Source organism: Schistocerca gregaria, chromosome 1 (genome assembly GCF_023897955.1).
Source record: "Schistocerca gregaria isolate iqSchGreg1 chromosome 1, iqSchGreg1.2, whole genome shotgun sequence".
In the NCBI taxonomy this organism is placed as follows: Eukaryota; Metazoa; Arthropoda; class Insecta; order Orthoptera; family Acrididae; genus Schistocerca; species Schistocerca gregaria.
This window is the reverse complement of record NC_064920.1, coordinates 1,091,361,379-1,091,422,326: the sequence shown is the minus strand read 5'-3', so window position 1 is coordinate 1,091,422,326 and position 60,948 is coordinate 1,091,361,379. Positions and strand designations below refer to the sequence as shown.

At 42.0% G+C, this 60,948-nt stretch overlaps 1 protein-coding gene across 1 annotated transcript; it reads left to right on the top strand.

Annotated features, from left to right (window-relative positions):
• Nucleotides 1-2,258: 2,258 nt before the first annotated feature.
• LOC126282074 (uncharacterized) lies at nucleotides 2,259-34,402 on the top strand. Its single transcript, XM_049981524.1, has 3 exons — nucleotides 2,259-2,425; nucleotides 18,021-18,410; nucleotides 34,161-34,402. Exons 1-3 carry the CDS (start codon nucleotides 2,389-2,391, stop codon nucleotides 34,238-34,240), a joined length of 507 nt encoding a protein of 168 aa, XP_049837481.1. The 5' UTR covers nucleotides 2,259-2,388; the 3' UTR covers nucleotides 34,241-34,402.
• Nucleotides 34,403-60,948: the final 26,546 nt, after the last annotated feature.

The following is a 60,948-nucleotide window of genomic DNA, read 5'->3' as shown; positions in this document are numbered from 1 at the left end:
GTCTTCATGGTCGACAATTCGCACCCCCATCGTGCGCATCTTGTGAATGACTTCCTTCAGGATAACGACATCGCTCGACTAGAGTGGCCAGCATGTTCTCCAGACATGAACCCTCTCGAACATGCCTTGCACAGATTGCAAAGGGCTGTTTATGGACGACGTGACCCACCAAACACTCTGACGGATACACGTCGAATCGTCGTTGACGAGTGGGACAATCTGGACCAACAGTGCCTTGATGAACTTGTATATAGTATGCCATGACGAATACAGGCACGCATCAACGCAAGAGGACGTGCTATTGGGCATTTGAGGTACTGGTGAGTACAGCAATCTGGACCACCACCTCTGATGTCTCTCTGTATGGTTGCACAACATGCAGTGTATGGTTTTCATGAGAAATAAAAAGGGCGGAAATTATGTTTATGTTGATCTCTATTCCAATTTTCTGTACAGGTTCAGGAACTCTCGGAACCAAGGTGAAGCAAAACTTTTTTTGATGTGTGTATTTATTGCCCTCTCTGAATCAGACTTTACACCCAAGTTCTGTACACTAAACATAAATTATAACAACGGTTGAATGCAATGCGCTTATTAAGCACAAGAATAACGAGATGTATCGAAATGTGTTACATAAGCTATGGTAGTCAGTGGAATTTCTTTACATTCACTTTTACATGGATTGACACTTTAATAGTGTCAGATCAGTCATTAATTTATAAAATAATGTTTGCCTGAGGCAAATCTGGTTAATGGTATAACTGTTTCTACGGTATGAAACAGAATCTAAGTGGGTAGTGCGACACTGTTTCCTTAGATCCTTAAATAAGTCTCTCTCTTTACTGATTTTTACATGGCAGAGTTGATGTGTCTCAAATGAGCTCCTCAAAGCAATACGGATCGTCCTTAATTACCATCGTAGTCTAACAGTGATAGCAGCGCCCCAAGCGACACTTCACGATACGATATAGGATGAGAGAGAATATTAACGTTTGTATTCATTTGTAACATAATTATTGTATTAGGTAGTGTATGTATAAAGATCGACAATAACTAAAAAAAATACACAACATTAGGGGTTATGTAGTGTTCTAAGAACACTGAGAGATGCGAAACGGTGCGTTACAGGACAATTTATTTACATTCTCTTGTAACGTACAGATGTTTACAGAGTAACGCCATTTTCCTTTAATAACAAAAAATTGCTAGTAAACAACAGAAGATCTGACCTTTATGGAAAGATGTCTTGCAACTATCCAGCAAAGCAGAGTTTTATTCATTACACTTTCAGCCAAATCAGTGAATATGGAACTTAGGAAACCTATATGGAACGTAATACCTACACAGTTTCACATATCAAATAAGCCGCCGCGACTGTAGCTTAATTAAAACCACACAGACATGATCGTAATTCGTCAAAAGCAATAAAACTTTTTTTCAACATTTGAGAAACCACTCCCACAACTGTTGCTAAATCTGTGCCACAAACTGCAAGAATCTTGAACATATTCGCTTTTGAAGCAAAAGTAATTACATTTACAAACATAATCGTGTGTTAGAAAGTCGAGTGAAATGTAAGAAAGGGCGAATCATTGGACTCCATAAAATTTTTTTAACCATCATGGAAAGGCCGTATTACAGCAGACAACAGAAAAATGTGTTTATATTGTCTTGCTTTCAACAGAATAAACTGTAAATATAGATATATTCGAAAGCATTTCTTCATGAATGAATTTTAGCTAATGTCAGTGGATCAGTGTGATTCGGCTATTTTTACGTCTATTTCACGATCATTCACGTCTCTTGGTAACTTAGTAACGCATGGAACGCACAAATATAACAACTATCCCGTTAGTGAAGTAGAAAATAATTAAAAACAAACATTTTCTCACGAAGCATATGACTATCTGCTTTCTCATCGCTTGGAGCGCTACTGTCGTTCCAACTGACAAACTATAACAGCTATCGCATCAAACAGTGTCGTGAATGTATTTATTTTTAGACAATGCTATCAACGGATAATACTGAAACTATTCAGCCAATGGTTCCACCACCGTATAAGTGATTTAGCTCCGATATATTTCTTTGTAATGCACGAGTGAAGCTTCAGTTTAAGTCCAAGACAAGTAGTTTTAATTATTACCAACGTCAAAGAGTAAGCAATCGTAAAATCTACGGACGAAATCTCTCCTCAATGCGGTATCATCTCTGTTACCACCTGCTCAGAATAGAATCTTTCCCTTAAAATAATCGAGTTTCAGTTTTTGAGTCAGTGTTAGGATTGCATGGTTCATTATTACATATGATCAATTCGACTGTGAGGGTCAATGAGCTTCAGCGCGTAATTTCCTGACAGCGCATAATGAACACCTGATAAAAGTCAGTGAAATGAGTTCGTCTCCTCTGTCGCGGATTTATTTCATACGTAAGTTTAACTCTTTGCTCTTTATTTCCCGAGCAGAAATATTTGTATTATGTTTTTCATTTGCCTAACGCTGTTTCTCCTCCTCGTCAAACCGTTACTGTTAGTACAAAAACGCATAATTTCCAGACGCAAGCTGTTAGTTTTATCTTTTCATAACTGGGATTTAGTTTTATGTTGTCACACTGCAGAGTCTGTTTAAGCATTTGAGATTTTTGTTTAATAGTTTTTGATAATATACTTCTAGGATTCGCCGAGAGTATTCACTGGAAAATAAATAATTCATTGCAATATAAATAAAAAAGGATGTGTGGGCAATGATACAAAGGCGTCTACATTTCCGATGCATACATTTTTGCACTATTTTAACACTCTCGGTCGATTAGCCAAAATCACGTCTTTCGCAGAAAAGGTACATACTTTTGTTACAACACGCGACACATACACCTTCAAGATTTGTACAACAGGCTTACTATATATATACATTGCCGTCATAAAGAACGTAATATTGTTTTAGCGCATGTAGAAACAAAAATAACATTGATCTCCCAACTCCATAATACGTTCCTTCAGGCTCGTGGCACGTGAATTGAGGAAGCTACTACTACTGTGATTACTGGTACTTTCAAGATCTGACAGTGATCAAACTATAATATAGATTAACCTAAATGCCCGTAACTACTTGCAAATCGAGAGCAGCAAAGTCACATCTTTCGTTTCGAGAAAGTTGTTAACACACGAATATTTTTAAAAATGTTGCCAATACCCAGAATCAGTTTCATCCTATACCAGTTGAGGTTCAATAATTAGCACACATCTACGTGATTTCTCTGCAAGTCCACATCTACGTGATTTCTCTGCAAGTCACACTTAAATGCTTGGCGAAGAGTTCATTGAACCTCCTTCAGACCATTTCCCTAGCGTTCCATTCTCGAATACCACGTCCATAAAACGAACAATAAATGTTTCAGTGCGTTGTCTGATATCTTTTATTTTATTACGAAGCAAAGTATATTCACGTTCGGAAGAGAAAGTTGATGACTAAATTTCATGAAAAGATCTCACTGTAACTAGAAATGTCTTTGTTTCAATTATTGCCACTGCAATTCTTGTATCATGTTTGTGACGCTCTCTTCCCTTTCTTGCGATAATACAGAGTGAATCGGTCTCCTTTGAAACTTTTCGCTGTCCTATATCAATCCTATCTAGTAACGATCCCCTACTGCGGAGTAATAATCCAGATGAGAACGGACAATCGTAATGTAGGCAGCCTCTTTAGTAGATTTGTTGCATTTGCTAACTGTTTTATCAATAAAGCGCTGTCTTTCATTCACTTTTCCCACAACATCGTTCCAGTTGTAAGTTTTTTGTATCATAGTCCCTAGTTATTTAGTTAAATTGATAGCATTTATATCTTTATAATTTATCGTGTAACCAAAATATCACAGATTTCTTGTAGTACTCATGTGGTTGACCTCACACTTCTTATTGTTTGGAGATAATTGCCACTTTTCACACCAAACATGTATCTTGTCCAAGTTATTTGGGAATTGGTTTTGATCTTCTGATGACTACAATCAGTATAAGAGATGTGCTCATATTGTCTCTTAAATCGTTTTTGTAGCTTGGAAACAGCAAGGAACCCATCACACTTCCTTGGGGAATGCCAGACATCACTTTTGGTTTACTCATTGACTTTCCTTTCTGAAAGGAAATCACAAATCCAATCGCAAAAGTGAGATGATACTCCATGGGCAAGCAATTTGATTAAAAGCTTCTTGTGTGAAACACTGTCAAAAGCCTTCTGGGACTCTAGAAATTTCAGATCACTTGTAAATCCTTTACCGATAGCAATCATTACTTCATCTGAATAAAGAGCGAGTTGCATTTCATAATAAAGACATTTTCTGAATTCGTGCAATGCGCCAATAAATCGTAAATGCGTCAATAAATCCTACCGCAAATCTGCGTGACTGATATGTATATGTAATCCAGCGGATTACTCCTATTTCCTTTCTTGTGTGTGTGATCTCTGCAACTTTCCATTTCTTAGGTAGGGGACTTTCTTCGAGCGAGTGGTTGTATATGGAGCTATTATATCAAGAAAAAGGGGGGCCAGAAAGAGATATGAATAGTGGCGGTGCCTGTTAGGGCAGGAGTAAAATTACATAAAGGAAGCCATGGCATGTGTGGGTAAAATTCGCCTACAGCTGATGGGTGAGAGGCCATTGTTCTTTGTAACGTAACAACCACAGACATAAATTTACATTTTTGTTAATCTTGTAATTGGCGAAATGTAAGAAGCCACAAACTTTTTCCGTTCATTTATTTGTGGGGAAGTAAGCGAGAAAAAAAAATTCGTAAAGGTCTGAAGTTATGTGGCGTGTCTGTTGGATGTCACAGAAGTGTTTTCATTCTCAATACTGGATGAATATAGGCCCTAGTCTGGGTAATTTGCTCGCTGTGAGCTACCCTGCCTCAAGACATGTACATAGATTCTGACTTCAATACCTATCTCACAGTGTTCAAACTTTAACATAAAATTATATCTCTTAAAGAGTATTTAACGACAGCATTTGAAATTCTTAAATTAGGTCAATAATTGTATCAAATATACAAAATGAAATTTTTGGCGCCTCTGGAAGCCAGTGTACAGGAAGCCTGCTGTTGGGGTCGAGAACCATGAACTGGGATATCCATTTAGTGGTGTTGATTGTAACTGTAACACTGCACTGTCACTGCTCGTTACCAAAGAACTTTGTTATCATTTCTGATTATTACACATATGTGATAATGAGTGTCTTGTAACTGTGCTAATACACATGCATACGGAAATGAGTACTGTTTCACAATTGTTGTTGTAATCTTCCATCCAGAGACTTTGATGAAGCCCTACATGCTACTCCATCCTGTGAAATCCTCTTCATCTCTGAATAACTACTCCAACATACAGCGTTCTCGAACTACTCCCTCTACGATCCCCCCCCCCCCCCCTCCCACCCACTAACCTCCAGTGCTAAACTGGAGATAACTTGATCTCTCAGAATGTGTTCCATCAACCGATCCTTTCTTTTGGTCAAATTGTGCCACATAATTCTTGTCACCCTAGTTCTGGTTAATACCTCTTATTAGTTACACGATTTACTCACCTAACCTTCAGCATTCTTCTGCAACACCACATTTCAGTAACGTCTATTCTCTTCTTGTCAAAAGTGTTTATCATCCATATTTCACTTCCAAACATGGCTAAACTACAGACAAATACCATCAAACAATACTTCCCAACACTTAAGTCCATATTCGATGTTAACAAATTTCTCTTCTCCAGAGACACTTTTCGTGCCATTGTCAGTTTACATTTTGTATCTGCTCTACTTTGGCCACCATCAGTTGTCTTGCTCGCCAAATAGCAGAACTATTCTACTACTTTTAGTGTCTTAGATCCTAATTCCCTCAGTGTCACCAGATTTAAATCGACCACATTCCATTATCTTCGTTTTGCTATTGTTCATATTCATGTTATTTCGTCCTCTCAAGGTGCTGTCCATTCTCTTCAACTGCTCTTTCTAGTCCTTTGCTGTTTCTGACAGAATTACAATATCATCACAAAATCTCAAAGTTTTTACAACACAGCCTCAAATTTTGCGTCAGTCGGCAGTTTCCATATATTACTATGAAAACCTTTTGGGTCAAAAAATTGGGCCATTCAACTCCAATAATTAATTAAAATCTAATTAAATGTCATGAAATAAAAATCAGGAAACTTATAAATTCTAACCAAACATGAAAATGATTGACAAATTTAAAAATCTCTTACACAAAATAATTATTTTTTTCATTTTCTTGAATCCAAAAATTTTTTATTTTTCATTTCTTAACAAACTGTAAATTTTATCATTTTTTAAAAATCTAATGTATTTCCTTTATGTTTTGCACTTTAAAAAATACACATTTAATATATTTATGTCTTCCATTAAAAGAAAATCAGTTCTATGATTACAAAGCTTTATTGCCAGCCATCATCATCTTGTTTTAACTCATAAATTAAATAAAATTTGAAAAACATTTTTATCAATTTTCTAAATATATGATGTGTAAATGATAATTAGCATTTTTGTACGTCAGATAACACTTGAAATTCCTTTTAAAATACTTTTTACGTTAAAATTTCATAACTCTTCCAAAACCTTAAAAACACGAATTTATATAGAATTATGTTTTTATTTTTGATACAGACTAGAACACATTATTTACATTTATGTGAATAGTTGTATTTCGTTTATAGATTTTTATAAATATAATTTAAATCTTCAGTTTCTTGACAGTTTACACACTTTTTTTGAATTTATATGTCCTTCATCGTTTTTTATATTTTCATCTTTTTTAGGTGATGACATTACAGTTGCATGTTTGTCATCCAGCATTCGTTATAAATGTTTTGTAATAATATTTACAAACATACTTTCAACTCACACAAAGAATTTAATTTTTATTACATATTTTTATTAAACTCATTTACACTCAGTCTACAGATTGTTCTATAACTAACTTTTGTATATTTTTATGAAGCAAAATTATCGATTGAATTTAATAAATCTTTCACCGGACATAGTCCGTTAACTGCTTTAGTTGTTGCTTAATGATTTCCATTTATACAGAAAGAAAATTACCAGAAAAAATAAAAATTCCTAGTAAGTATTGATGAAAAAATATATTTTTTATTTTACATTATAGCATCAATTTTGGTACCCAGCTGTAATGTGAATTAATATCACAAGCATTTAATATATAAAACTTTCTGGCAGATTAAAACTGTGTTCCCGACCGAGACTCGAACTCGGGTCTCGGTCGGGCACACAGTTTTAATCTGCCAGGAAGTTTCCTATCAGCGCACACTCCTCTGCAGAGTGAAAATCTCATTCTGGCATTTAATATATACTTGATTTCCTGTCTTTCTTAAAACATTTTCAGTAAGATATACATCAAGATATTTTGTATTCTGTAGTTCAGATTCATAAATATTTCCTTCTATTTTTTTCTCCATCCAAGCCTTTACTTTACATGTGACTGGATTGGAATGAATAACCTCTTCAATTTCAAAAAATTATGTTGACCAATTCGCTGTATAACCTTTTTCAAAAATTCCTTTTAATTTCCTTACGATGTCTGTTCAAAAAATACCGAAACATTAATAATTTTGCTCCAATGCTGTGTTGGAGTGAAATTCAGTTGGCATTACTACATAAACCTGTGTTTAACGTGTAACTGCCGAAAGTTTCACTTTTCTCTGTCTCTTAGTATTGTTCAGTGATGTACTGATTAGAATGCTGTGTCACACAGTTTGCGGATGGCAGAGTTAGAGAATCAACGTGTCTGCATTAAATTTTGAGTAAAAGGAAAGAAAACCTTTAGAGAGACACACAAAATAATGAAGGAAGCCTACGATAATGAGTGCTTAAGCCATAGTTGGTGCTACAAATGTTTCACACAGTATAAAAATGGACAGACGGAAGTTATAGATGTCTCTCTCTCAAGATACCCTTCGATATCGACCCATGACACTCATATCATAATTGTTAACGAAATTTTGTGTGCCAATCAAAGATTGACTGAGAGATTGCAGAAGAATATAACATTTCAGTTGGCTCATATCATGAAATCCTGACACAGCATCTTGGAATGCATCGTGTTGGACCCAACTTCATCCCACGACTCATTATTTAAGCCCAGAACGCTTCACAATAAGTAAAGAGTTTTGGATGGCGAAAATGAGAAGATGTTCCTTATGAGAATGATAACTGGTGATCAGACGTGTGTCTACACTTATCATGTTGAGACCAACATTCAGTTTTCACAGTGGGACAGGAAAGGTTCTCCGAGACCGAAAAAAAGTCATCAGTTCAGATCAAATGCCAAAGCTACGACGATAGCTTTCTTTGAAGTTGAGGGATTAGTTCATTATACACTCCTGGAAATGGAAAAAAGAAAACATTGACACCGGTGTGTCAGACCCACCATACTTGCTCCGGACACTGCGAGAGGGCTGTACAAGCAATGATCACACACACGGCACAGCGGACACACCAGAAACCGCAGTGTTGGTCGTCGAATGGCGCTAGCTGCGCAGCATTTGTGCGCGACCGCCGTCAGTGTCAGCCAGTTTGCCGTTTCATTCGGAGCTCCATCGCAGTCTTTAACACTGGTAGCATGCCGCGACAGCGTGGACGTGAACCGTATGTGCAGTTGACTGACGGACTTTGAGCGAGGGCGTATAGTGGGAATGCGGGAGGCCGGGTGGACGTACCGCCAAATTGCTCAACACGTGGGGCGTGTGGTCTCCACAGTACATCGATGTTGTCGCCAGTGGTCGGCGGAAGGTGCACGTGCCCGTCGACCTGGGACCGGACCGCAGCGACGCACGGATGCACGCCAAGACCATAGGATCCTACGCAGTGCCGTAGGGGACCGCACCGCCACTTCCCAGCAAATTAGGGATACTGTTGCTCCTGGGGTATCGGCGAGGACCATTCGCAACCGTCTCCATGAAGCTGGGCTACGGTCCCGCACACCGTTAGGCCGTCTTCCGCTCACGCCCCAACATCGTGCAGCCCGCCTCCAGTGGTGTCGCGACAGACGTGAATGGAGGGACGAATGGAGACGTGTCGTCTTCAGCGATGAGAGTCGCTTCTGTCTTGGTGCCAATGATGGTCGTATGCGTGTTTGACGCCGTGCAGGTGAGCGCCACAATCAAGACTGCATACGACCGAGGCACACAGTGCCAACACCCGGCATCACGGTGTGGGGAGCGATCTCCTACACTGGCTGTACACCTCTGGTGATCGTCGAGGGGACACTGAATAGTGCACGGTACATCCAAACCGTCATCGAACCCATCGTTCTACCATTCCTAGACCGGCAAGGGAACTTGCTGTTCCAACAGGACAATGCACGTCTGCATGTATCCCGTGCCACCCAACGTGCTCTAGAAGGTGTAAGTCAACTACCCTGGCCAGCAAGATCTCCGGATCTGTCCCCCATTGAGCATGTTTGGGACTGGATGAAGCGTCGTCTCACGCGGTCTGCACGTCCAGCACGAACGCTGGTCCAACTGAGGCGCCAGGTGGAAATGGCATGGCAAGCCGTTCCACAGGACTACATCCAGCATCTCTACGATCGTCCCCATGGCAGAATAGCAGCCTGCATTGCTGCGAAAGGTGGATATACACTGTACTAGTGCCGACATTGAGCATGCTCTGTTGCCTGTGTCTATTTGCCTGTGGTTCTGTCAGTGTGATCATGTGATGTATCTGACCCCAGGAATGTGTCAATAAAGTTTCCCCTTCCTGGGACAATGAATTCACGGTGTTCTTATTTCAATTTCCAGGAGTGTATATTGATGTTGTTATGTAATATTGCCCCTAACTTGTCGCCGTGCATCAGTAGGGAGGTCATCTTCAATCGTTTTAATGCTGAGATCCTCAGGCTGGAAGTCGTGAATGTCAATAGCGATGACTCCTGATGCATGTAGTGGACTTGAAGTTGTGTATCATTATGATATTGGTCATTATTGTTGAGTGGGGGTGTGCCTGCATTTTCCTCATCTGTGTTGCAGGAACCCATGCTTACTTAAGATTGTGAAGAAAAACTGTAGCCACTTCGCCTTTGAGATTGATACCAAAAGTCTGTAATCCTCCTTGGATGATCAAGAATGATCTCAAATATGAAGGCTATAACGATGGAAAAATGGTGTCGTCACAAAGTATCACATATTCGCGCTTTCAGAGCATTTTGTGAACAAATGTTTTTGGTGTAGTGTGTGGAGTGAAATTTGTTAATTGTGAATGTGTTGTTTCATTCAATGCACTAGAGCTGGGAGTTTATTTGGACCAGGTGTAATTACAGTAGGATGAAGTCTGTCAGAAGGGTGAGTGTTTCCTCCATGCAATACTTCCACCAAAGAGGCCTGTAGGTCTTCCTTAAGAGTTGCTTGCATGCCTATCAAGACCCAGTGTACGGCCTCAGTCCAGCTGTCTATGGGGTATGTGAGTACAGTCTTAATAGTCTGGAACCACTTTTCCGTCAGCCTATTACTTTGAGGGTGTACACTGTCGTCCAATTTCGTTTGCTGCCTTAGAGGTGACAGAGGGCGTCAAGAGGGCCATCTGAGGCTGGCATCCCTGGTCAGTGGTGATGGTCTCAGGATGGCTGAAGTGGGACACCTAAGCATTGATGAAAGCCCGAGCAGTAGATTATGTTATCATCTTTGATGGGTAATGTGTAAACCCAACGAGAGAAGCTGTCAGTCGTTGACAACATATATTTGAAGCTTTGTGATTCTGGAAGAGGGCGAATTAGAACCAAATGCATGTGCCGGAAACATGCGTGTGGTATCTTGTATCAACAGAGTAGCAAATATGCATAATACTCAACCTAGCTGTGTTGGCATGGCAAGCATGTATCTGTACAAGTATGACAGTCTCATTTCTTATTAGGCCACACGAGTCGCCCATCATCGACTGTACCATCAGTCAGACACCCGGGAAGGGACATTGTGTTTGTCTGTAAAACGGGTAAAGCAGAACTATTAAAGAACTGTCTTGAGGCAACCATGATGTGGATATATAAGGGGCATTCAAAAAGAAACGAGTCGGAGGCGTAGTTACAGAAACCAGTGCTTGTCTGTCAGAAGTATTGACCTTGGCTGTTGAGCCACTTGTTCCACTGTGACACAAAGCGGTGAATGGCTGTCTCATAAAATTCCCGGGGGCAAACGAGTCACCTCAGATGACGATGTCCAGCTGTATGTGTGGAATTGGTTAACATTGCAGCTCTGGAAATTTTATGAGACAGCCATTCACTGCCTTGTGTCACAGTGGGAGATGTGTCTGAACAGCCAAGGTCAATACTTCTGACATACAGGTACTGGTTTCTTTAATTATGCCTCTGGCTCGTTCCTTTTTGAATGCTCCTTATAGAACATGCAAGATGTCTGGTGGATGAGAACCGTGGCGTTGTACATTATCTGTCATCAGAAAGTTGCTTTTTCATATCACATGGGGGTCACCAATGCAATAGATCTCCTCTACAGATATGAGGAGGAGTACTAGTAAATTCATCAGCACGGTTACAAGTTAACAGTACATTACTGCGAGAGAGAAATTATAGCATGTCTACATGATACAGAACTATGAAGTGAACTGTCTTTGGCTCTCTGTCCAAAAGACATCACACACCAGAGCTGTGACTCTTTGGCATGCAACATCAATTGCATTGTCGTTTCTGCAGGTGCAATATTGTCGTACAGTATACATATAATGTTACTGCTTGAAAAAATTTGTCAAGTGTTTGGCAATATGTACATATACTTTCTCAGTTAAACAAATGTTGGAAATACTGTTGTTCATATACTGAGTAAATAATTATTTTTCCTTAGAGGTCATGAAAACAAAACACCCTCATTCGTTGTTACCCATAACAAAAGAAAAGTGAAATCAACAACTGTATATTTTCCCAAAAAAAACTTTGTGAAGCAGAACTGCCTATTTTTGGTCTCTTGAAACTTGGGTAAATGATGGTCTATTGTAATATCTTTTAATGTTACTAAAGAATGGAAGTGCTTTAGAGAACAAGTTTCAAAGTAGGCATGCAATTCAAAAACAGTAACATTAAAACAATGTATACTCAATGCATCAAAAAGAAAGATATAAACTAAAAATAAAGTTTGGGATATAGTTGATAAGCCTTCTTGTTTGAGGCAGTTCAAGATAACTACTTAAGATTGACCTTTAAAGGTTTTGATACATTTCAATCTTGTGCTTCAAATGTTTCGGAAACTAAAAGTTTACGTCAGTGTGATTTGTTCATAGCAGTAAGACTTAGATTTTTAATGCGAAAAGCGTTGAGAAACAAGAGATGGCTCAGCTAGCAATGAAGGAGTGCACTCATTACCTGTACGTCTAGTATTTATAATGCAAGAACCTGTACAGTGACTGGGGGACAATAACTCGTGCCAATATTGGTGATTTTTCTGAGCTATTTCAATCGCGTTTTGAGCGAAGGAGAAATAATTTTATATTGGTGTAAAGGGCGAGACTCGGTCGACGCCCCCACTTTGGCGATCGGCCTCCCGGCTCGTGATTTGCAGCTGGCGTTGCGCCGTAAGGTGCTTCAGATGTGGCGTGACGAGTGGCGTAGCCTGACTTCTCCGAATAAACTGCGGGCTGTCAAGGAGACGACCGATGTGTGGCAGTCCTCCCTGCGGGCTTCTCGCAGGGACTCTGTCATCCTGTGTCGGCTCCGCATCGGCCATACCTACCTGACACACGGACATCTTTTGCGTCAGGAGGATCCCCCCCTGTGTCAGTGTGGGTCCCGGTTGACGGTCGCCCACATTTTGTTGGAGTGTCCCTGCCTGCGCATCCTCCGGCAGACTTTTAATCTCCCGGGCACGTTGCCTTTGGTTTTATGCGACGATGCCTCCATGGCTGACGACGTTTTAAATTTTATCCGTGGTAGTCCTTTTTATGGTTCCATTTAGGGGGGACCTGTCCCTTTCCCTTTCTGTGTATCTTGTCCTCGAGTGTCTCATTGGTTGCAGATTTTAATGTGTGTATTCGGATGGTTGACTCTTTCCCAATTTTTGTACCCATGGTCAGTCAACCAGTCTCCGACCCTCTTATTTTCTTCCGTTTCTTTCTGTCCAGTGTTCGTCTGTACTCTTCTTGTCTCTAGTGTTCGCTGACACATTGGTGTTCTTTCAGTGACTGGGGGGAGGGGCGTCTCCTCCCCCCTTGGGGTTTTACCTGTTCCGTAAATTTTGTTTCGCCGGTTTTTTTGGAATGGGGGACTGATGACCTTAGCTGTTTAGTCCCCCCTTAAACATCCCAACAACAACAACAACAGGGACAGTATAGTCTCCATGTAAAGGTATCCAACAGAGTTAAGTGAGAACTTTGTTGTCTTTCTTCCAAAGATAAGCCCTGCGTACATCTCTGTAATACTTTCATGTGGGCTGTACCTACCTCTTACGGTCCTAGAAGTGAGGGTTGGAATTATGATTAAAGTGTCTTGCCACTCTTTACACAGCTTAGTGGAAATTTGATCCATGTCTTTCTACATTTTCTTAAGATCGTCAAACAATGATACTTTCATGTAGAGAACAGCATCGGCGGCAGATAATCTAATAGTGCTGCTGACGCTATCTCATGGTCTGTCAACATTAAGGAAAATTATTAGGGGACAATATTACAAACAAATTGGTCAGCAAACGGACTGAAGTGGAAGATGCAATTATGAATGTAATGAAAATAAAATGCAGGACGAGAAGATTGTGTGGTAGGAAATTGGTAACTGTATTAGATGATGTACAGAGGCTTGTAAAGTTGAAGACAATAATGCACGAAAAGATAATTGGTCAGTGGATGGCAAATAGCTGATGATGACGATCGTTATCGTGGTAAACTACAAGATTATTCAAAAACTTGGACCTACTTTAATTAGTCTTCATTGATTTTTTATAAAATCAACATCAGTAATTCATATACAGATGAAAACAGAAAGTTTTACTATTTACAAACACAGGTTATAAATGTTTATTATCATATGCCTCACCCTGGTGCACGAAAAACTTCTAATTAGTAGCTGACCCAGTCCCACACACAAAGAATCAACCCTTGTATTTCTGAGTTCACTGCAGCTGTGAAACAGTTTGGCAGGTCCGTCATAATTGTTCCTAAAGCGGAATATAAACTGCCTCTCTTACCGAGTGGCACAGGAAGTGACTTGCTGGTTGACAACTGTTGACACGCTCTAGTGGTCGTTCAAGTAACTATCAGCCCTCAAGCGGTAATGAAAATTTTACATCCTCTATTTTCCAACGATTTTTACATTATTCATTTATAATTTATGTTTCTTGAAATTTTAATTCATTAAATCAAATCCATCTTTTTGGATACCCTTGAATTGTATTAATGACATATAATCCCCATGACTAACAGAAAAATACAGTTTTACGTATCCGCCCTATTTACTGTCGACCGAGTTCGACGAGAAGGTACGTCAATTCGACAACATTACTATCATTTCCAGAATATGACGAGAATGAATTATACCGGAAGGCTGTACATAACGAAAGGTAGCACGTTTTGAGGAACTAACTGAGATGAAAACCCGAGATACGTTCAGTGAGTCATGGTAGAAATAATGACTAGTGCAGCTCTTATACATAATGACATGAATGACGTTTAATTACAATCTAAATGCATTTATACCATACCTTACGCTTTGATTCCCTTGTATTCAGTCCTGCAGAGTTACATAATCCTGTCCATCTCCAGCGCCACTGTCCATGTGAACAGCCACATGCAACATAGCGAACGGCTGTAGAAATTTTACCTAACTGTTAAGCAGTAGTATATATAATGTAGTACTAGGTACATTCAAGTTCTAAGGCCTCCCTTTTTTTTTTTTTTTCTCCGGACTGGAAAGAGATAGAAACATGTGCATTGTTTTAAAATGAGGCCGCATTCTTGTCAATACGTCCCAGAGATGGCAGCACCGTACGGCACATGGAATTTTACCGCCAGCGGCGAGAATTAGAACTGTTTTAAATACTTAAAATGGTGACGTTTTCCTTACCTGAACAGTGTGCAATCATTCGTTTTCTGAATTTGCGTGGTGTGAAACCAATTGAAATTCATCGACAGTTGAAGGAAACATGTGGTGATGGAGTTATGGATGTGTCGAAAGTGCGCTCGTGGGTGCGACAGTTCAATGAAGGCAGAACATCGTGTGACAACAAACCAAAACAACCTCGAGCTCGCACAAGCCGGTCTGACGACATCATTGAGAAAGTGGAGAGAATTGTTTTGGGGGATAGCCGAATGACTGTTGAATAGATCGCCTCCAGAGTTGGCATTTCTATGGGTTCTGAGCACACAATCCTGCATGACGACCTGAAAATGCGAAAAGTGTCATCCAGGTGGGTGCCACGAATGCTAACGGACGACCACATGGCATGTTGCCAAGCAATGTTGACACGCAACGACAGCATGAATGGGACTTTCTTTTCGTCGGTTGTGACAATGGATGAGACGTGGATGCCAATTTTTTAATCCAGAAAGAAAGCGCCAGTCAGCTCAATGGAAGCACACAGATTCACCGCCACCAAAAAATTTAGGGGTAACCGCCGTGCTGGAAAAATGATGGTATCCATGTTCTGGGACAGCGAGGGCGTAATCCTTACCCATTGCGTTCCAAATGGCACTACGGTAACAGGTGCATCCTACAAAAATGTTTTGAAGAACAAATTCTCTCCTGCACTGCAACAAAAACGTCCGGGAAGGGCTGCGCATATGCTGTTTCACCAAGACAGCACACTCGCACATCGAGCTAACGTTACGCAACAGTTTCTTCGTGATAACAACTTTGAAGTGATTCCTCAAGCTCCCTACTCACCTGACCTGGCCCCTAGTGACTTTTGGCTTTCTCCAGCAATGAAAGACACTCTCTGTGGCCGCACATTCACCAGCTGTGCTGCTATTGCCTCAGCGATTTTCCAGTGGTCAAAACAGACTCCTAAAGAAGCCTTCGCCGCTGCCATGGAATCATGGCGTCAGCGTTGTGAAAAATGTGTACGTCTGCAGGGCGATTACGTCGAGAGGTAACGCCAGTTTCATCGATTTCGGGTGAGTAGTTAATTAGAAAAAAAATCAGAGGCCTTAGAACTTGAATGCACTTTGTATAAGGGGGAGCCAAATAAAAACTGAACACCCGTCGCAAGGGGGACTCGGAATGATTCCAATAAAAAATAATCACCACGAATGTTTTTCTTCAGGTCGCTAAAGATGTAAAAAATCACACGGTGAAGCTCCGGACTGTACGGAGGATGTTGCAATGTTTTCCTGTTAAACAGCGTTGGCGTTATCGTGCAACAGGATGATTCCATCCGACAGCGTTACTCGACATTTTGACCTTTTGCCACGTGGCAGTTTCTGCCAGTGTCCTCATAGCACTGTGCACTGATTGTGGTTCCACACTTGAGGAACTCAGTGAGCAGAGGACCTCTACAGGGGAAGTAGCGGATCATCATGAACATAAATGGCGCCACTATTCGAACCTGAGGGCCAACTGCAAAGCATACAGTGAAAAAATCCCACGTCTTCCCCGCCAAAGAAATCCGAAGTTTTTCACACAAGTTGCCATAAGACGCGTGAACGTCAGCTTTAGTCAGACGAGGAACTGCAAGTATCGATGCGTCTGTAGAGTCGTCAGCAGCCGAGAGCGTTATACGAAACGGGAACTGAGCGTGTCGTCTCCCAGGGAATAAATGCCTTAAAGCGTGTGCAGATTACTTTTGAATGGAACCATTCCACGATCCTATTGTGGCGGGTATTCGGTTTACATTCGGCTACCCCTGACTATTCGTTTAATATATCGGTGGCAGCAGACAACGTTGTACCAACAGTATATGAAGGTTGCCCAGAAAGTAATGCACCGCATTTTTTTCTTCAACAATACTTTGCTTAACATAACGAGAATTACACACACGAAAGAATGGTGTTTTATATACGCACCCTATTTTCCATGCAACCTCCAACGCGTTCTATGGCCTTCCTCCAGCGCGAAACAAAGGCGTCTATGCCCCGTCGAAAACAGTCCTTTTCTTGGTGGCTCAGCCAGAGTGTGAATCACCTCCTCATCGTCCTCAGAATGTCTTCCACGAATGACGTCCTTTAATAGCCCAAACAAGTGGAAGTCCGAGGGTGATAGGTCAAGTGTATGCAAATCGTGGTGCTCCGCAGAACCACCTTCTGATGACCTCACCCTCCATGCCCAGTGACTGAATGTACTTCAGCAGATACTCCATAGACTTTGCACAAGGATTTGTGAACATTCCCCACAGTTTCTTTCTCTGCAGCGAGAAATTCAATGACAACAGGTGTCTTGTAACGAACATTACCTACAGACGCCATTTTGAAACCGTCCTGCAGTTACGCTACCTGTTGGAAGTGATGGAAACTTGGTGCGCTCGCTCAGGAGACTTCAAATAATACATACGTAACGTCTCGCATCCGTAGCATTGTTTTCGGCTGAGATAAAAAAAATGCTGTACATTACTTTTTGGGCAACTCTCGTAATGTAGTCACTGCTACTCGGAGGGGATGGACCCACTTGGTGTGTGAGCGAATTTGAAGGACTTTCTAGGTCACTCATGTAACCAGCGGGTTGGTGGTGAGAATCTGTAGTTAGCTCCTCCTTCTTCTTCTTCTTCTTTTCTTTTCATTGGGTAGTTCATTTTGTGTTACCTAGCTCGATTTTTTAATTTTGTGTTGATGGTTACGTTTTGTTAACCATTCATATATTTCTTTTGTAAGTACTGTTAGCAATAAATTGATTAAAACAATGAAACAACTGGTGTAATATACATTTTTCAAAGACATAGCTTAGACTGTAGCCCTTCATATATAAAAAATCTGTGGATTTAGTAAAGACAGCAACAAATAAATAAATAATAGTCCTATCCTGTCATTATTTACACTAATTTCAATTTATCTATGAGATATCAAGCGCAACTATTATGTCGCTTCTTCTTTTGCAGTGACTTGGTTATTACGTCTCGCCTCGTGTAGACACGAACATCCACATCAGGCAATACCTGTAATACATGCTTTACAAGACATACTGCCAAAGAATAATGCTCTGGTCTTGAATGAGCATGCAATAGCAATTGACACAATCAAAGAGTCATCTGTTATTCGCCTTGATGGTTCTCCACCAGAGAGTACAGTTACTGATCTTGATGAGAGTCGTGGGACTGTTATATCGCAGGGCATAGAGCTTGTAACATATGCTGGAGTACACAATAGACAAGCTCTGGACAATGAGTCGACGGCAGTGCATGGTCGAGAAACTACTCTATCTCCAGAAGAGGAAAACGATCGTCGTCTAGCATGGATAATCGCTGGATATGTTGTCCTCGTACTTGCAGGTAGTAAACGTATTACAGCAGAGACGCATAGTTCTTTCATTAAGAAAAATAGAGAAAGTGAAACTAACCTTCCCTGTAAATTTCTTCGGTACATAGAAATTCTGCTTGTGCAGCACCATTAAAAAGAATTTTTTGCATATAATCTATCTTTCTGTAGTAGCCAAAGGGTGGTTTTACTTTTTGCTTGTAATTGCAGGAAAGAGTGCTAGCTTTGATGTAACATCGTGTTTGCTACAGTATATACAGTAGTTTGGCAAAAAATATTTGAAACATTTCAGAAAGAGTGAAGAAACAGACAACCAAAACCAAAGATTTTATGATTCTTTACTCATCCAAAGCAATCTTGTTGCTAGATGTTGAGGAAGATGAGGATGGTGGTTGTTGAGATGGTTAAATGCTAAACACGTTCGATTTATGTTGAGAAATTGTTGTGGTTATAGTTCTCCAAAGCATCCATTACACAAACAATAACTTCATTTTGGGACCAAACACGAGTATAGCACATATATTGACACAGTGCAGCTAGTTAACAAAGCAGCTGCTTTCAAGTTCAAGGCGAAAGAGGTGATGAAGGGCATTGACAAGGCTTCCCATGTGGGTATAGTGAATGTTTTATGTTTTCAAATTGTGTTATAAGAGATGCTTATTCACACATCGAAAAAGCTGTGAAGATATTTATGAGAATATCAGTGACTACAGAATCGTATGAACGCAGATTCAACAAATTTGCTATGATAAAAAGCTATTAAAGTCAAGCAAGGGCGACAGAACGTAGCACAGCTGCACAACTTCACTTCAGTGTCATAATCACCGAGTTTTCTCCACTCAAAACAAATAAATGCGAAGTAGACTCAAAATAAAACCTTAATTTCTTGCAGAGGAATATTTTCTCAACTCTTATTTCTAATTAAAATTTTAGTCACTGTTAATACTTTATAGATGCAAAACAATTTTGTTTTTTATTATAAATCATACTAAATCCAATCTATAGGAGCTGTCACCAACAATAAGATATCAGTTTTACTTTATGTTCCATTTTTTAGGAATTTTAAACTATTTGTAATTCATTTTCTGTGTAGATACGTTTAATTTGTTGTGTGCAATATTTTTCATCAAGATAGTTCATCTGTTTTGTCAATAATCCTTCATTGTTATTAAACCTTCTTACAATGTTATAAAATTTTCTCAACCTACATAAAAAATAGTAGTTTTATTGGGTTCATCAGGACACTGAGCAGCTTTGGAAGCTCTGCTAGGAATGTAGGACAGTAATATGGGTGTTCCAGCTCTAGCACAGCTAATGATCTGATTTCGGGGTCACAGTATAACCAGATATCCTGCCAACACCGCTCAGGCAATTTTGTGTGTTATATTATAGGTCAGTATGTAAACCGATACATGTCACAGGTCAACATAAGACCCCCTTCTGTCACCCACACCTGTAGGTCAACTGTGTGACTAAAAATGGTGGGAAAATGATGGTCTTGTCCCTGCCCATCTCCCACACCCCTACTGATCGAGGCTTGTAGGATGATTTAAAAATTGTGGAAAATCAAGTTCCCCTCTTGCTTCTTCGTTTCTCTCTACTCCAAGTGTCTGAAGATTGTAATTCGAGGTCTGTACGCTATAGTGGAAGGATCGTCTGAGAGAGATCAGCTGGAGAGTTATTCCACATAAAAATGGCGGTTAATATTATCTTAATTTATGATCCAGAATTATGTTACACACTTCTGCATTACAGTGTCTGACTAAGAAATAACGATAAATTCGAAAGGACGTTGTCCTATTGGCTCAGTTTCTTCAGTGTAATGACGTCGTGACACAATCACCTCTTGGCCAATCGGAAATTGAAAAGGATGTTTCCAGCATGTCCATCCTGATCTGGTAGAGCCTGCCCTGAGGTCAACGGGTATCGATATATTCTTTCAGTCATGGACCGCATAGCAGTTTGGGTAGAGGCCGTGTCTCTCAGAGGCATCAAGGCAGATTCAACAGCCACTGCTTTCGATGATATGTGGATTTCTAATGTTGGATGACTCGCGCCTATAACAACTGATCAAGGTTGGTAATTCAAATCGACCCTACTCAGTGAACCATGCAATCTTTGTAACAATTATCGATATTGGACGTCTGAACAACAAGCTCATCAAATATTGCCACCGTACCTTGCAAACAGCACTCATGAATCATAGAGACCGGTTCAGCAAAGCCCTGACCTGGATGCTGTTGGGTGTGCTCTTGGCACACAAACATGGCTTAGGGGCCCCTCTGGCAGAGATCCTGTATGCAAAATACTCTTCTTTCCAACTTATTTTGTGTTTAAACAACAACTGACCGCAGCCATGGACCTTCCTCTCCTCATCACACATGTTAAATGCCATACAGCACACCTCTGCTTCCCTCGTCCACAGTCTCAAAATGTGCCAGAAAACTTTGTTCACATGGCACTGGCTGATAGTGATTTCATTATGCTCTGAGATGACTTGACTCAGTTGTCATTGCAGTTGCTGTACACGATCCCTTCATAAAGTGCTCAAATGAGGGGTACAAACTTTCGAGATATAGCTGAACAGCAAGTCTACAACAGTGACATTAAAGCACCTGAAGCCATTTGGACGACTTGTGTGCCAACCACACTCCGCTTCCCTTGTACCAACTAGCTCCACCTGCTGCCATTCAGCTGGATGGCCAGACAGCATGCACCGTTACTCCCAACAATTTTGAGGTAGACCTCAATGTCCAAAACTACCTGGCAGATGACCAGGTGACCTTAGCATCAAATTAGTTGACAGTTCTCTGCCGCCAATCGACTACACTCGGAACAGCACACTGAGGATGGCTTCATTGCCCATCGCCTCATGCATGCCTATAATGTTGTGAATGATGTGGACTCAGCTGTTATTACATCATGGTTATCACCTTAGTGGCACCGCATCTTCACTGCACCCAGAACCTCACATCCACACAACACCTCTTCCGACGATTCTGATGCTTCCAACACACCAACCCTTTAGGTTCCTCCATGACAAGTGACACCTACGACCAGTCCCGCTATGGCAGGCCTTGGCGACCTCCAGTACATTTTGATGACTATCACCTCTACATGATGCCATGAGAACTGCTCCCACTTACGGACATTACATCTGGCAGGCATGAATACTGCTTCGACAGCCGTCAGCAGTGACTCAGACTTCACTAAGCCTCTCCTCCTAAAAAAAGTATGTCATACTATTTCAGCATCCTCAGATCGTGGTGGTCACCTCCGCAGTGCTCCACAATATAGTGGGGGAGGGGGGGGGGTGACGGTTATTAGGATGCCAGGACATTATAACCTCGCTGGCTATCGACTGTGGTCTTACACAGACGATATATGGAATGTGCTATAATTGGTTCTGTGACTGTCTCTTGTACAGACATTGTCTTTTATCGGAGTTATTTGTGTAATAAAGAGAGCACTATCTCATATTGGAACGTTTTATCTGTCTCGATGATCTTGTCCTTCGGTAAGACACCACATAAGTACTAGTTGTTCAGTAATGCTTCAATTTCATTAAACTTACATACACTATGTAATCAAAAGTATCCAGACAGCCCCCAAAAAATAAGTTTTTCATATTAGGTGCATTGTGCTGTCACCTACTGTCAGGTACTCCATTTCAGCGACCTCACTAGTCATTAGACATTGTAAGAGAACAGAATGGGGCACTCAGCGGACCTCACGAACTTCGCACATGGTCAGGTGATTGGCTGTCACTTGTGTCATACCTCTGTACGGGAGATTTCCACACTGATAAACATCCCTAGGTCCACTGTTTCCGATGTGATAGTGAAATGGAAAAGTCAAGGGACACGTACAGCACAAAAGCGTACAGGCCGACCTCGTCTGTTGACTGACAGAGACCGGCGACAGTTGAAGAGGGTCGTAATGTGTAATAGACACACATCTATCCACACCATCACAGTGGAAGTCCAAACTGCATCAGGATCCGCTGCAAGTACTATGACAGTTAGGCGGGAGGTGAGAATACGTGGATTTTATGGTCGAGAAACTGCTCATAAGCCACATATCACGCCGGTAAATGCCAAACGATGCCTCGCTTGGTGTAAGGAGCGTAAACATTGGACGATTGAACGGTGGAAAAAAAGTTGTGTGGAGTGACGAATCACAGTACACAATATGGCAATCCGATGGCATGGTGTGGGTATGGCGAATTCCCAGTGAACGTCATCCGCCAGCGTTTGTGTAGTGCTAACAGTAAAATTCGGAGGCCGTGGCGTTATGATGTGGTCGTGTTTTTCACGTAGGGGGCTTGCACCCCTTGTTGTTTTGCGTGGCACTATCACAGCACAGGCCTACATTGATATTTTAGGCACCTTCTCGCTTCCCACAGTTTAAGAGCAATTCGGGGATGACAATTGCATCTTTCAACAGCTGTTCATAATGCTCTGCCTGTGGTGGAGTGGTTAAGCACAATAACACCCCTGTAAAGGACTGGTCAGCACAAAGTCCTGACCTGAATTTTATAGAACATCTTCGGTATGTTCTGGAACGCTGACTTCCTGCCAAGCCTCACCGACCACCATCGATACCTCTCCTCAGTATTCCGTGAAGAATGGGCTGTCATTCCCCAAAAAACCTTCAAGAACCCGACTGAATGTATGCTGCGAGAGTCGAAGCTAATCATCAACGCTAAGTGTGTGCCAACACCATATTGAATTCCAGCATTACCGATGGAGGGCGTCATTTTCAGCGAGGTGTCCAGATACTTTTGATCGCATAGTGTATGGCACAAAATTATAAAATTGGTAAACCCATACAGAAAAGAATTAAGACAAGTAGTTTTATGGGGTTTGGGGGGGGGGGGGGTACAGTTTTAGCTGTTCTACCAGGAGGGCAGGATGACCTCAGCGTGCCCCTGTGCTTTAAAACATTATGTACCTCTCTGAATTCCAGGATCATACATTTTTTTCAAAGAGGTTTTTTACCTTACTTTTTGAGCCGCCCTCGTATAATCACCGTATAGTAGAATCGTCTTTGTAGGCTACAAGAAGTCTGGTATATGAACGTTCCAAGACAGACTATTACAAACACAAGTTCCACTAAAAGCATCACAAGGTAACAGCTGAGGACCAGAAGAACAGAAAACAAGTTCTTAACGAATGTCCAATAAACCAGCTAGCGAGAGGTTACAATAAAGACAGTATAACGTGGTAGTCGGCCGTGAGCGTTAACAAATGAGAATTTGGAAACAAGCCGCGCCTGCAGCTCTCAAGGTCGCCAATTTACACCTGCGTTCTGCACTTCTTCAAAAGCAGAACTGAGACGCATAGTCACCGGGATCGTCGATCCCTTCTGATTCTGTGAGAGTTGATACTCGAGGTTCACCTGATAGCTCAGGATTAGTCTTTTTACTCATTTCAAACTGGGGAAAGGAAGTAACTAACAATGCACAAAACAAAACAGAGGACAGTACATAAAACATTTTGTAACGGCTACCACGCAATTGCAATCTCAGTTTGGCAGTGTCTTAAACAAGTTAGTTCAGGGCTGAATTTTACCATTATCTTACGCAATCGTAGTCGAACAAACGCCCCATTAGTGCTGCCACATGAAAGTGGCAGCGTAATAGGTATTCTATTCGTGGTAAACCCAGTACTGGCTGTAATCTGCAGAGCTGGCCCCTTTGTTTGCTGACCACATACACAGTGCGTCCTAAAGACTTACACTGACAGCTCCACATCGCTGTCTGAAAGAGATATCAAAATAAGCTTCTAGGATTATGAAATAAAGTGTGTGTGTCACCAAGGATTCAAAAGATTCCACAACCATTACAAGCCCACTGGTGACAGAAGGATTGCAGATGTGCTACCGTACAAGAGAAAAACAATTGTGTGACAGACGATTTGGAAAAAAAGCTTATGAAATGAAGTGTTTATAGCAGGACTCCCTTACTATTTTTTTCAACTGCTGCAGTTTCAACATTAGGTCTTCCCAGGTACGTAGCGCATTTATCAAATAAGTTCTGAGGTCATCTCACCTGCTCTTTGTTATATGCAGAACATAAAATTTTTGTGTACGGTGAAATGGTTATTTGTATGCATCCTCAACAGTGTTCAATAAAAATTCCAGTGTTTTTAGTACTAGAAATAACATTAGTAACAAATCTTTCTTTAACTACTTATTTATTGGTAAGTTAATTACACTCCTGGAAATTGAAATAAGAACACCGTGAATTCATTGTCCCAGGAAGGGGAAACTTTATTGACACATTCCTGGGGTCAGATACATCACATGATCACACTGACAGAACCACAGGCACATAGACACAGGCAACAGAGCATGCACAATGTCGGCACTAGTACAGTGTATATCCACCTTTCGCAGCAATGCAGGCTGCTATTCTCCCATGGAGACGATCGTAGAGATGCTGGATGTAGTCCTGTGGAACGGCTTGCCATGCCATTTCCACCTGGCGCCTCAGTTGGACCAGCGTTCGTGCTGGACGTGCAGACCGCCTGAGACGACGCTTCATCCAGTCCCAAACATGCTCAATGGGGGACAGATCCGGAGATCTTGCTGGCCAGGGTAGTTGACTTACACCTTCTAGAGCACGTTGGGTGGCACGGGATACATGCGGACGTGCATTGTCCTGTTGGAACAGCAAGTTCCCTTGCCGGTCTAGGAATGGTAGAAAGATGGGTTCGATGACGGTTTGGATGTACCGTGCAATATTCAGTGTCCCCTCGACGATCACCAGAGGTGTACAGCCAGTGTAGGAGATCGCTCCCCACACCATGATGCCGGGTGTTGGCCCTGTGTGCCTCGGTCGTATGCAGTCTTGATTGTGGCGCTCACCTGCACGGCGTCAAACACGCAATACGACCATCATTGGCACCAAGGCAGAAGCGACTCTCATCGCTGAAGACGACACGTCTCCATTCGTCCCTCCATTCACGTCTGTCGCGACACCACTGGAGGCGGGCTGCACGATGTTGGGGCGTGAGCGGAAGACGGCCTAACGGTGTGCGGGACCGTAGCCCAGCTTCATGGAGACGGTTGCGAATGGTCCTTGCCGATACCCCAGGAGCAACAGTGTCCCTAATTTGCTGGGAAGTGGCGGTGCGGTCCCCTACCGCACTGCGTAGGATCCTACGGTCTTGGCGTGCATCCGTGCGTCGCTGCGGTCCGGTCCCAGGTCGACGGGCACGTGCACCTTCCGCCGACCACTGGCGACAACATCGATGTACTGTGGAGACCTCACGCCCCACGTGTTGAGCAATTCGGCGGTACGTCCACCCGGCCTCCCGCATGCCCACTATACGCCCTCGCTCAAAGTCCGTCAACTGCACATACGGTTCACGTCCACGCTGTCGCGGCATACTACCAGTGTTAAAGACTGCGATGGAGCTCCGTATGCCACGGCAAACTGGCTGACACTGACGGCAGCGGTGCACAAATGCTGCGCAGCTAGCGCCATTCGACGGCCAACACCGCGGTTCCTGGTGTGTCCGCTGTGCCGTGCGTGTGATCATTGCTTGTACAGCCCTCTCGCAGTGTCCGGAGCAAGTATGGTGGGTCTGACACACCGGTGTCAATGTTTTCTTTTTTCCATTTCCAGGAGTGTATATAACTCCTTTCTTAAGGAAATAAACTTAAATATCAATATTAGTTTTTAGTTTTGTATCTGGCCGCGACTGTTATATACAGTGGTGGACAAAAAATGACCAGAAACATAGCACATTGTCATGCCTAACAGATTTTGGAAAACTTCTGCCAGTCAAAACGGCTCCAGCTGTCGTCTCCGAAAGGATAAGTCAAGGTCCTCTGTGGTTTTCAAAGGAATCTTATACTATTCTTCCTGCAAAATAGTGCATCCATCTCTCCAAAGTAGACCACAAAGGCTCAATAATATCGAGATCTGGTGACGGTAGTGGCAATGGGCGATGCGACAATTCACCCCGTGCTTACAAAACCAGTCCTAGACAATGTGAGCTGTGCGAAGAGGAGCCTTGTCGTCTTCAATCACAGCATCACCATTGGGTAATAAACATTTCCCCATTGGATCGGCACCAGCCGGTGTGGCCGAGCGGTTCTAGATGCTTCGGCCTGGAACCGCGCGACCGCTACGGTCGCAGGTTCGAATCCTGCCTTGGGCATGGATGTGTGTGATGTCCTTAGGTTAGTTAGGTTTAAGTAGTTCTAAGTTCTAGGGGACTGTTGACCTCAGATGTTAAGTCCCATAGTGCTCAGAGCCATTTTAACCGTTTTCAACCATTGGATCGGCCAAAATAGCCCCTTCATCCTAGGCAGCAATGTGATCTTGCAGAGTAACCATGGAGCCCATGGAATACCACAATACAGTTGCCCAGATCATCACCGAACCCCTGCCATATTTCAATCATGATGCGAAAACTGCCAGAGGTTGGAAACAACGTGAAACAAGACTTATCAGACCAGATGACTTTTTTGCATTGCATCACAATCCACGTCTTGTGGCTTCGGCACAACGTTTTCCTGTTATGGGAATTTGCAACACTGATGAGTGAGTTTGGAATCCAACCTCGAATTGCAAGCCCCAGCTTATGGAGGTCCGTTTTTGTAGTTTTGGGGCTGACATGTTTCTCTAGTGCGACGTTCAGTTCTCCAGTGACTTTTCCAGCTATAGTCGTCTTATTTTTCCTCATAATCCTCTCAACGACAGTTTGTCACGATCACTAAGTAGAGTTGCGTCCTAGTTCTGACTTAGAGGATGATGTTTCTTCAGCTTTTGCTGTATATGGTATAAATCTTCGGTACGCTGCCTCTTCAGACACCAAAAACACAGGCTACCTTGGTTAGCGAAGCATCCACCATACAACCACCAACAATTCGTCCACGTTCAAAGTCACTTGATTAAACACACACTACTCGCCATTAAAATTGCTACACCACGAAGATGACGTGCTACAGACGCGAAATGTAACCGACAGGAAGAAGATGCTGTGATATGCATATGATTAGCTTTTCAGAGCATTCACACAAGGTTGGCGCCTGAGGCGACACCTACAACATGCTAATATGAGGAACGCTTCCAACCAATTTCTCATACACAAACAGCAGTTGACCGGCGTTGACTGGTGGAACGTTGTTGTGATGCCTCGTGTAAGGAGGAGAAATGCGTACCATCACGTTTCCGACTTTGATAAAGATCAGATTGCAACCTATCGCGATTGCGGTTTATCGTATCGCGATATTGCTGCTCGCGTTGGTCACGATCCAATGACTGTTAGCAGAATATGGAATCGGTGGATTCAGGAGGGTAATACGGAACGCCGTGCTGGATCCCAACGGCCTCGTATCACTAGCAGTCGAGATGATAGGCATCTTATAGGCATGGCTGTAACGGATCGTGCAGCCACGTCTCGATACCTGAGTGAACAGATGGGGACGTTGGCAAGACAACAACCATCTCCACGCACAGTTCGACGAGGTTTGCAGCAGCATGGACTATCAGCTCGGAGACCATGGCTGCGGTTACCCTTGACGCTGCATCACAGACAGGAGCGCCTGCGATGGTGTACTTAACGACGAACCTGGGCACACAAATGGCAAAACGTCATTTTTTCGGATGAATCCAGGTTGTGTGTACAGCATCATGGTGGTCGCATCCGTGTTTGGCGACATCGCGTTGAACGCACATTGGAAGCGTGTATTCGTCATCGCCATACTGGCGTATCACCCGGCGTGATCGTATGGGGTGCCATTCGTTACACGTCTCGGTCACCTCTTGTTCGCATTGACGGCACTTTGAACAGTGGACGTTACATTTCAGACGTGTTACGAACCGTGGCTCTACCCTTCATTCGATCCCTGTGAAACCCTACATTTCAGCAGGATAATGCACGACCGCATGTTCAGGGCATGTACGGGCCTTTCGGGATACAGAAAATGTTCGACTGCTGCCCTGGCCAGCACATTCTCCAGATCTCTCACCAATTAAAAACGTCTGGTCAATGGTGGCCGAGAGACTGACTCGTCACAATACGCCAGTCACTACTCTTGATGAACTGTGGTATCGTGTTGAAGCTGCATGGGCAGCTGTACCTGTACACGCCATCCAAGCTCTGTTTGACTCAATGCGTATCAAGGCCGTTATTACGGCCAGAGGTGGTTGTTCTGGGTACTGATTTCTCAGGATCTATGCACCCACATCGCGTGAAAATGTGATCACATGTCAGTTCTAATATAATAATTTGTCCGATGAATACTCGTTTATCATCTGCCTTTTTTCTTGGTGTAGCAATTTTAATGGCCAGTAGTGTAATAAACTCAAAACTACACAAAGCACTTTTCTGTCCACTACTGGCACTTGCAACGTACTGAGCACATTGCACAGGTGCCGTTCGTCGTCAAACACAACAGCGTCATCTGCATGCTTGGCTGGCATCTGCATTTATGATCAAGCACGCATTTCTCGCGATGCTTCCATATTTTTGTCCAACCACTGTCAATATCAATCGAAATGCACTTTTAGTTTTAAATTTCATGACAGTTTAAATTTGTAAACCTTAACACAGATGATATGGTAATTTCTGTTAATGGCTGCACGCCATAAATGTTTTGTTGACAGTTTTGTAGAAGACCTCTCCCATTATCTTTCAGTGTAGACTAAATGTTGTTTTATTACAATGGTGTACAAATTCTCAGGTTTTTATTTAAATTATTATCGTCATTGTTAAAGGCGGTGATGTCCGGTAACGTTGCCTCCGGTGCTCCTAAAGGGAAGACGGTGGCCATCTTGCACTGATATCTTTGTAAATTCACATCTATGTCATTTTTTGTCCAATCTCACTCAAATCTTTCACACCTATGTATAGCGATCCTACATATTTCAAACAATTTTAAAGAATTTTTAATGCAATGTTAATACTCTGAGAGAATGTTGTATTTTTTTTTATTTTAAGGTACACTTTCTCATTATTTCCAGGCAAATTTTTAATATGGTAAAATAATCTACACTAATAAATGTAGAATTACGTGCAGTAACGTTTTGGTAAATTATTTCCATTATTTTATGTGAAATTTTGTATTTGAACATTTTTATGGACAAATTTTCTGTATATTATCGACCATAAAAAAATTTTCTATGTCTATATTAAGATTTTGTCCCGCTTAAGTATTGCTTCCATGGAAGGAATAGGTGTACCATATTTCATCGAAATTCTTCCAATAGCTTCAGACATTTGATCCTGAAAGAGGAAAACGTTAAGTTGCAGAAAAATCGATTTAAAGTTTGGATGAAATGTTTTAAAAATGTTTTAATTATACCATAGCTACAACTGCCCATATCCATATTTCAGTTCTTCATCATCATCCTCTGCAGCTCTTTTAGCTCTTCTGCTCCTTTGTCTAGCAATTGTTTTTGTATTCTGTATTGAAGTCTCCGCCTTCGTGATTCATTGCTCATTGATGATCCACAGTATCTGCTCAGTGAAACTAGGACCAAACTGCTGAGGTTATCGGTCCTTATGCTTACAAACTACTTAGTCTACCTTAAACTAAGTTACACTAACGACAAACCACACACCCATGCCCGATGGCAGACTCAAACCTGAGATGGGGAGGGGAGGGGGGAGGGGAGACGCACGAACTGTGGCAGGGCACCTAAGACCGCGCGTCTATCCCACCTGGCCCTCTGCTCAGGAAAGATTACAGGTGTAGAGCCCAGCTTGCTGAGGATGTGAAGTGTTGCCACATTCCCATCATTAAACACTGCTGCAGCTTCCAAAGCAGGAATCTTCACTACCAAATTGGAAACAAACATACCCTTTTGACCTCTCTTCCAAATAAGAGCACTGAAACTTTCTGCAGGTCCTGCCTTTTGCAATGTAGACATTTTGCTAGCAGTTCTGGTGAAGCCAGTGCTCGAAAAGTTTCTTTAATGGCCACTGTAACCTCATATGGAAGGTTATTTTCATGGCTGTAAGCTTCCCCACTTTTCTTGCTTTTCAGAAATTTGCACCATTCATTAGAACATAGGCCATGTTGAGGTGTAGAGTCGGTCGATAATTTAGAAAACCAACTCGCCCATACTACCTTCCTCGTACTATGCAAGTCAGTGAGGTTATTTCTAATTGCAGCATCATGATAGACTTTCAGGCTGTCAATTGTCTTCTTTGTTAGTCTGTTTTTTCCTCCCAGTGCCTTCTCATCCTTTAGTAGCTTGCCTTTATAGTCTGTAACAAGTCTTATGAGTCATCCACCCATCATATTCTGAATATGGCCTAAGCACTCCAGTTTTTCAAAAGTGTAGTCTTTTCCATAGGGCTCACTTTCAACTAAATACTCCGTGTATCTTACTCTATACTTTTGCAGAGACCTATGGAAAATGAGTTTCATACCAGCAGCTTCCATCCCACCACTGGAGTCTACATAATTCCTGCTACAAACAGCTTTGTGAGCTTCTTGCCAGTCTGTTCCTTCACCGGCATCATTATATTTATTGTGCAAGAAAGATGCAGAACAATATTTGGACATTACCACTTTTCCAGTGTCAACACTAGTGACTGTTCATACTCCAAGCAGTGAAGTATGCCCACTCTTGATTCAGGAACTGTCACAGGAAACTGCTATATCTTTGATATTAGTTGCAATTTTCTTGAACTTCTCCCTGGACAGCCATTTTTATGCTCTCGCCACTTACTTCTGCAACACCATTGAGAAGAGTAATGTTCATTGCAATACATTTTAGCGGAGAACTAGGTATGATCATAATACCACATAAATGGTTTCCACCATCTCTTCCAATCCCTATGCATCTTAGTCCGTAAGGAAATCTCGTATTGGCTTCACACATTCTATCCAGATGGTAAAACTTATTATTGATCAACTGATGCCCTCTATAACAGACATTTTCAACGATTCATTAATCACAAGAGTTTTCCCTCAGGCCTGGAAACTGGGACAAATTAAGCCACTGCCTAAAAAGGACATCTCCACAGCACCCTCTGACTACCGTCCCATCTGCCTTCTTCGTGCACTATCAAAGGCCTTAGAGTATATAGTCCATCACCAGCTCACCAAGTACCTAACTACTAACAACTTACTAGACGAATACCAATCAGGTTTCCATAAACATCGATGCACAACATCCGCACTGATACAGGTGACAGATGACCTGAAACTTGCCATGGACAGATAAGAAGCGACTATCATTTGCTTCTTAGATTTCAGCAAAGCATTTGATACTGTCGACTTCGACATCTTACTAGCCAAACTTAGCGGTCTAAATTTCTCACCAAGTGCAGTGCAATGGTTTCGATCATACATGACGCCTCGTCAGCAAGGCGTCTGTCCGGGAATATAAAATCACAATGGCGGCAGGTAGTGTCAGGCGTTCCCCAAGGCTCAGTATTAGGTCCTATACTCTTCTCTCTGTGTGTCAATGATGTGTCATCGGTTCTGACCTATTGCAAATGTCATATGTATGCTGATGACCTTCAGTTGTATCTGAGTGCGAAACTAAGCAATCTTAAGAAAGCTATTCAAAATTTCAATACTGATCTCGATGCACTATCAAAATGGGCACAGGACATAGGACTAAAACTAAACCCATCTAACACCCAAGTGGTACTTGGTCATTCTAAGCTCATTACCCCAAAACATCGGGAATCCGTACCATCTCTTATCCTAAATGGAACAAATATTAACTTATCTCCCGCAGCTAAGAGTTTGGGAGTAAAAATAGATGAAAATCTAAATTGGACAGGGCACGTAACTGCAGTGTTTAAAAAAGCATCAGCATCCCTTCATGTCCTACAAAAATATAAAAAACTCTTCCCTTTCGATCTGAAAAAGAAATTAGTAGAAACGCTAATACTCCCAATCATTGACTACAGTGGTATTATCTTACCAGGCCTCTCTGAAGAAAATTCGCGACGTCTGGAACTGGTCATGAATGCCTGCGTCCGATATATCTGTGACGTTCGACTTTTTGACCACATTTCACCAGCATATGCAAAATTATCCTGGCTGCGTGCAGACAAATGCAGAGATTTCCATACACTCTGTCTCATCTACTGCCTTATAAATGTACACTGTCCGTCATACCGCTCCTCGTCCTTAACGCTTATATCGGAACAACATGACAGAAACACACGTTCCAGCCGACCGGAGTGGCGCTACCGTCTGGAACCGCGTGACCGCTACGGTCGCAGGTTCGAACCCTACCTCGGGCATGGATGTGTGTGATGTCCTTAGGTTAGTTAGGTTCTATGGGACTGATGACCCCAGCAGTTAAGTCCCATAGTGCTCAGAGCCAAACACACGTTCCCATCATAATAAAATCCTCTCTGTTTCACTGCATCGCTAGGTCACCTTCTCCAAGTCCTTTACAGTAGCGGGAATCCGACTTTGGAATAACCTCCCTCGATATGTTAGAGAACTTAAAAACATGTCCGGCTTCAAAAAACAGTAAATGACGTATCTACTTAATCAACAGTAATGCCTTCCTCTGTACATGAATGCACTTCACCTCATTACTTCCCTCTTTCCCCCTCCTTACATCTCCCTTCCCGAAAACTCGCTATACTAGTGAATATCTACTTTACACACCAAGATATTAATGTAGATCTGCACAAACCTTCATTACTATTGCCAATTTTTCTCATGTTTATCATTAGTATTTGATTTTTTTTACTGTCATTATAATTGCATAATTTGTATATATAGCACCTGTTGTAAAAATACTGCCAGCATTTATTTTATTAGGTCTTAGTCATTACTCCTTATTCATTTGTCACTAGAGTAATCTAATTTTCTTATTTAAACTATTGTCATGATGTAACTCTGATGTGTGAAATGCTGCATGTGTGGAACACTGGTCAGATGTAAGAGAGAGCCTGATGGCCCTAATCTGATCAGGTTAAATAAATAAATAAATAAAAATATTACTGGCCTTCATTGCCTTGAGTGGTGTGTCAGCATCACAGTTTTGACATGAAATGTGCAATGTGCAAACCAAAAATGCTCTCATTCACCAAATTCACATTTCCTCCACAAAAAGATCACTTATAGGATTTTCTAAGTGCCTCTGCCACCAGTTCCAGACAACTCCGAAACCTGTATTTCTGACGTGATTTGTTGCTTCTGATACAATACCTTTTCCAAGTTGGGATGCACTTGGAGACAAGCTAATGACTGCATCTGCAGGTTCGACCCTAACCTCAGCATCAGTTTCTAGCTTTATATTGGAAATATGGGACTTACTATATTTTTTAAATACTTTACCAGGTCTAGGCATTGTAAAAAAACGATCAATATATCCAACCTTGGAGAAAGACTGGCACAATCAATCCAACTTCACTCCAATTCCACTAAACAGCACAAAACACGTTTACAAGGCTCCATAGCACTCTATACCATATTTCTTGCACCACAAAATGGCTCCACAGTCTTCTATACAACACTACTGTGTTCTATACAAAAATCACAGCCTTTTAGATCTGTCTTTTCTGGGTTCACAGCCAAATTGAGTAAGAAAATTTTTCCTCCACTGGGTTCCTTGAAAAGTAGGCATAGTACATTATACTGCTTTTGGTTTTAAATTTTTTATACAGTTTGTTGTTTGAATTTCAAAGAAAAAAATTGGAATAATATTCTCAATTATATTTACTTTTCAACAAGCAAATAAAAAAAAGTTTGTGATTTTTTATCATGATTTCTGCAACTGTCTTCCCTTAAGACAAATACTGTGTGATCTCGTGTTGCAGTGATTGGTGCTTGTGTGGTGTTCTGTTGCCTGTGCCGGCCTATAAGGGCCATCTGCGGACGCATCTGCCCCTGCTGCTGAGGACTTCTGCAGAAGTTTGCAACGGAGGGAACAGCGCCTCACCTGCACTCAGTACTACCCGTTTTGCTTCCTTTCCTTGTGCGAGGCGCTCCAAATGAATTACTCTCATTCACAGTTTCAGTGTTCTTATTTACACCAAGCACTAATAAAGGTGCATGCAAAGCGCGGAAATTTTATGTACTGAATTTGATGTACTGAATTGTATGTCTCGGTTTCAGCAACTTGTCGAACTTAACCTGTGACACATTACACAATTAGTTAACTAACTGGAGCAAGAACAGTAATCTTTGTGGGTCATAAGAGGGGTAAAATTAAGGAGTTAGTAAGAGGTCATCAGATCACTAAACTAGGATGAAAAAGGAATACACTTAAACGGATTTCTCTTGAACCACATTCGATTCGCTGATGACACTCTTTAGTTTGCTTCGGATCCAAAAGAACTTCATCAAACGGTTGCACGACTGAAGATAGCAAGTATGACTTCAGGCCCGAAGATTAACTGCAGTAAGACATGGAAATGCATGGTGAGTACCCCGTCAGGAAAACACTTTGTTACATTTAGGGCAGCTGAAAACAACAACCAACTGAAGAAGTAATCTGGATCATAAACTGATTTAGAGTTCACTTGAGAAACAAAGAAGTACATTCCCAGTGCACCTTCAGCGGAATGTCTAATACCCCAGGATGTGAAAGATAGACATTACAGGCACAAATTACTCACATATAGAGAGTTCCCCCTCCAGAAATTGAAAGATGCGTGTTTGGCTTAGCATGAAGCAGCAGCGCAACAAAACAAAAACAGTGAATTGCAGGAAAGAAAGGAGTTGGGAATGTGATGGTGTTTGTTACGGAATGGAAAGGGACATGGACTGGGCATATGGCGAGACGAAATGTGGGAGATGGGCTAAGGAGAATTTCTATTGCAGTCCTTTTGTTAAGAAAAGACTTAGAGGAATTCCTAAGACAGGTGTATTGATACAGGGTAATTCCGTGATGATGATGCTAGAAACTTTCAGAAATGGTGGAGAAGCGTAAATGTATCAATTTGAATTAAGGGTCCCGGATCTGGAAACGACTGAGTAGAAAACTATAAGTGAAAATCATTCTGATACCTCTGACAGTAGAATACATAACCAGTACTGTTGTAACTTTCAGAAGTGGTAGTATGCACACAAAAAAAGAAAAGCAAATATATAGTAAACATGGGATCTGAAATGCAAGCCTTAAGAACTCTGAGCACTTATTCATCTTCAGTACTGAGACACATCACTTGTACTGAAAGCTCTTTGTTCATCAATCAGTTTCAGAAGATCATCGTTTGTGACTTTCTTGGGAATTTTCAGCATACATTTTTACACAGAGGCGATACACGTCAGGAACACCGGTTGACAAAAGGTAAGCACTGAGCTCCGTAACAGTTATTTTGTAGGCGGCAAAGTATGCCTCTAATTGCTTCCTTCAGTGGTATGGTCGAAATTTTGGAGCAGCTACCGGTGGCGGTGGTGCTTCTTTTTGTAATAATGGCGTTAGTTGGGTGACAGTGACCAGCAGTCGTTCAGTTTCCTGTGCCTGAAACTGTCCAAAATCGGTCAGAGCCGTTTCTGTGACGGGTCAGACAAGGTGGACAGCAGGAAAGACACTAATACAACAGAACAAAAATAAGGCAACAGCCCAAATAAAATGCCCGCAACTCGCACACAGGGCAGGCAGCTAGCGTGAAAGGTGAGGTGGTTAAGCCCCAATTCTCGCCGCCTTTTTGTTACGACCAGACGAAGCTACAATTGTCTACATCTACACCCATATTCCGCAAGCCACCTGACGGTGTGTGGCGGGGGGTACCCTGAGTACCTCTACTGGTTCTCCTTTATATCCAGTCTCGTATTGTTCGTGGAAAGAGAGATTGTCGGTCTGCCTCTGTGGGCTCTAATCTCTCTGATTTTATCTTCGTGGTCTCTTCGCGAGATATACATAGGAGGGATCAATATACTGCTTGACTCCTCGGTGTAGGTATGTTTTCGAAAATTCAACAAAAGCCCGTACCGAGCTATTGAGCGTCTCTCTTGCAGAGTCTTCCACTGGAGTTTATCTACCATCTCCGTAATGCTTTCGCAATTATTAAATGATCCTGTAACGAAGCGCGGTGCTCTCCATTGGATATTCTCTATCTCTTCTATCAACCCTATCTGGCACGGATCCCACACTGCTGAGCAGTATTCAAGCAGTGGGCGAACAAATGTACTGTAACCTACTTCCTTTGTTTTACTTAGGACTCTTTCAATGAATCTCAGTCTGGCATCTGCTTTACCGACGATTAATTTCATATGGTCATTCCATTTTAAATCACTCCTAATGCCTACTCCCAGATAATTTATGGAATTAACTGCTTCAAGTTGCTGACCTGCTATATTGTAGCTAAATGATAAAGGATCTTTCTTTCTATATATTCGCAGCTCATTCATTACTCTTGTGTACACTGAGATTCAATTGCCATTCCCTGCACCATGCGTCAATTCGTTGCAGATCCTCCTGCATTTCAGTACAATTTTCCATTGTTATAACCTCTCGATATATTACAGCATCATCCGCAAAAAGCCTCAGTGAACTTCCGATGTCATCCACAAGGCCATTTATATATGGTGTGAATAGCAAAGGTCCTACGACACTCCCCTGCGGCGCACCTGAAATCACTCTTACTTCGGAAGACTTCTCTCCATTGAGAATGACATGCTGCGTTCTGTTCTAAAGGAACTCTTCAATCCAATTACACGATTGGTCTGATACTCCATATGCTCTTACTTTGTTCATTAAACGACTGTGTGGAACTGTATCAACCCCTTGCAGAAGTCAAGAAACACGTGTCTATGGCCGTCTGAGTCTCGTGGACGAATAGTCTGAGCTGGGTTTCACACGGTCGTCTTTTTCGAAACCCAAGCTGATTCCTACAGAGTAGATTTCTAGTCTCCAGAAGATTCATTATACTCGAACATAATATGTATTCCAAAATTCTACAACTGATGATGTTAGACTATAACTGTGGCTTCTTCGATCAGTCTGGGAGGTGTCTCAACTGAACAACGTATGAAACATTAGTTCACTATATTACATGAATAATAAAAATTTTACTCAACTCGATACAATCCTCTGTCACAGGAGTGCACAGATTATTTACAACTGTAATTGACTATTAAAGTGTCCTTCGATAAGCACAACCGGAAACTCTCTTGAAGTACAATGTTCAATATTTACCACAATACATGTCCACCTGAGACTTGAATAATTATCTAGTCCACCTTGATGATGTTGACTGTTTCAGCTGAGGTCACGGACTGGGACAGAACGGTTCCACGCATGGCTCTATATTTACCTCCATGCAAGGCCACTGCTGGATGCACCCCGATCTCTGGAAAATACCACACATTTTTAATTTCGGAAATCATTGTATACTAGTTCCTTCATAAACGAGACATGAGTGAATTCATATGAGGAAGCCATTTCTTTTCCTATAGCTTTCCCTCATCTTTCCAATCCTTGTCAGTTCCATAATGATCAAGGCAAAACCAACTATTTGCGTCTTTGCTATATTAAGCAGCATCTCTAGCAGCATAACCTCAACAATCCTAATATAAACAGTAGGCAGCCAGCAACATGAAGCTGTGTACTGTTGGTCGAGAGGGTACCAGCGCATCGCATCAGTTGGTTGATCCGTTGGTCAGTTGGTCGGTTGGTGATAGGGTGATAAATCACTCGTGTCTAGCCCTTGATGTGCATCTACAAGAAGTGAGTCAACCATAAGTCGAAAATATGAATTTCTGTGATTTTTTCGTGGCATGCAACATGAATTCAGTAGAATCTGTATACCTTACAAGTATACTTCTTCGTTGTTGAAGGAACATATAAATACGTTGAAACTGATTGCATTTCCAAAAGGAACATCTTTTTTATAACGTTCTTTCCCGGTGACGGAGCTGATTCCAAAATCGTTCTTCACAATGTCTTTTCTTCTGGCGTATTAATGCCATTCAAGCAACTTAACATCATTCTTTTACAGTTTTAATTATGAGAGTAGCATAAAACACAACTTTTACAGAACGGAAATAAAAACAAACTACTGTGCTACGCTGAACAAATCATAAATTAAAGTTCCTCAAAAGAAAAAATTTCTCCCTGTTGAGTCAGATTTTTCACTGTCTTACACACTTCGGCTACCTGTGATTTCGTTTTTGTACATACTTTTTTTTTCTCTGCACCTTATCACGGTGCCACAAACACAAGCCAAGCATTGTACAATGATTCATCTGTATCTAACGCGGCATTTTACTTACTTCAGTCCTTGTTCCATAAAAATTAAATAAAATAAAGTAGCCATCTCTTGATTGATCTGTATGAAACAGGAGAAGCACATGTAAAATCTTGCCTCTTGTCAAGCACAAGAACTATAATTAACTGGAAAACCAAAAACATTGCGTTCCAACGATGTAAAACAGTCTCTGCGATACTTTGTTTAGAATTTCGCCTTAAGCACTATTCCCAATAGTGAGAACGAAAATTCTCAGAACTGAATGTCAGCCTGCTTACATATTGTGGCTCACAGAACAACACATAGAGGTTATCGCTAGTGTTGATCTCGTTAATATGTGCTCTTTCTCTCATATCATTCTTTTTATTTCATTAAATATAAACGTAAATTATTCTAGAATTCAATGCTATATTAATCTTTTTTGTCAACATATTGAATCGCTCTAACTTGAAAGCTGATGAAGCGTCTTTTTGTCGTGTATTGCATGGATCTGAATTTAGTTAGCTATGTCAATAGGTAGCATACTTTTAGCAAGCCTAACTGACTTACAACATTGTTATGACCCACATGACTACTCACATACTTGATTTTGGAGTTAGTGTCTTGGTCACTTCAGTGCTGCATGACATATACCTTGTATTTTGTTGCTCCTTGGCGTTTTCATGTGGCGTAAGGCCTTACTTTCAAATACATACCGTCCTGAAAGATGATGTACAAAGAAATGTCACGTGACATTATATGGAAGCAGTGTTAGTGTAAGCCTACACTTTCTCTACGTTAAGTGACAACATTTTTCTTTCAGTCTGCTGCTTCCAGTCACTGTATTTCTGGAAGAGTCCAAATTCAGGCTCTTTTGATGCAATCAACACATCATGCTGCAATGCCAAAGTATCAAAACAGGATTTCTTAGAAACGACTAAAGGATTCCGTGTAACCTTCCCCCTCCTAATCGTCCTACTGGACTGCAATACAATTGACCGTGATCGCTATGCCTAATAAAATTTTATAGTGAATAAAGCTATCGTTAACGAAGGAAAATAATACCGGTTAGTAGTTCGAAAGTGTACAACACCCTTCTGAAGGAAGAAACTATCCTAAATACTGATAATTTTGAAACGGTTGGAATTCACTGTAGTCGCTCACGAATCACACAGGGGAGAAAAGGGTACCACGTAATATTTTAATACAAGAATACTGATAATACAAAAAAATACTATTTATCAAAAAAGAGATATCTAAACAGTCGCCAGTCCACTAGGCAAAGAATATCTTCAGTCTTAAGAAAAGCAACAACAAAGAAAATTAAGCAAATAATCACTGGTGCGGCAACAGAAAATAGTCACCCTTTTCCACAACACTACATTTTATGAGAAAATAAATGAATCAGAAAGCACTGAGTATGCAATTACTTAGTCTGAAATACTAAATTTTGAAAGTAAAGTTAAATGAAGTTGCTGGTTATATAAATGATTGACTGCAACTGAAACTTTGTTTCGTAAAAAGTTACTCTCAGTGACCTCAGGATAAAGTAATGAAAAAATTTGGAAAAAGGCAAGCAATATACTTTTAATTATTGAAAGATTGAATTGAATCTACTTTAAGCAAATGAGCAACTGATTTACTTTTAACATAACAGTAAGATATATACCAAGTCAGCAGAAGTGACTCGCTAAGCTAAATACAGAATAAATGAAACTGCGCACTCTTAATTTGTGCTGTATCTTTAGTTATTAGTTTTACCAGTGAAATTTTACGTCACTTTAAAGAAATGAAGTTAATACTTAAAATTGCAAATTATTTTAGCCTCTATAATGTAATACAAGAATTAACAGTTACTGAGGCAGAAAATTTAGGCTGAAACTCGTCATTACCAAACAAACAAAACTGGCAGTAAATAATCAATTCTCACATTTCAACGACACTCGAAGATTATACAAAAAGGAAAAACCCTGCTTGGTTCTTAGGACAGTGATAACACAGGTGCCCTACATGTTTAACTATTGCAGGTTATCATCGAGGGTAAATTATTGACCTTTGTGAAAGAAATATCGCTTTGTAATGTCTGTACAATATTAGTTAACAGTCTTACGACGTTGTAGCTGTGTGGACGACGAAGCATGCCTTCATTTGGATGGGTTCGTCAATAAGCAGAACTGGAGCCTTTGGAGAAGTGAGAATCCGCATTTCGCGATCGAGAAGTCTCTTCATCCTCAAGGGGTGACTGTGTGGCGTGGAATTTCCAGTCACAGAATAATCGGTGCGATATTCCTTGATGACACGGTGACTACCGAAGGGTACGTGAAGGTTTTGGAAGAAGATTTCACCCCCATTATTGGAAGGGACCCCGATTTCGACAAGACGTGATTCATGCAAGACGGAGCTCGACCCCGACGAAGTAGGAGACTGTTTGATGTCCTGGAGGAGCACTTTGGAGACCGCATTCTGGCTCTGGGGTACTCAGAGGCCATTGGAATGGGCCTCGATTGGTCGTCTGAACACATGTGACTCTTTTTTGTAGGACTATATTAAAAACAAGGTGTACAACAATAACGCTGAGCTGAAAACAGCCGTTCAGGAGGTCATCGACAGCACCGAAGCTCCGACACTTCAGCGGGTCATGCAGAGTATTCCTCTATTCGTCCGCGCCACATCATCGCCAACGATGACATATCTAACATGACATAACCTAAATCTGAATATCTGTAGTAACGTTTACATGTTGAATAAAGTGTATGCACGCCATCATAGTTTGTAAGTAATTTTGCGTTTTTTTGGTCACCCTGTAGACAGTTCATCCATTCTGGGAATCGAGAATTTCGACGATATTTGGCTGTTATCGATATCGATACTGGCAATATATCAAATGTATATGGCTTAAACGGCCGTATCTTTTGACTGACTTAAATTTTTTATGCCGTCAAGGAACCGTTCACTTCAGTACGTGACATGTACTTCAACTTGAGACTTCTATCCGTTCCTGAGAAAAGGGGTTTTTAACAGACGGACTGACAGTCGGATAACTTGAAAAAAAAACAACATATTTTACCATGTAATAAAATTACAAATTCACAATTTTTGGATTCATTCCTTTACTTGTACTGTAAAACCTTGCTTCTTGCCAAATTTCATGATTCTATGTCAGTTGGAAGTACAGTATAGGTTTTGAAGAGTGTGTTTGCGAGTATCAAAATATGCGACATATACTGCCCTTATCTTTTAATTGCATTAACTTACGAGCTTAAATTTTTTACATCACCAAGGGACCGTAGACCTTAGTACTTGAAAAAAATTCGTGAGAAAAAGGTCTGTTAACAGTTGGACAGATAGACTGACGGACAACAAAGTGATCCACATAAGGATTCCGTTTTTACCGATTCAGGAATGGAAGCCAAAAAAAGACCACTTACACTACAAGTCGTCACGCATCAAGCCACTGAACAACGTGTGTTTTTCGCTCATTCCCCGTAGAGCTTCAGCTCTCCCCGTGAGAGATCGGGTCCATGCAGCCTCAGTTTCATGTCAGGGTCTATAGACATAAGTGATAAATCAGTGCGTGTATAGGGCTCTTTACTCTGTAATCGATTCATTTGTCCTTTGTGTGATGAATGTGTCTGTTTAGCCCATAGTACTAGACAAGGCCAGAGTTTTCTTGGAATTTTTTTTAAATATGAAAAGTTTTTTTCCAGTCAGCAACTGAATGTGTCAGTTACCATGTGTCATTTTTTTGGTAATGGCTAACCAGCACTGTTACTCTCTGAGATGTAATTAAGCATGCCATCCACATAACGACGCAGGACGTGCTCCTGAATTAAGTGACAGAACTGTGTTTGTCACAATGCGGTGAGTTTGACAACCGCAGTTCTCTTTCGTGGACACCACAGACAGCCAACAAAATACATTAGTAACATCACATGCACTGCTTATAAATAATTGCGAAATAAGCAAACCATACTCGTCGTAAGTGAAATTAAATGCTGTCTTATGCTGCATGGTAAACGTCTCCTGTGTGACAGTCTGTCGTAAGATGCTTCAGTATTAGAACAGTTCCATACAAATATTGCTCCCAAATGATCACGAATGTAACGTTGCTAAGCCAGTTTTGCAACTTTTACAGTAATTAAAATGACTCATAAATCCACTAAGGTCAGTCTGATCCGGTAATGACATTCACACGTCTGCATGGCAAAATTTATGAACATTACCGGCAATAAGTGCTCTCACTTCTCATTAATTGGCAAGTAATAAAATAGTAGAATTCAGCCAACAAATTCTTCAGTGCACAATGAACTGAGCTAAATCTCATTCAAGACTTTCTTTTAGCAGACGACCACAAGAGCAAAACTTAACTTCCTTCAAATCAACGACACTTTCCTTTAAGAAGGAAACATTAGACTCAGGTCTGGAAATCGTCATCGAATATCCAATAAAGTGAAACACTAATTGTGTGAAATAGTCCCTGAGGCTGCTCTGTCGCGCAGCTAGCAGTGCTTACGTCCAGGACAGAGATAATACAATACTTTAGTAGTTGTTTCCTACACAGTAAAGCTGCAAGTATAATATCAAATACATAATTTGCGGCTCACACAACCACTGATCAACTTGTATTTACACTAATTATTTACATTTCACACCCATCTCCAGGAGGGTCTTTGATGTAGTCTGTGACAGTAAAGATACGCTTGAATTAAAAGAATAAGAAATACTGTATCTCCGCTTTAAAACATTTATATATAGTGACAATATCATCCAGTACAGAATTGTGGCACTTTCATTAAAATACGTATTAACAGTTACTTCTTATTATTATATACTTCAAATTGTGTTAATTCTTATTATTATTAGATATTTTAACATAATTATAACAGTTTACCCACCGGAAATCAAGACCAAATTAAAATTTCAAAGCAGTAATACATTTTTTTCTCATCTTTTTTACTTGAAGACAGTTTACACCAAGAAATCCCCTGGAAATCAAGAGTAGAGTGTGAGATACTTAGTACCTCACAGATGAGATATATCGTCGTAAATCTTGTAGGAACAGTATCACAGTATTTTCCCTAATCGGTTGCTTTCGCCGACTCCGCACACAAGAGCGATTTGTCAAGCAATTTCAGCTAGTGTACCAGACACGGTGGATCCGTCCTCACCACAGGGGTTGGTGGCGTGTCATAACAGATTCGCGTCACTCGAGGTAGAGGACCAATGTGGAGACTGGCGGCCTGGCCTCCATTCACCCTGTGAGTGTACAGGTGGCCGTTCCTTCAGCAGGGTCCGAGCAGGCAAACTTGGGGAGGGTTTACCAATTATCAGGAGCTCCAAGGTTACGTGTGTTATGGAGCCCCTTAGACAGATAGCGTTCAGGGCTGCAAAGAAAACCAATTTGCACTCGGTATGTCTGCTGGGGGACCTCAGCCGACATGTTGAGGCGGCAGTGTCTGGCTATTGGGCCTGCAGAGTGCAGTCGTCTGCAGGTTGTGGATCGCGTCGACACCAATGACGCGTGTCGCGTGGGCTCTGAGGCGATCCTCAGTTCATACAAATGGCTGGCAGAGTTTGTCAAGACTGCTGGCCTCGCGTGCAGGGTGCAAACAGAACTCGCATTTTACAGCATTGTTACCGGCTGGATCCTGTGGTTCGGAGATCAGTGTAAGGCCTCAACCAAACGCTTGGCTGAAGATTTCTTGACCTGCATTATTGGGTGGGGATTTGTAGGACACCCCTTGATAGGTCGGGAGTGCTTCACATGAAGGGAGCAGGTATTCGGGTAGTAGAGTACTTGTGGAGTTAACATGATGGTGTTTTAGGCTAGACGGTAGTTTAAGATACTCTGATGAACACTCACCAAAAAGGGAAGTTAGACCGCGTTCTGAGTAAAGACGCTCCGACTGCCAAAGTTTTATCAATAAACTGTCGAAGTATTCGTAACAAAGTTCTCGAATTTTTTAGCCCTACAGGAAAAATCTCGCCCTCAAATTGTCGTTGGAACCGAGAGCTGGTTGAAACCCGAAGTGGAGAACTCCGAGATATTTAGCGAGTCAGAAAGACAGATTAGAGGCCATAGGAGGGGGAGGGTTCATTGCAGCTGACAAAAATATTGTCTCTATTGAGGTCTAAGTGGAGTGCGACAGCGAAGTTATCTGGTAGCGTATAACAGGTGTAGGTGAAACCAAGTTAATTGTTAGGTGTTTTTATGGGCCTTCCGATTCCGCTGTGACAGTTGTAGAGTCATTCAAAGACTAGGATGGCTATGGATTCATTGCGTAGGGTACAGATAGGCAGTCGTGCGAAACACTTTTGAACACGTTTTCTAAAATTTGCCTTGAGCAGCTAGCTCTGCAGCCCACACACAATGGAAATATCTTAGACCTTGTAGCTACGAGGGTAATCCCAAAAGTACGGTCTCCCATTTCTTTTATAAGTACAGAACTCTGTTTGTGTGGCAGTTGGTCACACTCTTCTGAAGAGTGCTTCACGCGCTGTGTGCAAACATGCGCATGCCGCGCTGAGGCGCTCAGTCTTGGCTTGGCAGCCGTTGAGAACGGAGCTCCCGTTTGATGTTACCGTCAAGTGCGAATTGCGCGCAGTTATTCAGTTTTTGAACGCAAAGGGCACTGCGCCGATTTAAATCCATCTCCAGTTGATGGAAGTGTACGGTGAGTCGTGTATGGATGTCACAAATGTTCGTAAGTGGTGTAGAGAGTTTGCAGCTGGTTGGACCGAAATACACGACGATCAAAGGAGCGGGAGACCGTAAATTTCTGAGGAGACAGTGTTGAAAGTTGAGCAAAGCATGCGCGAAGATCGGTGGATCACCCTGGATGATCTCTGCACGTTGGTTCCTGAGGTTTCTCGAAGTACCGCTCACGGAATTTTAACGGGAAAATTGAACTACCGGAAGGTGTGCGCAAGATGGTTGCCTAGCATGTGGTCCTCAGTCAGCAAGCGGCAACGAATTGATGCTTCCTGCGTATTTCTTCACCGCCTTGCAGCCGAACAGGACAACTTTCTGGACTCAGTTGTCACCGGTGACGAAACCTGGGCATACTACTTTACACCTGAGACCAAGCAACAATCACTCAAGTTCATAACTTTCTGAACAGCATGGCGACGAGCTGGTATGACACAAGCATGCAAAAACTGCCACAGCGTCTACAAAAATGCATCGATAGAAATGGTGATTCTGCCAAAAAATAGCTAATTGTGAAAGCCGTAAACTGATGTAAACCTTGAGAAGTAAACGGGTCTATTTACTTAATAAAAAATAGGAGATATTACTTTTGGGATTACCCTCGTATAAATAGGCCGGATCTTATCGACAACCTCAGTATAGAAAATGGGATTAGCGATCATAACGTCATTACATCAACTATGCAAAGTAGACTAGCCTCCACGTGGTGCATACCGGTCAACTTGACTAAACTAAATAGTATACAATAACGGCCGCTGGACTTACACGGGATTTCCCAGCTTTCTAGAAATACAAGGTAATGAATACGAAAGCAAATGCTAAAACAAACGGTTATTATTCAGAACCAGCCGACGAGGGATGTAGGAGATGTCTTGAAAATATTACAACTGAACATAGAAGGTGCAAGCAGATCACAAGCAGATTACCCACTAAAGATACTGGATGATCACTCTGTTGGTGTAGTTTTACTTCAGGAAACACGCTGCGCTGATGAGACAACTAAGAAACAGATGATAACCACTTGGTTTCGCCCTAGCTGCTGCCACATACCGTACGACATATGGCACTGCCACCTGTGTAAGGAATAACATCGAGACAGTGAATAACGTGGTATCCACTACAGAAGGAAACATGTATGCCACAAACATTAAAATTTCTAATATGGAAATTATAGACTTCTGTAGGCCTCCAGCCCAAGCTTGAAATGACAACACAATCCGAGATATCCAACACCCTGCAGTCATGGGAGATTTCAACTGTTATAGCAATCAATGGGGATACACCTACACGAGCCAAGACGGCAAAGAAGCATCCAAATGGGCAGAGAGACAGAATACTTATCTAATATATGACCCCAAAGACAGGGGCACATTACATTCTGCTAGATGGGGTAGAGACTACTGTCCAGATTTGTGCTTCGTCACAGAAGAAGTACAAAGTACATCTTTACGCTGCAACAAGAAAGAACTCTCAGATTTCCCTTGCAGTGAACATAGGCCTGTTCTACTCAGCTTGGGGTACAAATTCCTGTCATCTGATCGATTCCTAAACCCAGATGGAATTTTGGTAAATCTAACTGGGAGAACTACTTCTGAGCTAGAGTTTAACATTCAGTGGATTGTGGGCCTGCTATTACCCATCGCCAGAAAGCATGTCCCCCAGGGGCTATCGGACAACATACATTCCTGGATGTAACCAGGAATGCACTGACCTCTATAATGAATACCTGGAGAATCCCGACCCTGACGAGCTTTTGAAATGTTTGGATTCAGCTCGCCGAGAAAAATGGCACACATTAATGAATGAAATGAGATTCGAACAGTCCAGTATATAAGCATGACACTAACTGTCAAGACTGGGTGCGACTTCAATGAAAAGAGTACACAATAGTGGTGATATAAGTCCCAATGATGTTACCAACAGAATTTTGAAACTTACACTTAGAACACCAGAGATAGACAAAAAGAAAACCGGAAAAATCAGAGAAGAACTGAACAGTGTTAAAGGAAGAACACGTGAAACTGTCGCCTGAAAGAATTTTGGAACACACGAGGTCTCCAAGACCAATAAGGACACAAAAACAGGGAAAGCCGCAGGCAAGCATTGCGGCCCCAATGCTCTACGATGGATGACAGAATTCTTCAACATGTTACAGACTGGAAGGCTGCCAGCCTTCTTTAAGAGCGCCAAAATCATAGCAATCCTAAAATCGGTAAAGACAGAAAAGTACCTTGAAGACTACAGACTCATAGCTTTCCTGAGCGTCTGCTATAAATTGCTCGGGAGGCTCATTCTTAACAGAATAAAACCCACTGGCTTTAGACCTTAAAGGAGCTGCGGCGACCAGGTACTAGCAGTAACCACACATATCGAAAGGGGCTTTTGAAGGAAACAAAAAATCCACAGCTGTATTTATTGATCTATCACCTTCGTATGACACAGTGTGGAGACAAGGAATGCTGCTGAAATTCCTGCTCATCATACCTTGTAAAAAACCAGTCGCACTACTTAAGAGCATGCTGGCAGATAGACACATCGAAGTACACCTTAATGGCAAGAAAAGCCGCAGCTACCAACTCTATGACGGCCTTTCCCAGGTATCAGTTCTTTCGCCTCTGCTCTTCAATATGTATACATATATGACCTACCAAACACCTACTCCAAAAAGTTCATTAGCGCCGACGACATAAACTACTGACCATTACAATTGCTACAGCAAGAAGAAATGCAGATGATAAACGGGTGTTCATTGGACGAATATATTATACTAGAACTGACATGCGATTACATTTTCACGCAATTTGGGTGCATACATCCTGAGAAATCAGTATCCAGAACAACCACCTCTATCCGTAATAACGGCCTTGATACGCCTGAGCATTGAGCCAAACAGAGCTTGGATAGCGTGTACAGGTACAGCTGCACATGCAGCTTTAACACGATACCACCGTACATCAAAAGTAGTGACTGGCGTATTGTGAGGAGCCAGTTGCTCGGCCACCATTGACCAGACGTTTTCAATTGGTGAGAAATCTGGAGAATGTGCTGGCCAGGACAGCAGTCGAACATTTTCTGTATCCAGAAAGGCCCGTACAGGACCTGCAACAAGCGGTCGTGCATTATCCTGCTGAAATGTAGGGTTTCGCAGAGATCGAATGAAGGGTTGAGCCATGGGTCGTAACACATCTGTAATGTAACGTCCACTGTTCAAAGCGCCGTCAGTGCGAACAAGAGGTGACCGAGACGTGTAACCAATGGCACTCCATACCATCACGCTGGGCGATACGCCATTATGGCGATGACGAATACACGCTTCCAATGTGCTTTCACCGCGATGTCGCCAAACACGGGTGCGACCATCATGATGCTGTAAACAGAACCTGAATTCATCCGAAAAAATGACGTTTTGTGATTCGTCATCCAGGTTCGTCGTTGAGTACACCATCGCAGGCACTCCTATCTGTGATGTAGCGTCAAGGGTAACCGCAGAAATGGTCTCCGAGCTGATAATCCATGCTGCTGCAAACGTCGTCGAACTATTCGTGCAAATGGTTGTTGTCTTGCAAACGTCCCCACCCCATCTGTTGACTCAGGGATCGATACGAGGCTACACGATCCGTTATAGCCATGCGGATAAGATGTCTGTCATCTCGACTGCTAGTGATACGGCGTTCCGTATTACTGTCCTGAACCCACCGATTCCATATTCTGCTAACAGCCATTGGATCTCGACAACGCGAGCAGCAATGTCGCGATACGATAAACCGCAATCGCGATAGGCTACAATCCGACCTTTATCAAAGTCGGAAACGTGATAGTACGCATTTCTCCTCCTTACACGAGGCATCATAACTACGTTACACTAAGCAACGCCGGTCAACTGCTGTTTGTGTGTGAGAAATCGGTTGAAAAGTTTCTTTATGTCAGCACGTTTATGTGTCGCCACCGGCGTCAACCTTGTGTGAATGCTCTGAAAAGCTAATCATTTGCATATCACGGCATCTTCTTCCTGTCGGTTAAATTTCGCGTCTGTAGCACTTCATCTTCGTGGTGTAGCAATTTTAATGGCCAGTAGTGTGTGTTTAATCAGCCAATCGAGACATCAGAAATTACTCTTGGAAACCACCTGAAAAAGATGGATGAATATTACGAAGTATGGCAACTTAAACCCAGCGCCATGAAGACAGAGACAGCCTGCTTTCGTCTAAACAATAAGCAGCCACACTATGCAACCACAATCGCTTTCAGGAACCAAATGTTGAGACACAACCCTCAACCAAAATACCTGAGAGTATCACTTGACCGCACTCTCACCTTCAGAGCCCACCTGGAGAAGACAGCCTGCAAAATAAAAACTAGAAATAACATAATCCAAAAACTGACAGTAAATGGCTGGGGAACGAGTGCGATAACCCTCAGGACATCGGCCCTTGCTCTTGTCTATTCAGCGGCAGAATACTGCAGCTCTACGTTGTTAAATAGCGTCCATACAAGATCAGTAGATACTCAACTCCGTAATACTATGAGGCTGATATCGGGAACCATCAAGTCAACACAAACCCAGTGGCTCCCAATTCTGTCCAACATCCATCCTCCACACTTACGAAGACAGCTAGCATTGAAAAAAAGAGTGCAAAAATGCCTAGACAACCGTCAACTTCCTATCTATCAAGACCTCATCTTCTAATCTCGACGAATGTCTCTACACCATCACGGAAGGTGGGAGAGGGTTTAGTAAGAGACAATTTTAACATTGATGATGCTTGGCGCCGAGAATGGTTTTTCTCCAGCCCAGACTCAAATGATCTAATCAAATTTCCGCGCCAACGCCCTCTCGGATTTGAGCTACCAAGGAGATTCTAGACATCACTCAACCGGTTCTGAATAGGGCATGGAAATTCTCGCTACTGAAGGCATAACTGGGGTGTGGTTGATAAACGTGACTGCGGCTGCGGACACAACAAACAGACCTACAGCACATCGGCACTGAATGCCCTTTAAGGAAATTCCAAGGCACTTTCCAGGACCTTCATTTGCTTACGGGAGAAGCTACCGCCTGCCTGAAATGACTGGACATCCATCCTTGAGCAGTACAGTAATGCCAACAATATGGTCACCTTGTGGAATTATACATCACTTATTATTTTATTCTATGTGACTTGATATTATACACATTTGTCGTTATCAGTATTCTTTATTATTATCAGTATGTACGGTACATATAACTTTTATCTAAAAATGTAGAAAATGTAATCTGATGCTGAATTACTGATTTAATCTAATCCTATATTTAAGGTCATACGAAATAAAAAAGTAGCAAGTATGGTTACGAAAGTTAATAAAATAGTCAAGAAGACTAGGAGAGTATTTCTGCTAGATAGATCAGATAACCATTTGTTAGCATCTCACTTAGAAGTGAATTGACGTCATTTAGTTCCAGTAAGATGGACGTAGAGGGATTATGGGCAATGTTCAAGTAGACTGTAAATCGTGATCTGGGGAGTTACTTGCCTAGTAAATGAATAAAAGATGGAGACGACCCCCATGGTTTAATAACTAAATTCGGAAATGCTGAAGAAGCAGAGGCTGCTGTTGCACCCTCGGTTCAAAAGAGAACGCACAAATGACGACAAGCAAAGGTCAATAGAGATTCGTGTGTCTGTGAAAAAATCTGTGCCCGGAGCATACAACAACTACCACCGTCATACTTTAGTAAATGATCTGGCAGAGAAGCCGAGAAAATTCTGAACCTATGTAAACTTGCTACGCGGGTCTAAGGTTTCCATTCAGTCCCTTGTTGACCAGTCTGTTGTGGCAATTGAAGACAGCAAAACGAAAGGGGAAGCTTTAAATTTCTCCGTTCTAGAAATCGTTCACGCAGGAAAATCGCACAAACATACCGTCATTTGAATATCAGACAGACTCACGTATGGACGACATAGTAACAAGTATACATGGAATGGAGAAACAACAGAAAGAACTGGAAGCAAATAAATCACAAGGTCCGAAAGGAATCGCAGTTTGGTTTTACAAAGAGTACTCTGGGGCACTATCCCCTTACTTAACTTGCATTCATCACGAAACTCTCGTCCAGCACAAAGTCCCAAGCGACTGAAAAAAAGCGCAGGTGACTCCTATATATAAGAAGGGTAAAAGAACGGACCCGCAAAATTACAGACCAATACCCCTAACCTCGGTTTGCCGCAGAATCCTTGAACATATTCTCAGTTATAATATAATAAATTTCCGCCGGCTGGAGTGGCCGAGCGGTTCTAGGCGCTAGGATCTGGCACCGAGCGCGCGCTACGGTCGCAGGAATCCTGCCTCGGGCATGGATGTGTGTGATGTCCTTAAGTTAGTTAGGTTTAAGTAGCTCTAAGTTCTAGGTGACTGAGTTCCATAGTGCTCAGGGTCATTTCAACCAATAAATTTCCTTGAGAGTGAGATGCTTATGTCAATGAAACTGTATGGTTTTAGAATCATTGTTGGCGCAAACCTCACTCAGCTTGCCCTTTTCTCACATGATATACTGCGAAATACCAACTTGTAGTTGGTGCGGTGAATGGCAGCTAGATCTAAATGTGCGTAAATATAAGTTAATACAGATGAGTAGGAAAAACAAACCTGTAACGTTTGGATACAGTATTGGTAATGTATTGCTTGACACAGTCATTTCGTTTGATATCTATCCATATCATTTCAGAGTGATATGAAACTGGATGAGCATGTGAGGACTGTGGTAGGGAAGCCTTCATCTGTAAAGGAAACCGCGTCTAGGACACTGGTGCGACCTATTCTTGAATACTGCTCGAGTGTTTGGGATACGTACCAAGTCGGATTGAAGGAGGGCACGAAGCAATTCAGAGGCGGGCTACTAGATTTGTTACTGGTAGATCCGAACCATACGTGTTACGGAGATGCTTCGGGAACTCAATTGTGAATCCATGGAGGGAAGGCGACGTTCTTTTCGAGGATCACTATTGAGAAAAGTTAGAAAACCAGCATTTGAATCTGACTGCCGAATGATTCTACTGTCACCAACATACAAGGACCACGAAGGTGAGATACGAGAAATTAGGGCTCATATGGAGGCACATACAGTCGTATTTCCCTCGTTCTATATCCATTTCATAATGATTGACCCTGACTTTGAGTTCATATTCTAGTCACGTTGCATTACGAACATCGAAGTCTTATACCTCGCCGGAATCCTGGAAATGTCTACTTTTATTTTGCCTTACGAACATCTACGTCTTATACCTCGCCGGATCGTGGAAATGTCTACTTTATTTAATGTGCGAATATTACATTTTAGTTGAAATGGGGGCGACATACGCGCTAATATTTAAGAGAATCGTGGTTATTCTAGCTTTTTCCGGCGAGTGTCAGGTTTGACGCACAAAAATCAGACCGCAATTAGGAGAAAAATTTCCTTTGCACAGCTTAAAGATACTACCTTGTTCTATTTATAAGCGACTTTTTTAATTTTCTGATTACTGGTTTCATCGCTATAATATCAAACGCAAGACGCTGCAATAGAGCTTACCGTTGTAGCTATTGCAACGGAGAAGGCATTGGTGTTTTATGTTTGAGCTTTTATTGGTTACATCGACTCCCCATGTTTGTTAGTTTAGAGTCTGTAAAGCAATTGAATCGGTCGATGGAGAAATGAACTAAGTCACTTTCTGGCGATTTTCACTTTTTTACATAAATATATTAAACAGACCAAGGCGCACCTTACTGTAATGACGAACAATGTTTGTCTTCTTCCTGTGGGAGGTCGACTTGTTGCGTGAGAGAGAGAGAGAGAGAGAGAGAGAGAGAGAGAGAGAGATCAACTCAGTGACTTAGTTCCTTTCTATGCCGCATGTCGCGTCCCGCCAGCAGACTTTACTGTCAGCGAGCTTGTACTACGCCACCTTCAAACTAGATGGCGTTGGCTTGTAGCACGCAGGCGCATGAAGCGTAACTAAACACTAACTTGGCGCTAACTTCGTCATGTGTCATGATTACTGTTGACTGTTGTTATGAGTTATTGAATGCAATATTTCGAAATGTCTCCCAAACGAAAGAGAACTTAAAGTAAGCACAAGAGGAAGAGAATCAAGGAGACAAGAGTTCACGGGTTGCCATATAATGACTACAGTGGGAAAGCAGTTCCTGCAAAATCTACCGGTGCTGATTGCAGGTAAGGTATCAGTACTGACATTTATCAGTTCAACAAAGTCAATGTAATGTAAATTCCATAGCATGTGCTACATACTTTGCGATTACTTAATAAATTCCAGATGTCGAATGGAATGTTTCCAACGTATCAGTGAGGATGATCGCATCGAGATGCTTTCAAACTTTTTAACCACGGACAAAAATTGTCCGAATACTTACCTACAAGGGGTAAATGTGGCAGGTGACATTACGAAAAGAAAGCCAAGAAAAGTTGTCAGTGACATAGCATCAAGAAACAGCATTCCTTTGTTTAGCATGCCATTGTCTGTGGTAGAGGAGTTCGTGTCTGCGAACGTGGTTTTCTCACTCTTCATTCAGAAACGTGTTTTTCGTTTTTCCAGTTACTAGTTAAAGGTCAAATTCCACAGGACATGCGTGGAACAGTTTCACGCACAACCAAAATTTCGGAAAACGTAATAAATTTGATAGATACCCACATCACATCTTTCCCACTCAAAGAAACTCACCATGCTGGGAAGGAAATGAAATACCTAGTTGCACGCTTGGATCTGAAAATTATCCACGAAATGATCCTTACGAAGTATACAAGAAGTAAATGCGAAATACTACTTCTGTAGGAAAATTTTCTTGAAAATTACTATTTTCCTTTCGATCGTCTCCAAACTGATGTACGTGCAAATGTGAGGAACTTCAGGCTAAGCTAAAAGTCCACATATCCCTGACAGTAGTCCAAGAGTTGTGCAACTGGAGTTGGATATTCACATGCGGCGCAGCAGGACATTTCATAAATTCATTAAAATAACTGAGCAAGAATGTATGGGCAGGGATGAGATTGTTGGACTAGCTTTCGACTTCATACAAAACTTCTCTCTGCCAAACATCCCAGTGCAAGAAACAATCTATTTACGTCATCTGTGGGTTAACTGTTTCTACATTTATGATATAAAGTCCAGGCGTTCCACAGTGTACTTGTATTATGAAGATGAAGCGAAAAGGGGGCGAATGAGGTCTGTTCATTCCTGTACCACTACACTGGAAACTAAGTATCGAAGAATGTTACAAAAGGTGCCTTGCGTTGACAGACACTGAAAACTTTTTTTTTAAAAAAAAAAAAAAGCGTCACAGGTATCCTGCAAGAGGTCAAGCGTTTCTCCCTTGTGACCGTCTGTTCGGAACACTGGAAAGACAAATACGAAAATATGACCGAGTTTACACCCCTAAAGAGTATATGGAAATTATAGCAAACAGATTTCTGAAGTTACAGTCGTTATGGTGGAAAGCGATGACGTAATGGACTTTGACACATGGTGGCCTCGTCATTAAAAAAAAAAAACAAAAAAGTACGGTCTGTGGAAGAGGCACATCTCAAGACGCCTCGTCAAGAAAAACAAAATTTTTTTGTGACAATATTCAAAGGATTTCGTTTTGAAGCAACGAAACTGCGAGTCGTGACTGCCAACCCTTTCATAAACAGTTGTGTCAGTCTCGCCTTTAATCTGGCAAAAACTAATTTTGCATCGTTTCAAATTGGGCTGCAAAGGCTATGTGATGAAAAAAGGTTAGAATCAATAAAAACAATATTGAAGACATCAGAAACTGGTTAAGTATATCCGTAGAGAAGGCGTTGAGATTTCTTATGAAGAGATGTTGAAATGGCCAGCTATAAGTAATAACTCACTGTGATAAATCTTGAACTATTCAGAACTTTGAATACTATAAGTAGTTGTTTTTCATGTTCAGTTGAAGATTAGGCTCCAAAGGCTACGAGATGGAAAAAAAGGTTAGAGTCAATAAAAAGAAAATCGAAGACATTCAGAAACTGGTTAAGTATATCAGTACAGAAGACGCTGATATTTCTTATGGGGAGATATTGAAATGGCCGGCTACAAATAATAATTCACTATGATAAATCATGAACTATTCAGAACTTTGAATATTCTAATTAGTTGTTTTTATGTTCAGTTGAAGATAATTTTTCATTGGTTAATCCGAGTTTTAGAACAAAAAATGGTTCAAATGGCTCTGAGCACTATGGGACTTAACTGCCGTGGTTATCAGTCCCCTAGAACTTAGAACTACTTAAACCTAACTCACCTAAGGACATCACACACATCCATTGCCGAGGCAGGACTCGAACCTGCGACCGTAGCGGTCGCGCGGTTTCAGACTGAAGCGCCTAGAACCGCGCGGCCACTCCGGCCGGCAGTTTTAGAACAGAAATGTATAATTTTGAATGTGTTCTACTCACCAAAAGTGCTAAATTCCCCTGTTGACTGGAGTAAGGAGCCACCCGGTGTGGCCGAGCGGTTCTAGGCGCTTCAGTCTGGAACCGAGCGACAGCTACAGTCGCAGGTTCGAATCCTGCCTCGGGCATGGGTGTGAGTGACGTCCTTAGGTGAGTTAGGTTTAAGTAATTCTTAAGTTCTAGGGGCTGATGACCTCAGAAGTTAAGTCCCATAGTGCTCAGAGCCATTTGAACCATTTCTTGGAGAAAGGAACTATGTTATAAATTTTCAATTTTTGTCAGAAGATACTTTTTAGAATACATGAAAATTATTTTCATTCACAGTATGTATGATTAGCAGGCAACAAATGTCTAAAATTTCAATGCAATCGGTCAAATAGATTAACAATAAGACAGTTTCTTTTCTCTCCTGAAAAGTAAGAAAAAGTGACATAGTTCCTTCATTCACCGATCGATTCAATTGTGTTAGTAGCTGAAATACAAGCGTGGCTGTGGTGGAGCATAGTTGTCACACTACGTAGTCAGCAGCTCGTAGTATAGTGACTAGCGTTGCTGCCTCTGAGTCACGGGGTCCCGAGAAACTACGGCCGGCGAAACACATCTATGGCTCACTAAGAGGGCAAACGTGCAAAACAAGAATCGAGAAAAAATTTCCAGGCCACACGTCTGGAAGAAACATCTCAGAACGAGCAATACCGGAGCACGCCTGATCTACGTGGCACAAGGTAGTGCACGACACCGTACCGAATAACGACAGGCTGGCCCTTATCCATAAAAAGAATGAATGGCCCAACTGTGAAATTTGCAACGAAAAGGATACCACAGAACACCGATTCCTATGCAGGGCAAACGGCAATATGTGGGCGACAAGCAAAAGAACGATATCCCACGTAAACAGGCGTGAACACGCAACATTCAAATCACGGAACGCACCGCCACTGGTGCAAAACCGTTCCCAAGACCGAAACGCACGGCCACGGTGTGGCTACTCGCCAGCTTACACTACACTCGTTCGTCCTCTGTTAGAGTATTGCTGCGCGGTGTGGGATCCTTACCAGGTGGGATTGACGACGGCATCGAAAGGGTGCAAAAAAGAGCAGCTCGTTTTGTATTATCACGTAATAGGGGAGAGGGTGTGGCAGATGTGCTACGCGAGTTAGCATGGAAGTCATTAAAACAAAGACGTTTTTCGTCGCGGCGAGATCTATTTATGAAATTTCTGTCACCAACTTTCTCTTCCGAGTGCGAAAATATTTTGTTGAGCCCAACCTACAAAGGCAGGAATGATCATCGAGATAAAATAAGAGAAATCAGAGCTCGAACAGAAAGGTTTAGGCGTTCGTTTTTTCCCGCACGCTGTTCGGGAGTGGAATGGTAGAGAGGTGGTATGATTGTGGTTCGATGAACCCTCTGCCAAGCAATTAAATGTCAATTGCAGAGTAATCATGTAGCTGTAGATGACAGCACACACAGTCATTGCTAAAAAAAACAGTCAGAGAGCGTGTAGTTAGTTCCTCATGGACTTGTGGGAAGAACACAAGAAGACAAAGCTACACACCAAATACCCAACTTCCTGGAGATCCCGCTGATCACTGCCTTCAGGAATGTGTGACCGCCGCCGTTGCCGCCGCCGCCCACCCTCATAAGCCCTCCCCCCCCCCCCCCCCCCCCCCCCGCCACCGCCCTTGTCGCTGCCGACGCCCTCCCAAACCTCACAAGCGTCCCAAAGTGTAAAAAAGTGACAGAAAAAAGTGATTTTTTTCCTCTCCTCCTCTAAAGTTTCTCACATGTAAAGTTTTACGAACAGTGCCATCGTAACACTTGTTTTGAGTATATTTTGTCTTTACTCGTGTGCAATCAATGTGAGTGCCAAACAGTGAGTACCTCGACATAATTACAGTTTAACAGTGAAACCAAATAAAGTTGCATGCTCAAATTTGCCCTTTCCTCCACCATGAATAGCTTCATCACTCTCCTTTCAGTCCCTTTTACTCATCGACCACCATCCCTACCTAATCAGTTCTACATTGGATCTGTCCACTGCTTCCTAGTGTGTTGTACCTCTTTCGATCTGACTGAATCCACCTCGGTCTGTTTCCTGGCGCCGGCTGTTGTGGCCGAGCGGTTCTAGACGCTTCAGTCTGGAACCGCGATTCCGCTACAGTCGCAGGTTCGAATCCTGCCTTGGGCATGGATTTGTGTGATGTCCTTAGGTTAGTTAGGTTTAAGTAGTTCTAAGTTCTAGGGGACTGATGACCTCAGATGTTAATAAGTCCCATAGTGCTCAGAGCCATTTGAACCATTTTGGTTAGCTGGCCAAAAGTAACGTGTTTTTCCTTTTTACTTCCCAAAGCTTAGACAAAAATAAGTAAACAGTTAACATAAAACATTACTTTAAATGTTGAAACATTTCTTAACATATACAAACCAGGAGATATCCCGCATCCATGTGCCAACAACCCTAAATTGTTACCTGGCTGCTAACTCAACTCATGCAGGCTTCAAATACAAATGGTACACAACATATAACATCAACATAACCAAACTAGTATTAAGTAAAAAGATTATACTTTAACTTTTATCTTTCCCCTCTTTTCTGTAACCTAGATCATTTTGCATTCAATGTTTTCTTATTCCCTTATGTTAAAATGTATAAATGTATCTGGCCTCAAAGAAACCTAAATTAATATAGTAAACAACATAAGCAAGTACTAACGAACTCAGCCTGAGAGACACTGGCAAAATACAGAGACAAATTGAAATAATTACCTGGACTATAACGGAAAAAAGAACACATTGTCATACTGAAAGGTATTAAACATGTAAACTGTTTTGTAAAACGAATTTTGTTATCTTGTAAATAAAAGTCTATACACGTTTGAACAAAAGAAATGGTTCTATTCCCAAGCGGGTTGTGTATTTTCTCTGCCCAAAGACTGGGTGTTTGTTTTGTCCTCATCATTTTATCATCTTTCATGAAAGTGGCGAGATGGACTGTGTAAAGATTGGGAGTATGTACGGGCGCTGATAACCGTGGAGTTGAGCGCCGCACAAACCAAACATCATCACCATAGTTGTTCAAAAATGGTTCAAACCGCTCTAAGCACTATGGGACTTAACATCTGAGGTCATCAGTCCCCTAGACTTAGATCTACTTAAACCTAACTATCCTAAGGACATCGCACACATCCATGCTCGAGGCAGGATTCGAACCTGCGACCGTAGCACCAGCGTGGTTCCAGACTGAAGAGCATAGAACCGCTCGGCCATAGCGTCCGCCTATCATAGTTGTCACGCCAGCACACCGACAGTGTTGTAATAAACCATAAGGGCTTGTTCATAAGCGAAGAACGGTAGTCGCTTTAAGTCCAGCACTGCCGTGTTCAGTGTTTTTTGGGAGCAGAGGGAAATATTATGGGAAACTGCAAACAAATGCTCGATATGCAAGCAGCTCACAATAAATGATCATTTGTATAGCACATTTCAACAGTAAAGGGAATAAATTTTGCGGTAAAGAATGGCGACTGAAATAAAACCGTTTTCGCTGCTGGCTGAGGTTTCTCTGCTGCTATTGCAGTCGTCTAATTGGGCCAGCAACGGTTCTATTGCTATGTCAAGACAGAGGGCTCTTTATGCACAACTGTTTTCAGGTTTATGTACATGTCTCACTGAATTCCTCCAGATACTTTGGGGAACACTTTCCAGAGCGGAGTGACACAACTGTAGCAAGTATCATTTATTTCAGAATTCTTGTTCACCTTTGCTACCTTGTTCTTGACAAATGCCCGAATATGTTCAGTGGCATTCAATTCGCAGTGCGCTACAGGGAACCACAGAAGTTTAATCTCCTTGTCCACTGAACGCAGTATACTTTCCAAAAGATATTCCTGCGCCCTGAAGTGCGGTCGCGTCTGTTCCAGTAGGCCAGCTTTAGTAAATTCCTCATATGATGTCGCATTAGATGAATGCTCTACATTATTGCTTTTCATCAATTCAATAATAGAATCCTTTCTCCATATCATAGATCTACAGGGTGCGTTCCGAAAGTAATGCAATTATTTTTTTTAAAGTAATTTATTGAACAGATTTGCACAAACACTTAAAATTCTTCAAAGTACTGTCCTTGGGCCTCTACACATTTTTTCCAACGACTCTGCCATGACCGGTACGCGCCCTGGAAGGCGTCTTCTGGGACCTCTCGCAAGGTCTTCGTCACGGCGGATTGGATCTCGTCTATGGACGAAAAACGGGTTCCTTTCAGGGCTGACTTGATCCTGGGAAACAAAAAGAAGTCAGCTGGGGCGAGGTCAGGACTATAGGGGGGGGGGGGGCAGCGTTGGCACCTGGTGTTTGGCCAGGAACTCGCGGACTCGTAGCGCGTTGTGGCAAGGCGCGTTGTCGTGATGGAGTTGCCAGGTAGCGGAGATGTCCTTTCTCGTCCTGACGACCCTTTTGCGGAGTCTTTCCAGCACATCCACGTAGTAGGCAGCGTTAACTGTCTGTCCTTGAGGAACAAACTCCTAATGGACCACTCCTTTGCTGTCGAAAAAGACAATGAGCATTGTTTTCACTTTTGATTTGCTCATTCTTGCCTTTTTGGGCTTGGGGGACTGATCAGTGTGCCACTCAGAGCTTTGGCGTTTTGTTTCTGGGTCGTATTCAAAAACCCAGGTTTCATCACCAGTGATGACGTTGTCCAAATAATCAGGTTCAATTTCAACACGTTGCAAAAGTTCACTTGAAATTTCCGCTCGGTTGGTCTTTTCGTCGTCTGACAACACCTTGGGCACGAGCTTGGCGCACACTTTCCTCATCGCTAAATCTTCAGTAACAATGCGAAAAACAACAGTAGACAAGTTCAGTTCATTGGCAACCATCCTGATACTCAATCGACGGTCAGAGTCCAACAGTTGGCGCACACGAGCCACATTGTTGTCGGTTTTGCTGGTTGACGGCCGCCCAGAGCGTTGTTCGTCGTGAACCTCTTCTCGGCCTTCCTTAAAGGCCTTTAACCACCTCGAAACTTGTGAGTAGGACAGAGCAGAGTCCCCGTAAGCCTCACGAATCATTTTGTTAGTCTCCTCAAAAGATTTGTTCAGTTTAGCACAAAACTTAATCGCGTAACGTTGCTCGATCGTCGATTCCATTTTTTCCGTGACACGGTCGGCGCGCAGAGGTTTACAATAACAGACGTCCTGCCGCTTCCACAGCTCGGAGAGCTCTGAAACCGGTTTCGCGGCAAAGCTTAGCGTCCCCCCCACCTACTCCATGTGGCCCGCTCCCACTCCGAC

Coding starts and splice junctions, on each gene's coding strand:
- LOC126282074 (XM_049981524.1), top strand. CDS start 2,389: ATGAGTTCGTCTCCTCTGTCGCGGATTTATTTCATAC. Junction 2,426..18,020: donor GTCGCGGATTTATTTCATAC/GTAAGTTTAACT, acceptor CTTCTTTTGCAG/TGACTTGGTTATTACGTCTC. Junction 18,411..34,160: donor TGTTGTCCTCGTACTTGCAG/GTAGTAAACGTA, acceptor CTCGTGTTGCAG/TGATTGGTGCTTGTGTGGTG.